At 52.7% G+C, this 54216-nt stretch overlaps 3 protein-coding genes across 3 annotated transcripts; 2 read left to right on the top strand and 1 right to left on the bottom strand.

The window, feature by feature from the left end:
- Window positions 1-2663: 2663 nt before the first annotated feature.
- On the top strand, window positions 2664-14593 carry TRIM63 (tripartite motif containing 63; the record flags this gene model as incomplete). The annotated part of the gene is made up of 9 exons (XM_081225356.1): window positions 2664-2822; window positions 3729-3901; window positions 6726-6894; window positions 7688-7783; window positions 9236-9469; window positions 10235-10257; window positions 10598-10722; window positions 12972-13043; window positions 14549-14593. The coding sequence occupies 9 exons, from the start codon at window positions 2664-2666 to the stop codon at window positions 14584-14586; spliced, it is 1089 nt and encodes a 362-aa protein (XP_081081482.1). The 3' UTR covers window positions 14587-14593.
- A 5229-nt stretch (window positions 14594-19822) lies between these two features.
- SLC30A2 (solute carrier family 30 member 2) lies at window positions 19823-28751 on the top strand. Its single transcript, XM_081220590.1, has 8 exons — window positions 19823-20854; window positions 21523-21740; window positions 22459-22605; window positions 23277-23430; window positions 24178-24352; window positions 25100-25205; window positions 27543-27677; window positions 28171-28751. Exons 1-8 carry the CDS (start codon window positions 20805-20807, stop codon window positions 28314-28316), a joined length of 1131 nt encoding a protein of 376 aa, XP_081076716.1. The 5' UTR covers window positions 19823-20804; the 3' UTR covers window positions 28317-28751.
- A 1712-nt stretch (window positions 28752-30463) lies between these two features.
- Window positions 30464-43965, bottom strand: EXTL1 (exostosin like glycosyltransferase 1). Its single transcript, XM_081220580.1, has 11 exons — window positions 42477-43965; window positions 37529-37619; window positions 37119-37226; window positions 36166-36285; window positions 35509-35641; window positions 35203-35309; window positions 34303-34392; window positions 33510-33596; window positions 33062-33222; window positions 32171-32345; window positions 30464-32019 (listed from the first exon to the last, which is right to left on the bottom strand). Exons 1-11 carry the CDS (start codon window positions 43247-43249, stop codon window positions 31837-31839), a joined length of 2028 nt encoding a protein of 675 aa, XP_081076706.1. The 5' UTR covers window positions 43250-43965; the 3' UTR covers window positions 30464-31836.
- Window positions 43966-54216: the final 10251 nt, after the last annotated feature.

Consider the following 54216-nt stretch of genomic DNA (forward strand, 5'->3'; position numbering starts at 1 on the left):
AGGTGCTATGAGGACATCCCAGTGGAGATCTCCAACACGTCTTCAGCTTAAGGGAGAGAGGGGTCTGAACTGGAATTAGAGATTTGAGAATCATTGGCATAAAAGAGTTGGAACCATGAATGGATATAGAGTGCTCTTCTGCAAGTAACAGATTAATTACACTGTCCTGACATTTGTTATCTCACATTTTAGAGGGCACTTCTGGGGGTGGGTAGACTGGCAGCACAATGATGGCATCAACGACCCCAGTGCTTTCTGTAGTTCGTCTTTGCCATTCTAGGGAGTTGATTTCCTTTTCAGACTTGTCCCTTCGTGATTGCAAGATAGCTGCCTCACCCTCTCATAACCTCATTCAAAGGCAAGAATGAAGCTTTCTTCTTGCACTTTCCTTTTTATCAGGGAGGAAATCCTTTATCTTTAGCCCACCTACACTAGCCCTTGGATCTCCTTGACCATAACTATGCCACTTAGGCAAAAGAGAATGGGATTCCACGATAGGCTGAAGTCTTTGTCTCCTGTGGCAGTGAAAAGGCCCTCCTTCCTGGAGAACGGTGCTACCTTATGCCTGAACAAAACTGAGCAAGGAAGAAAAGATGGCCTCTTTTCAACTCTCATCCTCCTCCAGCCCCTGGCTGGCCTGGCAGTGTTGACCTACAGTTCAGTAGAGACTTGAAGAGCTTGGACTCCTGAGTCAAGCATATCTGGCTTTTGTCCTAGGGCCCCTTCTTACAACCTGTGTGACTTCATACAAGTTATTTTACTTCTCTGTGCCTGAGTTTCCTCATCTGCGGAATGTTGATGATACAATAGTTCTTACGTTGCTGGCTATTGAGATGATGAAGTGAAATAATGTGTATGAATTGCTTAGCCCAGTGCCCAGCATATAGTAGGTGCTCAGCTAAGACCAGCCGTTGACATTTTGGGAGGACTACCCTCTCCTTGAAATCGCCCACTCCTTGTCCTCTAGGCCCCCTCCTCTTTCTGTGACTGGTTGCCCTTCGTCTTCTCCTTCCTGTTCCCCTTCCTAAGGTTGGCTCTTATGCCTTCACTACTTACTAGGTCTCGTCTCAGTGCTCCAACCATCAACTCCTCTCCAGGCTGAGGCCATCAAACCTACTCTCCTGCTGCCCCTCTTTCGTGAGATCATGGACACTCCTCCTGTAGGTTCTACAGCCTGTTAGGCTCATCCTGAGGCCTGATGTTACTGCTCCCACTCTTGCCCCAGCGTCTTATACCAATGTCTCTTTGCATGACATTCTACCTCAAAGACAGCCGTTGGAACTGCTCCAATGACTTCTACCTGCTGACATGGACGACGGTCAAGAAGGACGTGGGGAAAAAATTAAATTTGTGCAGAGAGCAGACAGGAATATCTGGATAATGTCTAAGTGGTTAGGTAGGGCTTCGTGGCACTACATGATATTTATTTCTGTCTGCCTCCCTCCCTAGGCTGTGAGTATCTCAGGGCAGGGAAAAGGATTACTCATTTATCTATCACCTTGGTGCCTGATGAATAGTTAGTACTCAGAAAATGTCTGTTGAATGAATAAGATTCCTGGCTTTGCCACTTACTTTCCAAATGACTTTGAATAAGGTCCTTTCTTTCTTAGACCTCAGTGTCAAAATCTATAAAATGGGGCTTCCCTGGTGGCGCAGTGGTTGAGAGTCCGCCTGCTGATGCAGGGGACACGGGTTCGTGCCCCGGTCCGGGAAGATCCCACATGACACGGAGCGGCTGGGCCCGTGAGCCATGGCCACTGAGCCTGCGCGTCTGGAGCCTGTGCTCCGCAACGGGAGAGGCCACAACAGTGAGAGGCCCATGTACCGCAAAAAAAAAAAAAAAAAAAAAAATCTACAAAATGAGGGAAATAGACTCTGTCTCAAGGGAGCCCTTTCAGTGTTAAAGTGGAATTAGGGACTTTCCTGGCGGTCCAGTGGTTAAGACTTCATGCTTCCACTGCAGGGGGTACGGGTTCAATCCCTGGTTGGGGAACTAAGATCCCACATGTGGTATGGCCAAAAAAAAAAAGTGGAATTAGTGGTCAAAGGATGGAGGGATGGGCTATCCTGAGCGCGTGTCGGGGGCGGGGACGGGGCGGGACCAAGGTCTTTAACAACATGCTGTGCTGGGGATGGGCCTCATCTGGGGAGCTGCCCAGGACTCCAGAGGAGGGGACAGACCTGATTTAGGTCAGTGAGAGGGCACCGGCTATTAACCCCACAAATCCCAGTGGCCCACTCCCTCCTTACCAGCCTACTGTGGGAGGAGACTAATTTTTGGAGGAAACTCTGGGTACCCAGTCCTGTCCCCAGCCTGTCCATGAACAAGCTGTTCTTGTTTACGACCCCCGTCCCAAGGGAGCAGCGATTGCTCATCCTTACGTGTGATTTGAGAGGGCTGGTCTTTCAGGCCTGGAGGAAACTCAAGCCTCACCAGCCGCTTGGCATTGGAATGCTCAGCTGGTCCCTTCCTGGGGCTCATGTGACCAGTTTCCAGCTATAAATATCAGAGGGGCCACAGACCAAGGCAGAATTCGGGCTCCAGGAAAAGAAGGCAAAGAGGCTCCAGGCGGGTATTTTGTGACAAAGGCAAGACCCCAGATCTGCTTAGAGCGAGGCAGGTAAAGGAGACAGCCAGGTGGGTCCCCACGTATCCTGATAATATGGATTATAAGTCAAGCCTGATCCAGGATGGGAACCCCATGGAGAACCTGGAGAAGCAGCTGATCTGCCCCATCTGCCTGGAGATGTTTACCAAGCCAGTGGTCATCTTGCCATGTCAACACAACCTCTGCCGGAAGTGTGCCTGTGACATCTTCCAGGTCAGTGCTGGGCATGGCCTAGAACTGAGGCCTCAGGCAGCTACTCAGTCTTCCTGCAGTGAAAACTAAAAGAAAACTTCTCTCTTAGCCCAGGACCCTTCCAAACTGGGGCTGTTTTATCCCCCTCTGAAGTGAACCCCTGCAGAAGCCTCTGGAAGGGGCCGAGGGGGGTAGGGAAGCAGCTCTGGCTGCCCCATTCCTTCTCCATGACGCACATTTCCCCTCCCCACCCTGCCTGTAGCTATTCCACCCCTGTCCTGAGCACCACAGTTGACTCTCCAATCAGGATTCCAAAAGCCTCAAGTGATAAGTGGGAGAGACAGGCGGAGAGGGGAGAGAAACCAGACCCTGGGGGCTGGAGCCAGCTCCAAAGTGGCAGGGTGCCCAGAGTTTTAGGAGGAGGGTGGCCGAGAGGCACTGAGCCATAGAGGCATCTTCCCCTTTGAAGCTGTTCCCTATAATATGGTGCAGGAGGGACTTCATCTCTCTAAGAAAAGAATGGGAGCCATGTGCATCCTGGTTGGGAGGCAGGCCTCAAAGTTCCCCAGAAGCACTTTACAGAATGATCTCTCACTACTTTTTCTTTAAAGTAGCAGTCCTAGGAGCTGGTTCTAATTATATGCCCATTTCATAAATGGGCAAACTGAGGCTTGGAGAGAAAAAGTTGCTCGCCTGAAGTCATTCAGAGAATTACTGTGACTTGAGCCTAGGTCTGCTGACCTCCAAACCTGTTGATTGCTTGGTTACTTCTCAGGTGCTCCCTGTGTAAGCGGGCTGGTTCTCTCATTTCAGGATAGGGAGCTTTAAGTCATCTTGGAGTGAGCAGGGGGAAGGATAGTCGGAGGTCAGAAAGGGAAGGAGTTGAGGAGGGAGCCCAGGCCTCACCTCTGCCCTTGTCACCAGCAGGCTGCAAATCCCTACTGGACCAGCCGGAGTGGCTCGGTGTCCATGTCTGGAAGCCGTTTCCGATGCCCCTCCTGCCGCCATGAAGTGATCATGGACCGTCATGGAGTGTACGGCCTGCAGAGGAATCTGCTGGTGGAGAACATCATTGATATCTACAAGCAGGAGTGCTCCAGGTCAGTTCACCCTGCAGCTGGGAGGCCATCCCCTCTCCCCAGCTCATCCTCTGAGCCCAGCTCTCCAAGGCCCCATCCTCCTTCATCTGCTCAGGATCCAGTCCCCTAGCTGGAAGATCTATGCCAGCCAATCCAGAGAGCCATCTCCCTCTTCCCCAGGCAGGAACGGAGGCTCATCTTATCCCACAGCCCTGGCTTTTGGTGTCACCCAGTGAATGGGAGGGGATCCAGACATTAGGCTGTCCTCCTGGAAGACACTGAGACAGAAACCAGGGGAAAGATGAGATGTAAGAAGGAGAGAGAGGCACTGGAGCCAGCTAAGTGGCCCTGATAAGCAGAGAAATCACCCAGTGAGAACATAGCCAGTTTCTCTATAGTGATAACACCAGCACGAGACACTGGGAATGCTTCCTGCTGCTGCTTCATGACAATCCTATGGATCAGCATGGCTTTCATCATCCCTATTTCATGGATGAGGAAGCTGAGGCTCAAAGAGGTGAAGTCAATTACCCAAGGTTTCCCAGCTGACAAGTAGAATTGCTGGGACTGGGCCCAGTCCATCTAGCTCCAAGTCTCCCTATTTGTGAAATAGCCACTCATGCTCAGGCAGAATTTGTGCATGGTCGAAGTTGTGCAGTGTTGGGCCTCAAACTGGGGAGAGACACAGCTACCAGGGAGATCTTTACAAATCAGGACATCCTGACAAGACTTCCAAGCTGCTGACCTCATGGCCCTTGTTGTCCCAAACCTTCACCAAGTGCCTGCCTACGGGCAGTGTCTGGCCCCCCAAAAAGGTGACAGACCAGTCCTCGCTTGAGAAAGCTCTGACCTGAGAACTGTGTTTGCTACTCTGACTCTGTTACTCATGCAGTGTAGAATATTGGGTAAGTCTTTGGGCCTCCTTTTCCCCTGTCTCCAGAGAGGGACAGTAAGATTTGTTATTGTGACTGTCAAGTAGGATTTTGATGGGAAATGTTAAAGATATCAAATATTTATTGAGCAGCTACTGTGTGCAGGCACTGCACTAAATATTTTCCGTGCATTATCCCTGTTTAATTCTCACAGTAATCCTGTAAACCATTCTTACCCTCAATTTCTAACGAGGAAATGGAGGCTCAGAGAGCATCAGAGGTTTGTCCTAGGCCACTCAGCTAGCAAGTGGTGAAGCGGAGAGGGAGCCTGTCTGACTGCCTGCCCAGTGAACATTCTTAACCGCTACTGCCTCTTATGTAGCTAGAGTTTCAACACTACAAAAATGCAATGATATCGTTGATGATGATAATAATAATAATAAAATTAATATTGCACCAAAATAGTAGCCCACCCAGTGTCGACCTAGGAAGAGCATGTTGTCAAGGCCTTTCCACAGAGTTGAATGATGATGATAGTTACTGAGGGTCTGCTCTGTGCCAGGCACTGCACATTCAGTACAGACAATTCCTGCCATGATCCCAGTAGCTCTGGGATGAAACCAAGGCTCAGAGAGGTGAAATCATTTGTCCAAGGTCACAATGAGTAAGTGGCAGAACAATCTGGATTTGAACCCCGATGTTGGTGCCTGGGGCTGGGAGGATAGGTAACTGGGATGACAGAGGACACAGGTACCAGACCCTCAGGATCTTGCCTCACCTCTGCACCTACTGCCACCCCAGAGCTCCCTGCCCAGGGGATAGAGGCAGGTGGCAAAGGGAGAGCCCTGCCAGCATGGGGGGACCCTGGGCTAAAAGATGCAAAAAGGTAAGTCTGGAAAGGGGCTTATTTAAGACCCTGAGGGGACAATAATACCCAGGGTGTGATCAGCCATGCAAGGTTCTTTGGAGGGGAGGCACTGACATGATGGGGGACAGTCATTCTGAGCTGCCTGCTGTGTTAGGGGCAGGGAAAGCAGAGGTATGTAGATGTGCTCTTGGCTCTAAATGAGCATATAGTTAGCTGGGGCAGTAAGACCTAGACCCCAAAAATGGAATCTCGGGGAGGAAGTGACCCTGAGAGAAACACAGAAAACATGCCAGAGGCTCTAAAAGAAGAGAGAGAGACAAAGGGAGAAAGTCATCCTAAGAGTGTGTGTTTGGGAGGAAACAGAAAGAAGTGATTCTGGACCCTGGAAAGAATCTCGGACTGGAAATCAAGGCTTGTGCTGGGCCATCGGATGGCCCTGTGTTGCCCATGTTCTAGTTGTGTCACTTGGGGCACACATAATGCCTCTCTCTCAGAGCCTCGGGGCACCTTCACGGCATGCTTACTGATTTTTTCTTTCTACCTGTATTTAATTACCACCTTCTCCATGCCAGGCACTGTACACTGCAGATTCAGGGGTGAAGAGAATAGGCGAGTTTCCCTGCTTTGATGGAGATTACAGTCTGGTGGATTAAATATAGAATTCAATGAGGCCATGGGTATAAATTGCTTTGCTCAGAGCCCAGCCTGCTGTAACCAAGAGCATGGGGACTATAATTAGAGCAAATGCACTCTAGCCTCCCATGCCCTGACTTGCTGGGTGACCTTGGGCAAGTCAATTCACCTTTCTGGGACCCAGTTTCCTCGTCTCGAAAATGTCTCAAAATGACTCTGGGATTCTGCAATCCTTCCCATGTCCTGTACTGGCAAGGCCTAGGGCCAACTCCATCACTGGAGTTTGAATCTTAGTCTTGGTGTCATTGGCTTCCTTGGTCCTGGGTTCTCAGAGGATGGAAAGAAAAGGGTTTGGGACACAGCCCACCACTGAGAGCTTGGGTCATGGACCTGGGGTGGCCTCCTGGGGCTGGGGGAGGAGACAGGGACTCGAGACTCCCACCTCGTGACTTATCACTCTTCTCCACTTCAGTCGGCCCCTGCAGAAAGGCAACCACCCCATGTGCAAGGAGCACGAAGATGAGAAAATCAACATCTACTGCCTCACATGTGAGATGCCCACGTGCTCCATGTGCAAGGTGTTTGGGGTCCACAAGGACTGCGAGGTGGCCCCACTGCAGAGTGTCTTCCAGGGACAAAAGGTGCTGACCTGAGCTACTTCCACCCCCAGCCCGAGCCTGCTGGACATATGATTCAGGATGCGGATTTGATCCCTGTAGATCTGCTGAGCCGACCTTTCAGGAATAGTCACCCTGGAGGGACTTCCCGCCCGCAGGGCCAGCAGCCCTTGCCTTCCGTGGGGAGGTGGCTGAGCTCATGAGTTATACTTAGAGCCGCTTGAGAGCATCTGGGTGTGGCCCCAAGGGAGAGAGCAGATCCCAGGGCCAGGCCACCAGGGCCCTCTCTGGCCACGACTTCTACCACCCAGTGTGGTTTGGGTCCCAGATACCCCTTCCTGTGCTGGTCACCTCTCCCTAGATCCCTCTGCAGCAGGAGGCGGGTGAGAGTCCTCTCCCTGGCCCTCTGGGCCTGTGGGAGCCCCACCATGCTGTACGTGCAGTAAGCTGTGGCTCCCCTTTCTATACTCTTTCCTCCCCACCTCCTACTCTTCTCTTGATCTCTCTCTCTTCTAGAATTCTCCAACCTCTTTCTTGTATGGATCCCTCCGTTGCTAGAAACAAACCCCTCCTCTGCCAGCACACTGCTGTGTATTTTGGGCAGCTCATTTCTCCTCTCTGGGCCTCATCTGTAAAATGAGGGATGCAGTATCTCTCTGATATTTTCTGCTCTGGAGCTGAGCTGTACCTCAGAAAGAGGCTCTTTCTAGCAGAGAGGGGAGTGAGGGTGCCGTTTTGCTGCCACTCCCCAGAGGGCAGGCCCTGAGACTATTTTTGTCTCTCTTCTCCTGATCCCCCACCCCTTCCTCCCGTCTAGACTGAGCTGAGTAACTGTATCTCCATGCTGGTAGCAGGGAACGACCGTGTTCAGACCATCATCACTCAGCTGGAGGACTCCTGCCAAGCGACCAAGGTGAGGGGAAGACTAGCTCTGCCTGGGGGCTCGAAGCCTCCCAGCACAGCTTGGTCTCTGGGGTGTTCAAGCAGGGAAGGTGGGGGAGGGACTGACTAATCAATTCATCCACCCACTCAACAAACGCTTCCTGAGGACAGCTGTGTGTCAGGCTCTGCCAGAGGTGCTGAGGATGGGGCGGTGAGCAAGACAGACCAGGTCCCTGACGTCAGGCAGTGTCCCACCAATAATTCCCAGCATTTATTCAGCACTAGTAGCTTTTAGAACATTGTTCTCCAGTGTGCTGTAGACTAAAGCTTCTCAAACTTTAACGTGCATGCAAACCACCCTGGGATCTTGTTAAAATTCAAGTTCTGATTCAGTAGGTCTAGAATGAGGCATGAGATTCTGCTTTTCTAACAAGCTCCCAGGATTTGCCCGAGTTGCTAGTCCATGGACTACACTTTGAGTAGCAAGACTGTAGAGGCAGAAGGCAACTTTTCTATCCCTGCAAAAGCTCCCATGATTTTCCATCTCCCCTTGTGGGGACCTGGAAATGAGATGGGGGAAAGGGATCATTACATTTCTGGTGGACAAAAGAGTTGTGTGGGAAAGGGATCATTACATTTCTGGTGGACAAAAGAGTTGTGTGAAGGATAGGTTTAAAGGAAGGAAGAGGGATGTTGTTATTACCCATAGCAACATAATAACATAGCAACATAATAACTGGGAGGGGATCCCAGGCTGACAGAGGATACTAGAGCCCCCAGTCTGATGAGATGCTATTATTATACCCATTTTATAGGTAAGGAAACTAAGATTAGCATCAGTGTTGGACAGAAGGAAGCCTCAATGTGGAGGCCACTAAGGGAGGAGCAGCTTCTCCACCTCTCTGATGACCAAATACTGCAGAGCTTCCCCAATCTGGTCTTGGTCCTAAAATGGGAAGAAGACTGTGACTTGGGGAGGCCCACATACATCATCCCATCTGACCTTAGAGTCTCTACTTTTTTTTTTTTTTTGCGGTATGCGGGCCTCCCACTGTTGTGGCCTCTCCCGTTGTGGAGCGCAGGCTCCGGACGTGCAGGCTCAGTGGCCATGGCTTACGGGCCCAGCCGCTCCGCGGCACGCGGGATCTTCCCGGACCGGGGTACGAACCTGCGTCCCCTGCATTGGCAGGCGGACTCTCAACCACTGTGCCACCAGGGAAGCCCAGAGCCTCTACTTTTGAGGAAAGGTGTAGCTTTCTCTATGACCCCAGCCTCCAAATGTTACTGGTGTACTAAGTGGCTAGGAAACCTTAGCAAATGCTTTCTTCTTACTAAGGCTTCATTTCGTGTTCTGTAAAATGGGGGCACAATAAATCTCCCCCAGCTTCACACTTTTTATTCCTAGCACACCCATCCCAAGAAGGAAGCGTTGGGGATAGGAAGGAGGGCCTGCAGGATGTGACTCCAAGATTTCTGTCCCCAGGAGAACAGTCACCAGGTGAAGGAAGAGCTGAGCCAGAAGTTTGACGTGCTGTACGCCATCCTGGACGAGAAGAAGAGTGAGCTGCTGCAGCGGGTCACGCGAGAGCAGGAGGAGAAGCTCAGCTTCCACGAGGCCCTCATCCAGCAATACCGGCAGCAACTGGAGAAGTCCAGCAAGCTGGTGGAGACAGCCATCCAGTCCCTGGACGAGCCTGGCGGGGCCATCTTCCTCTCGGTGAGCAGGACTGGGACGGTGTGGGCACTTCAGCTCCACAACTCTGTCTGAGGGTCAAGTTGTGCTCCATCACTGATCACCAAAGAATGTGCCCTTGAGCAAGTCATTTAATGCTCTCCAAACCTCAGTTTTCTCGTCTGTAAAGTGAGCATGTAACAGTTCCTACCTTCTTTCCTCTTAAAGGATTTTATGAGGATCATATAAAAGGATGTCTGTGAAATGGCTTTGCAAGCGGCAAAATACAGTGTCCACGTAGAGACTATTAATTGAGCACCTACCATAGGCCAGCCACTGAGGTGGAGACACAGATGAATGAGACACAGCCCTACCCTAGAAGAGCTTCTTGGGGGAGACATAAAAGGATCAGCTATAAGATTTTGTGAAGGAAGAGTAAAGTTCAATAAAAATTTCCTAAGCACGTACGGTGGGCCAGGCTTTGTGCTATACATTGGGTATAAAAAGGTGATTAGGTATCATTCTCATCTTGAAGATTTCAGAGTTCAAGAGGGTTTAGACTGACACTCCTAGAATCCAAGCTTCCTGCCAGGACAATGGGAGGGTCCTAGGATGATGAGCAAGGTGTGTGCAGACGATGGACAGAGGGAAAATCCGAATTCTGTTCTGCTGAAGCTGAGGAGCGGGTCACAGCTGGGCTAGGGAACGGCACCAAGTGCCCATCTGCAGAGCCCAGTCACTGGTTTTGCTGACTTCCTGGGGCTACCCTTTCTGCAGTCCTAACCCTTTGCTCTTTCTTTTCCCCCACAGAGTGCCAAGCAACTCATCAGAAGGTCAGTGTCTCTCCAGGGCTATGATCCAAGGCCCCAGCTCCCTTCAGGGCCTCTGACTTCTGTCCAGAGGGCCTCCTCCTTTGCATTAGGTCTGCTGGGAGGGTCTCACCCCAGGATAGCTTTCCTGACCTCTGCACCCCTGCTTTCTTGGACCATCCATTCTGCTTGTGACTGGAGAGGAAATACTCCATCCTCCAGGGGGAGTCACTGGGTGCAAGGCCTGGGTGTGGGCACAAGCACGCGCACTGGTGTAAGTTAGGGCTAAAACAACTCCTTCCTTCTCTGAGGCCAGAGATCTCACTGTGCTCCCACCCCACCCCTTTTTGTCTCTCCCCTACAGCATTGTGGAAGCGTCCAAGGGTTGCCAGCTGGGGAAGATAGAGCAGGGCTTTGAAAACATGGACTACTTTACTTTGGACTTAGACCACATAGCAGATGCCCTGAGGGCCATCGACTTTGGGACAGGTAAGGGGCTATTTCCCCCCAAAATCAGCTTCCCTCCCACTGAGCCCCACATAGAGGCAGATACACTAGCAAAGACGCCCAGATATCAGCTAAATTCATACAGCCAACTTCTCGATGAGCCCAGAGCCCACCACAGTGCCTGGTACATAATTGTTGCTCAATTAATTACGTATGGACCTGCTATAGGGAGGAACCTGGAGCAATAGAAAGAGCTTGGCAACGGAGTCAGGCAGACCTAAGGTCAAATCCGGTTCTATCACTTCTTATCTGTGTGGCCTTTTGGATGCTCCCTCCACCTCTGAAGTTAGGAGCTTCATTTCCTAGCTTTAAACTTAGGTAACAAATGGGCCTACTGATAATGACCACTGAACGATGCTGTTGCAACAAATAAGATATTTCTTCAGAAGCCTTTGTAAGATGCTAGACATATACTAGTTATTGCCTAAAGCTAGTCTTGGCTTCAGCTTCTTACTGCTATAATGGCGGACACTCAGGCACATTCATTTATCTATAGTCTGTCCTTGCTTCTGTTTGTGATTACTCTCCCCTAACGTACATATAATAATTGTAACACTATAACCATAACAATAATAAAGGAAAAATAATAAGAGAAAATGAGGCAACCAGATGGAGAACAAAGATTTTGATAGTTTGCTCAAGGTCACACAGTTGAAAGACAGCTAGTTAGCAACGAAGAAAGAGAGGGCGGATCCAATTCTGCTGAATGTTGCATTTGTCTGAGAGGTGATGCTCCAACGATCTGCTGAGAGAAAGAAAGCGGGGTAGAGGTTGTTCAGGAACAGGGAAGAACTGCGAGTGGGCTGGCAAGAGAAAGAGAAAAGCTTCTTGGCACCTCCTGTATCTGCTCTCCTGCAAGCTTTCAGACTCTGATGTGTTAAATCTATTCCCAGAAGCCCAAATATACCCTATTCTTGGGTAAGGACAAAATGCATCCCAAAGCTGAGATGTCAATGGACTCGGGTGTATCCACTGCTGCAGAGCTGCTCCACTGTCACCCTCCCTAAGCTAAGATATTCAAGAGTGGATCATACTATGTGAACAGTCCGACATTGTGACGATCTGCACTGCCTTTAGTAATCTCCCTGAGCCTCTGTGTCCTCATGGATAAATGGGGAGAGTACCCACAGCTACCATGTATTGAGCACTTTCTATATCCGGGGCACTGAGCCCTAGATGTGAATTTTGTTGTTTAATACAACAACTTTAAGAGGTGGTTCTCTTGTCATCTCCATTTTGTAACTGAGGCAATAAAACCAAGGAAAGGTGAGAGACTTGCAGAGGCCACATACCAGTAAGTAACCCCGCGCAGATTCCACCGAGGGCCTTCTGGGGATTTTATGAGGCAGTGCGTGTACAGTCCTTAGCACAAGGAAGCACTTGGCACATAGTAAGTTCTCAGCAAATGCTGCTATGAGTAGTTAATTGTGATAATGGTTAAACCACCACAAAACCGTTCCCTGGGTTATGCACAGATCCCAATTGTCAGTTTGGAGGAATTAACTCTTTCAAGCCTCTCCCCAGATACTCTTGACAAATGCTCTGAGTCTGTAGTGACCCCTCAGGGCCCCCAAAGGCTTAAGGAAGTGGCTTGAGAGAGGGGGTGGGGAAGGGACACGTTCCCTGTGAGTAGAGCTTGAAGGCGATACCCCAGGATGGGAGAGTGGGCACAAAGGTTGCAGCACAGTCACTGTCTGAGGCTCAGTTTCAGACAACTAAGGAGCAGATGGCCCCAGAAGGGCTCCACGCCCCACATCCACGCCTCTGTAGGCTAAGAAATGTGGAAAACTGAAGAAGGAGTGCTAGGCAAGCAGATTTCAAAGGCTGAGCAGATTCCTTCAGAATAAGGACTCTGATCCCTGAGAATCAAGGCGTTTTTGTCCCATTTTCCCCAGGTAAAGTTGATCTGTCTAAGAAATGTGCAGCGGTACACAGTGTGCTTCCCCAAAGGTCCCTCCAGTCGCAGGCAGATCAAGTGACAGATGCTGCTGCTGCTACTGGAAAAAAGGAGGTCTTGAGCCTCCCTCGCTTGGAAGGGTGTGGGAAGAAAGGAGGAGGCTGGGGAAGGAGGATGCAAGCCCATCACCTCCTGGGCCAGTGATGTCACTGCGTGGCCGTTTGACCCCGACTGGTTGTGGAACGAGTGCTGGATCTCCAGCCTGGATCTCCTTTGAGCCTCTCCTCTGAGACACCAGCCCCAACCGAATGCAATTGTTCTTTGTCACACACAGGTGAGGAAGAGGAGGAGTTTATTGAAGAAGAAAATCAGGAAGAGGAAGAGTCCACAGAGGGGAAGGAAGAAGGTGAGAAATCCGTCTCCCTCATTTCATTCGTTCATTCATTCAGGGACAACATGAGATCCCTACTGAGTGCAAAGTGCTGTGCTTGATGGTGGGGTGATGTTTCTTGTTCCCTGAAGGGGTTTTAAACCTATTAAGGTAAAGTCATGTTCCCTTTACTCTTAGAGAACTCCCCCAAACTATTCATAATAAAAAGCTCCCATTTTACATCTAAATGACCTTCCTAAACAGAAAGTGACACAGCGTAACAGGCAAAAGAGAGCACCCACAAGGCAGGCTTGGCCCAATGTTCAAAATTTTAAAAATTAGTTGTCAACATTTTTTAAATTCGTAGATTTTTTTTTAAAAGGATGTTTTTTTTTTTTTTTTTTTTTTTTAAAGAAGAGTTCAACTAAGACTTTGGATTTTCACCTTGTCAAAATTTGGAAAGAGCTAACAACGCTGGGCTTGCCCTTCTCCCTAGTCTCAGAGAGCTGGCTCTGGGAAGCAGTTGCCTCCTTTGGATGGGACATCCATTTGCTAGTTTGCCCAGCCCCACCACTGTCAGCCTGCCTGCTTGACCCATTCATGTCACCTGGCCCCATAGGTATCTGAGTTTCCCAACCTGGCAGAGTATAGTTAAGGGCCTGGGTTCTGAATCACAGCTTTACCAAGGACCAGAGGTGTGTTCTTGGGCAGTTCACGACTTTTCTGAGTCTTGACCTACTCATCTATGCAAGGGGATGTACCAGTACTGACCTCAAAAGATTAGACTGTAATTAGGAGTAAATTAGGTAATCATTTAACACAGTGTCTGGCACATAGAAACGTCATGTTTGCTAATGTTATTATTTTTCAATTCAAGTTATTATTGGAACTAAATTCCAATCCAACTAAAAAATACAAAGTAGGGCTTCCCTGGTGGCGCAGTGGTTGAGAGTCCGCCTGCCGATGCAGGGGACATGGGTTCGTGCCCCGGTCCGGGAAGATCCCACATGATGCGGAGCGGCTGGGCCCGTGAGCCATGGCCGCTGAGCCTGCGCGTCCGGAGCCCGTGCTCCGCAACGGGAGAGGCCACAACAGTGAGAGGCCCGCAAACCGCAAAAAAAAATACAAAGTAGCCTTCTAGAGTTTTTTGCATTGGATCTGAAATCCATAGCATTTAGGCAGCTAAGTTCTATTGCAATTTTTTTTTTTTTTTTTTTGCGGTACCCGGGCCTCTCACTGTTGTGGGCTCTCCCGTTGTGAAGCACGGGCTCCGGACGCGCAGACTCAGCGGCCATGGCTCACGGACCCAGCCGCTCCGCGGCATGTGGAATCCTTCCGAACCGGGGCACGAACCCGTGTCCCCTGCATCGGCAGGTGGACTCTCAACCACTGAGCCACCAGGGAAGCCCTCTATTGCAATTTTAAAAGGAAGAGGCCAGGCAGGAATTGGAGTCTGATAATTTTGTCACTGCATCCTGGTAAGCCCTGGATCCTCCTGAGTCCCTATCTCACCTTGTGTTTCTTCGTCTTTTTCTTTCTAGACACCAGTAAGGAGATGGATGAGGGAGAGACCATCTAGATGCAGAGAGACTGGGGAGGGTGGGGATGGGCCCAGCTGCCTTGGTGATAGGCCCAGGGTGGGAGGGGTCAGGGCCCCTGGAGGGGCAATGGGGAGGTGTGTCTTGTCTCTGCTCAGAGAGCAGGAACTAGGAGCCGGACCTCACCGCTGTGTCCAGCGTCACGAACCAGAGTTGGAAACGTGCTTGAAACAACCACACTGGATACTTTTCTACGTTGGTGCAAAATGGAATATTTTGTACATTTTTAAAATGTGATTTTTGTATATACTTGTATATGTATGCCAATTTGGTGCTTTTTGTAAAGGAACTTTTGTATGATAATGCCTGGTCATCGTGTGACGGGCGATTGTTATAAAGAAGGGAAGGAAGCCAGGTTGATACAGCCACCCACTTCCTTTCCTTGGCGGGAGGGGCTCCGTAGCACTCACAGACCTAGGAAAGGATAAGGTACTGTATTTCAGTGTCTATTCCTGACATAAGGGACAGCGACTGAGTTCGTGTTACATGTTGTTTTAATAAATGCACAACGTTTTCTTCCATTTATTACCAAAAGAGCTGGGGTTTCATTCAGCCTTTTTTTCAGAGGACAGTTCAGGGTAGACAGACAGAAGACCTGATAGGAAGAGTGCAGCAGGAAGTAGACAGTGATGGGAAGCCCAGGTTTCTATCCCACCAAAGAAGTTGTCCTTTAAACCCGTATTTCCCAATGAGAACTACGTGGAAAACTGGCCCTGAGAGGACCCTCCAGAAAAGGGTTCAATGCCTTATTTTCTAGTTCTCCAGAAAACAGAGCCCGAGGCAAAGAGTAATCATCTTTTTTAAGATGCCCTTAAATATGAACCATCAGGAAATTCTGAAAAAATAAAGGTTTATTACTTACAAGATCTGCAAATTACATAGCATCCCTGGGGCCATGCAGTGAGTTCGCGGGTGGAGAGAGGGAGGGAGAAAGCAAGAGCCTGGGTTCCGCTTTTATTGGGGTCTAGGGTGGGGGCCTAGGGTTTCAAAGGCTCACTCTTTACTGGTGAATTTAGAACATAAGAGAGGGAATTTAAAGCGTGGGAAGAGGAAAAAAAGCGAACGGCTCAAATGGTCAGTTAGCAAAATCAACTAAGATCTCCAAAACAAAGGAGCCTCAGTTGGGAGACACGGCCTGGCTCTTTATCTAGTGCTGTGGCTGGCAAGGTGTTTATTAGAGATAGCCCTGAAGTGGTTGCCTCTTGAAATGGATGGCAGTCAAAGCTCAAGTCAGACACTCACATTACAAAAAAACAAAACAAAACAAAAACCTGTCAGGGCTAACGGCAGGGGTGCTAGAGCTACTCCGCAATGGTCCCCATGGAGGCTCTGCTGGAGCCCAGATTTACTCCAGGGAAGGCCAAGACAGCCACCCGTGCTAGCGGATGAGGCGATAACCGCGGCTGAAGTAGCATCCAGGCTCTCCATGTACAAGGGGCCAAGGGTCTAGGAGAGAGGTGCAGCTGAGTGAATCTGAGGTGGTGCGTTAGTTGGGTCTGAGACACCTCGGATTTAGAAATCTGAGGAACACTGCAGAGTCTGTCCCAACTTTTCGACATTCAGAACTCAGTAGCAACTTAAGGGCTCTGAGCAGTCCTGCCATAATGAAAGCTGTTTAACTTTAGACAAATTACTGGTCCATCGGGTTCACGGTGTTTGGAATACCACCTGATCTTTAAAGCTCTTAATATTTCTTGGTGGATTGACTATATAACCCATCATTTCCCAACTTATTCATTCACATGATGTCCTCCAGAGCTAGCATTCTATGGAATTCACTTTACAAAAATGTTTTAAACCCTCACACCTCTGCCCATTTTCACTTCTGGGAGTTTTTCCAAGGCTAACTCAGTCCTTAACTTTGAATTTCAGGTAATCAGATTTTGCTTGCATTTCTAGTCCTTAAATTCTGAAGCTTAAATTTTTTTGAAAAAATCGTGTAACATATTACATACACACAAGTGCACAGAACTAATTTTAGAGTTAAGTAAACTACTGTATAGTGAAATCCTATGCTGTTACTTAGCAGGTCAAGAAAAGGAACATTATATGTTTAACTGAATCACTTTGCTGTACATCCGAAACACTGTAAATCAATTATACTTCAACTAAAAAAAAAAAAAAAAAGAATAGGGACTTCCCTGGCAGTCCAGTGGTTAAGACTCCACACTTCCACTGCAGGGAGCATGGGTTTGATCCCTGGTTGGGGAACTAATAGCCCCCATGCTGTGCAGTGCAGCCAAAAAAAAAAAGAAAAAGGAAAAGAACGTTATCAAACCCAAGAAACACATCATGTTTCTCCCTCCTCCTGCTTGGAGGTAGCCACTATCCTTTTTTTTTTTTTTTTTTCCACTGGACCACCAGGGAAGTCCCACCACTGTCTTTTTTTAACAAGCACACACTTGCTTTTCTTCATAGTCCTAAATTATCCTCCTATAAAAGACTGAAGGAATTTGAGGCCAGAAAGTTAGAAGCTTTCATCACCTTGAAATCACAAGAATCGGGATTACAACCTGTCCACATTCTGTCTCCAGATTTCTTCTCCAGGTTACTGATCACATGTGAGATAGGCATGTCCATCCACTATCTTGTCACTTATCAGAGGGAGGAGGGAGGGCAGTCAAGGCTCTGTAGTCAGAAATTTGAATTCCAGGGAGATACCGGTTCTTTGCAGATAAGGGAATCTCTTCTTTGCCACTCAGAGGGCCCTCACAAACCAGAACATTTAAGGGTGGTATGAAGGGTTCTTGATCAACAAGTTTCTTTTAAGATCATGCCGTAAGGAAACTGGTTTCAGAAGGTTATTCCATGAATCTTGAATACGGTTCCATAGGCTGCTGCATTAGAATCACCAGAGGTTTATTTTTCCCTAAACCTTTATTTCTGGGAAATTTCAAACTTATGGAAAAGTAGAGGGAATATTATAACATACCCTCCATACTCATCGCTCAGTTTCAACAGTTACAGACACTTGTTTCTTCTCCATCTTTACTCCCTCCCCCCACTGGGATTATTTTAAGGCAAATCCCAGATATGCCCTTTTATCCTTCAATACTTTAGATAAAGGTTCTTTTCAAAATTATAACCATTTGTACCATAAAAAGTGAACAATAATTTCACAATAGCATTAAACTCAGAAGTTTAAAAAATATAGGTTCCCAGACCCCCTCCCCAGGCCTACAGAATCAGATTCATTGTGGAATGTAGGTGTTGACCAAAATAAAAATGCACAACACAAAAGTTGTGAGTTAAGTTTTATTTGGGGTCCTTACTAAGGAGCTGCTCTGAAGAGGTAAGGGAGGAGCCAGGATATATATGAATTTTTTTGCTGGGAAAAATATGTAGTCTGCTAATCACAAGAAACAGACTCAAGTTAATGAGTCAACTTGAGATCAACTCAAGTTAATCTCAAGTTAATGATTTTAGTGCTTTCCTATGTAAGGGAAGATGCAAGAATCTGGCATCATTAAAAATTTTCATTACATGTGCATCTTAACTACCTAGGGGCCAGTATATCCAAAGCCCAGAATACTTCTTACTTTTCTCCATCCTGAATTCTCCTCAGTGGCCGACTGTAGTAGCTAATGGCTTGATCCTTGTAGAACTGGAATGGCAGGAAACATTTTTTTCTTTATAGGGGAATCTACATTTTTAGAATAAAATTGTTGAGGTCTGCAAATTGCTAGGTCATTAGCATAGGACCTTCTGGGGATCTGTGAATAGTATACAAGTGGAGCAGTTTTTCAGTATATCAAAGTCTTAACTAATTAGTCAAACTCTTGCAAATCAATTAAAATGCATCCTAGAAAAGTATTAATTTAAGGGAAATTTGGCATAAGAGGTTTTTTTTTTACTTGTTGACAGTTTGCTTTATTTATTTATTTATTTATTTATGGCTGTGTTGGGTCTTCGTTTCTGTGCGAGGGCCTTCTCTAGTTGTGGCAAGCGGGGGCCTCTCTTCATCGCGGTGCGTGAGCCCCCCACCATCGCGGCCTCTCTTGTCGCATAGCGCAGGCTCCAGACGCACAGGCTCAGCAATTGTGGCTCACGGGCCCAGTTGCTCCGCGGCATGTGGGATCCTCCCAGACCAGGGCTCGAACCCATGTGCCCTGCATCAGCAGGCAGATTCTCAACCACTGCGCCACCAGGGAAGCCCAGCATAAGAGTTTTAATAAAATGAATATATGTGTCTGGATCCAATTTGTAAATCTCCACATATTGAGAATTTACAATGTGCTTTGCATTAAAGGGAACGAGAGGGACATAGATGACACTTTTTTAAAGCATAAATGTTTTGCCCTCAAATAAATTATAAGGTTAATCTGAGCATAGGGCAGCTTGAAACTATAACACGACTGAGATGGCCCACCAAGAAACCTCTGTGAACTGCACCTACCTCACTTACTCTCATCTGATTAAGTGACTAGCCCTATATTTATATACTTCTTTATTTCAATCCAATTCACAGGCATTTAACTAAGTGCTCAGTAGGTGCTCAGAGCTAAACTAAATTGTAATAGAAGTACAAAGTACATCCCAGCTCTCAAAGAGCTTAGAATCTAGTGGGGGGATCAGGTGAATATATGTCTGAGATGATAAAAGCTTATGTAGAGGTCCTCAGACTTTACTGTGCAGAAAATCCCCTGAGAATTTGTAAGTATGCCGATTCCTAGGGTCTACATCCAGGGATTCTGATTCAGTTGGTCTGTTGCAGGGACCTGGAACCTGCATTCTAACACCTTCTCCAGGTAATGCTGAGCTTGCTGGTTCTAAGAGTACACAGGAAAGCCAGGAAGCCTGCGGTAAAAGTGGTCCACACTCAGAGTCCAGAGAAGGTGGAAAGGCACTCAGTGGCGACCCAGTCTAGGCAGGCATGTCGCTGCCATCCTCACTCCGAGCACTTAGTTTCCTAACAAGATGACTCCTGTCGGTGAGACACTGAAGGAGCCCCTCCTTGTCCCCAGTGGTGTGGGATAGGGGCTCACATCCTAGTCTCTTGTCTCTGTGAAGGGCCATAGCCGAGACAAGGTCTCCAGGAGCCTTGATGATGGGGTGACTGGTCAGGGAGGTCCCCAGCCCAAAGCTCTTTTTATGTAGAGGGCCTATCAGAGGCCCCTGCCCCTCCTCCCACCCAACCGCCGGGGGAGGGCGAAGCTTCAACTGGGTGGGGCACCAAGCCGGCAGGAAGGGCCGGCCGGCTTCTTCCGGCGGAACACCACGCATGGCACCTTCCTGGGGCTCCTGGGAATTGCTGCGGGGCAGTGGAGAAAGGATGGTGTGGTGGTAGTGGTGTCAGCTCTGTCTAGGTGGCGACTGCTGCTGAAGCGCGACCCTGCTGGGTGTAGCGGTGGAGATAAAGCCGGCCACCCCAGATCTAATCCGAGCGCGCAAGACGGGAGGAACCGGCGCTGCTTCAGTGGCGAGGATGGGCTAGTCAGTGCCAACCAGTCCTAAGGAGGGCTACTGCCCCAGCCTGAGGGCAGGCATACCCCGCCCGCAGGAGACCCCTGGCCTGAGCGGAAGAACATGGGGGGCTCGGGCGTCTGCAGCCTGAGAGTGGAAACCGATCAGTGGTTTCCTGAGGGCAAGACACAACCCCAGCCTCAGGAGCCCTTATTCTGAGTTTAGGAGCCACAGTCCTGCTCTCAGGGGACCCAAAGCGGCTTCCTACAAGCCGGGACCCGAGAACTACTCGGTGGGACACAGCCAGCCCCGAGCCGAGGAAGGCGGGCGCAGACTAGTCCCAACTCGGAAACACCAAGCAGCAGAGCGGGGCGGGAGCGCTTAGGCTTTGTGTCGCAGGCCAGGTGGGCTCCTTGGGCCCCGGGGGCGCAGGGGACGTGGTGCTAGGGGTCAATGCCGGGGCCCTTTGCCGCCAGCTGCCCCCTCCCCCTTCCCTGCGGGCTTTTGCACACGACGCGCCGCTTCACACGGGGTAGCGGGGACCGGGTAAAGACAGCGGGAGCGGGGCGCCACGGCTGGCGTAGTGGGGGCAGCAGCGGTAGCGACAGCGGGACGACCCCTCGGCGGCCTCGGCACGGCCAGGCGGGAGCGAACTTGCGGCAGAGCGGGCGGGCGAGGGGCGCACGCGCCGGGGCGGCGGGAAAGGCGCGCAGGGCCCTCCGGGCAGGTGAGTGAGCGCCGCGGAGCGTCCCGTGCGCAACTTCCAGGGAGCACACGGCAGGGCGCGCGGGGCCGCATGGAGGCCACCGAGAGGAAGCATCTGTTGGACGCCAGGCTTGGAGCCGGGTAAGGCGAGAGGCTGGGGAGGGGCGGGAATTTGAGTGGCATCAGACCCAGCTCCTCATTTGCTATCCTGCCAGTGGTTGGTTTTGACGGCGGCTTGAACTGGGACCACACAGGAGGGGTGGGGTGAGGTGAAGGAAGGAAAGGGGAAATGGAGCCTGGGCACGGGGATCATCCCTCCCCTCTCGTGGCTGAGCACAGATCCTGACCCCTGCGCGTTAGTGGGGAGTGCGTGCCTGGAGCCTTACCCCGGGGCCAGCACTTTGCCCGGGGGCAGCCCCGCCCTGGGAGGCCCGGTGTCCCCAGACCGTGAGAGGGGGAGATCTGCTCTTCTCCCTGAATGTAAGCTCTGCTTCTTCTCCGCGCTCGGCTGGATCGGCCCAGCCCCTTGGCCAGTTCCCAAGGTCTTTGCCTCCTCCAGGCCCTGGGAGGGATGGGGGAGGAGGGAACACACCGAGCCAAGACTCCTGGACTGGTCGTTCCCCAGCACCCCCTGCAAAGAGGGACTTCTGGTCACTCCGCAGAGTCTGTCGAGCTTGGAGTATACTTAAGCTCTTCTTCCAAATGGGCACATGGGGACAACCAGACCCCGCAGAGAGGTAAGACTGGAGTCAGCCCTCTTTGCTCCCATCTCAGAGCTGAGTCTCCCCTCACCCTTCCTCCTTGGACAGGTCTTACAGATCTCTGTGGCAAGATGGGGCTGGCTGGATCCCTCTGTCTTCACCTGGCCTGGACTTGCAGCCCGTTGAGCTGGCTACCAAGAGCAACCATTACTGTCATGCCCAGACGGGTCCTGGCAGTCACTGTGACTCCGAGAAGAAGAGGGCCTGGCGCCAGCTCTGGGTGGCCTGTGCCTTCTGCCTGTTGTTCATGATTGGGGAAGTCATTGGTAAGGACTTTTTTGCTAATAAAATGAAATTGGCACATAGATAGTCTGGATGATCCAAAAGGCTTTTCTCCTGGATGTTCCTGTAGTATTAATACTAATAGCTCCATATTTTATATGCACACTATCTCATGTAATCCTCACAACAACCTTGCACTGTCATTTGGGTGCTCTTAGTCTCCTTATTTTACAGATGATGAAACTGAGGCACCATAAAATTTAGTAACTTGCCCAAGATCACACACAACTAGTAGGTCAGGGAAGACCTGAACGCCTAGAAGGAAGGAGCATTTACTGAGTGCCTGCTGTGCTTTCCAGGCCCATTCTGGTTTTTTGTTTTTGCTTTTTCTTTTGGCCATGCCATGCGGCTTGTGGGATCTTAGTTCCCCGACCAGGGATTGAATCCGTGCCGAGGGCGCAGTGAAAGCGGGGAGTCCTAACCACTGCACCGCCAGGGAATTCCCCTACAGGCCCAATTTGAACTCAATTTTCACATTCACCCTCTAAGTAGATTTTGCTAATCCCATTTCACAGATGGTAGAAGTTGAGGCTCAGAGAAAGTAAGTCACTTGCCCATGGTTACACAGCTAATGGTGCAGAGGTCTGGAATCCATTGTCTTTCTCCAGAGCTCATGGCTTTCCTGCTGCACACACACTCTGGGAAGTTGACTCCTTGGGGAACTGATAAGGACCCTCCATCCTATTGGCCCTGCCCCTGCAGGTGGGTACCTGGCACATAGTTTGGCAATCATGACAGACGCAGCCCACCTGCTCACTGACTTTGCCAGCATGCTCATCAGCCTCTTCTCCCTGTGGATGTCTTCCCGGCCAGCCACCAAGACCATGAACTTCGGCTGGCAGCGAGCTGGTAAGGGCCCTGGTTGGAATGGGGATGGAGTTGGGAGAGGGGGTAGGTCAAGATTAGGTTCTTAGGTGGGTGCACTGGGTCCCTGAGTAAGGCCAGGAGGGTGATTTGGGTGGGGGAAAAGGATGTCAACTTTGGCTTCTGTCCTTTGGGAGCTCTCTGTCTGATGGGGGAGCCCTGGTCCCCTGTTCTTCTGGGAATTCCCACCCTGCAGGGAAGGAGAGTCCACCTTCCTAAGAAATGAAGTGGCCAGACTTCAAGAATAAATGACTGTGCATTAACTCTGCACATAACTCCATGGATCAGCTCTAGGGGGAGGGGAAGTTCAGCAAAGCCTTCTGAAGTTCATCTCTGGGCTGCATTGTCATTTTCCTCTTGGTGGCAGATGGACCAGCCTCTGTTCCTCAGAAGTCTTAGTTTGCCAGCTGAGCAATGGGTATATATTTTAATGAGTCAGCTTCAACAGAAAAGGTTGACCCAGATGATTTCTTGAGTTTCTTCTAGCTCAGATGTTCCCAGATGTATGAGTGGTGGGGTAAGGTGCAACCACACCAGCCATAGCTCCAGCAGAGCCCAGTCGGACCCAGGCCCAGACTTCGTGGGGAGGAGGAGGGGGCTCCTTAGCCTTAGGGCCCCATGCTAAGATTGGTATTGGGGACCGGGTTCTTCCTCAGAGATCCTGGGCGCCCTGCTCTCTGTGCTGTCCATCTGGGTCGTGACTGGGGTACTGGTGTACCTGGCGGTGGAACGGCTGATCTCTGGAGACTATGAGATCGAGGAGGGGACCATGCTGATCACTTCGGGCTGTGCTGTGGCCGTGAACATCATGTGAGTGTGGCCTGGGTTCCCTGTGAGTCTTTCCCCCTCCCACTTCTCACACGCATACCTACATGCCTGCTCTCGTTAGAAGGAGGAGGTGCCGCACTCCAGGATAGGTCGCAGGATCAGAATTTCCCTAGTGGTCTGAGCTCTGGCACCTGGAACACCTGGGTCCTGCCTGAGGCCAAGGCCAAGGCCATCGGGAACTGTAAACCTGGGGCAGCATCAAGTTCCCACCCCATACATGTCAGTGAATAACCAGAGAGGCTTCATACCTGTCATGGGGAGGGGTGAGTTTAGTTCTTGCAGGAGCAGGTTTCCCTAGGGGCAGAATCCAAGTCCTTTTTCAAGGTGATGTGCCTGAAATTGGTCTCAGTGAGAGGCAGGGTGTGTAGAGAGCTGGGGTCTCTTTTGGGTTCTCTCACCTTTGCTCAGTGGCCTTGGGCAAGCCACTTCCTTCTTTGGGCCTCAGCTTCACCATCTGTGACATGGTGAAGGCCCCTCTGTGGGGCTTTCCTGCCCTGAGACTTGGCACTGGGGCATCTTTGTGCCCAGATTCAGCCTGGCATTGGATGGAGCTGAGCCTCTTCTCCTGTTGGTACTCAGAACCAAGGCCACGTGGGTTGGGCTCCTCACGTGGCCAAAGGGATCATGCAGTCTGGGGAGGCCAGTCCTGATGGGGGCCTCTACCTGGCTGATTTGAAGCCTCTATCTGCTACCTCAATGAGCCCCTTGGCCTTGTCTCCACTTCTGTAGAATGGGGCTGATTCTTCACCAGTCTGGCCACGGACACAGCCATGGCCGTGAGCACAGCCACGACACCAGCCAGCAGCAGGAGAACCCCAGTGTCCGAGCTGCCTTTATCCATGTGGTTGGAGACTTTCTGCAGAGCTTGGGCGTTTTAGTGGCAGCCTTTATTTTATACTTCAAGGTTAGAGCTGGGGACACAGGGAAGTGGGCCGGGCCGGGTCGGGAAGGGAGGGTAGATCATCTGGAGGCTTCTCTCTGCACAGGACCCTTTCCAGATTCTAGCTCCCTCCCAGCCCTGGGCAAAAGGGTAGGAGAGGGAAGGAACATTTATCCAACACCCAGTAAGTGTTAGCACTTCTGATCTTGATAACAACCCTGAAGGGGAGGTGGTGGTGTTTTCTGTAGCTCAGAAAGGCTCAGGAACTTGCACAGCATCACCCAGCTGGTAAGTTGTGAAGCCAGATTCAAACCCAGGACTGTGTGCTGCCTGGGTGTTGCCCATCATATAGAGGTAGTGTGGTGTAGTGGAAAGAGCCAAGGGTTGGGTTTGAAGCCTGGTCCACCCCTTGCCAGCCGCATGATGTGGAGTGAGTCCCTTGCTCTAATTGAGCCTCTGTTTCCCCATCTATAAAATGGGGATGTTGGACCATATGGTGCCTAAGATTCCATTTAGCTCCGTCCGTGTCTCAGCCCCTTGGGCAAGGAGGGGTGGGAAGGTGCAGTGCCTTATCCCAAACCGTGGTCTGTCCTGCCTGTCCTTTTGGACACAGAATAAAAGGTAGAGAACTGGGAGGCAGGGTCAGGGTGAGGCTCATGCCCACCCTGCAGAGAGAGCCCCTCTCCCTGACTTAATGCTGGGTGGGAGCAGAGAAGGGAGGCTGAGGTGTTGGGTGGTGAGCCCCAGCTCTGCCTCGCCCTTTTCCTGTAGCCAGAGTACAAGTTTATAGACCCCATCTGCACCTTCCTCTTCTCCATCCTCGTCCTGGTGACAACCTTGACCATCCTGAGAGATGTGATCCTGGTGCTGATGGAAGGTAACCTGGGCTTGGGGCTCCCTTTTTGCTCTTGGCTCTCCAGCTCTAATATAAGTTCAGGTGTGTGTGTGTGTGCGTGTGTTGGGTGTAGGGTGCATCCCAGCACATTGGCGGGGGGCCATGGTCTGGAGCCTGGCATAGGTTGGAGAACCTCCTGGGGCCCCGGGCTGATCGTGGCATTGAGCAGGGACCTCAGGTGTGGTTGTTTCTGGAAATGTCCTCTGGATCGTCCTTTCCTTCCTCTTACCCCCAAGGGTGCCTCCTCCCTGCTGGGATGTGTCCTCCCTGCCTAGTCAGGGGGCTTCCGGATGGTGTCTGTAGCACCTGGCCCTCCAGTCCTTCCTCATGTTTCCTGAGTCTCCACTTGCCTTCCCTTGGGGGGTGAGGTTTATGTTTCTCATTGCACAGTGGGGTCAGGGTGGGGGCACACTGATGATCAGAAAAAGCCTGTTGGTGTTGGACAAGACTGCGGAATCCACTCCAGCTCAGGCCTTCCTTTCTGAGGACCCCACCTGCAGAGGACGTGGCAGGACTTCGAGGGGTGCTCAGTGGTGGCAGATGGTCTGCCCTGAGTTACCACACTTATTCACCCGGCTTGCTTGTGCTCAGGATCTTGGGTCATAGGTCTCTGTGTGGTCAGGGTTAGTCTAGATCCTGATTTGGGGTCAACAGGAGTGCTTGGCTGCAGGTCAGAGCTTTTTCTCCAAGAATTGACTGACCCAGATAAAAGTGATGATAAGGATTCCCCATGCGGGTGCAGGGATCCCCAGGTTCCCTTCTTTAAAAAAATTTTCTTTTTATTTGAAGTATAGTTGATTTACAATGTTGTGCCAGTCTCTGCTGTACAGCAAAGTGACTCAGTTATACACATGTATACATTCTTTTTTTTTTTTGAGGTACGGGGGCCTCTCACTGTTGTGGCCTCTCCCATTGCGGAGCACAGGCTCTGGACGCGCAGGCTCAGCGGCCATGGCTCACAGGCCCAGCCGCTTCGCAGCATGTGGGATCTTCCCGGACCGGGGCATGAACCTTTGTCCCCTGCATCAGCAGGTGGACTCTCAACCACTGTGCCACCAGGGAAGCCCTGTATACATTCTTTTTTAATATTCTTTTCCATTATGGCTTATCCCGGGAGATTAGATATAGTTCCCTGTGCTATACAGTAGGCCCTTGTTTATCCATTCTACATGTGATAGTTTGCACCTACCAACCCCAAACTCCCAGTCCATCCCTCTCCCTCCCCGCCACCTTGGCAACCACACGTCTGATCTCTATGTTTGTGAGTTTGTTTCTGTTTTGTAGATAGGTTCATTTGTGCCATATTTTATTTATTTATTTATTTTAAAGTAGGTTTTTTTTGTTTTGTCCTGTGTTTTAATTAATTTTTTTTTGGCTGCGTTGGGTCTTTGTTGCTGCCCGCGGGCTTTCTCTAGTTGGGGCGAGCAGGGACTACTCTTCCTTGCGGTGTGTGAGCTTCTCATTGCGGTGGCTTCTCTTGTTGTGGAGCACGGGCTGTAGGCGCGCGGGCTTCAGTAGTTGTGGCATGTGGGCTCAGTCATTGTGGCTCGTGGGCTCTAGAGTGCAGGCTCAGTAGTTGTGGTGCACGGGCTTAGTTGCTCCGCGGCAACTAAGATCTGCTCCGCGGCAACTAAAATCCGCTCCGTGGCAACGGAAGATCCATTGCTCCTGATCTTCCCAGACCAGGGCTCGAACCCGTGTCCTCTGCATTGGCAGGCAGATTCTCAACCACTGTGCCACCAGGGAAGCCCTCATTTATTTATTTTTGTTTTTATTTCTGTTGCCTTGGGAGACTGACCTGAGAAAACATTGGTATGATTTATGTCAGAATATGTCTTGCCTATGCTGTTTTCTATTAGTTTTATGGTATCAATGTCTTATGTTCAAGTCTTTAAGCCATTTTGAGTTTACTTTTGTGCATGGTGTAAGGGTGTGTTCTAACTTCATTGATTTACATGCAGCTGTCCAACTTTCCCAGCACCACTTGCTGAAGACAAAAAAAATTTTTTTAATAGAGCATATACTGTGGGACTAGGCACTGTTGTAGGCACTGAGGAAAGGGTGGTAAACCAAACAATTGTCCTGCTCGCATAGTTTCCACTTCAGAGGGAGAGACAGCAAGAAACTAACAAATAAGATAACTTCCGACAGTGTTAAATGTGAAGAGGAAAATACAACAGGGTGATATGATGGGGGTCATTTGGGAGGTGTGGGCAGCATCAGGCCAAGGAGGTCTCAGTGAGGGGACATTTGAGGAGCAGGAACAAGCGTGGGTGGGAGGGCGCCCTTTCCTTCAGCCCCTGTCCCTGCCATCCTCAGGGACCCCCAGGGGCATGGACTTCATGGCTGTGCGGGATCTGCTGCTGTCGGTGGAGGGGGTGGAAGCCCTGCACAGCCTGCATATCTGGGCGCTGACTGTGGCCCAGCCTATCCTGTCTGTCCACATCGCCATCGGTGAGTAGTGGGAACACTCGCGGTGGGTGAGAGAGAGGCAGTGGGAGGCCCGGGGCCATCCCTGATGGGTCCAGATGACCCCAGATGCTTGCAGTGCCCATGCATTGGACCTGACCCCATGCTGAGTACTTGACATACATTATTTCATTTGGTCATCACAGTCCCATTTATAGATGAAGAAACTGAGGTTGGGGGGTGGGGGGGTGGTAAGGTCACTTGCCCAGGCTCTTACAGCTAGCTCATCAGTGGCAGAGGAAAGATTCCTAGCCTTAAAGCCAGTGCTTTTCCTGCTCTTACAGGGTTGTGCCAGGTGTGGGAACCAGAGGGTTGCCTGATACAGGAGTGAGTCTGGGGGTTTCTTGATGTTCATCGTCCCCTATCTTGTTCTGCTGGGGGTAGGATATGAGACTGAGGCTCCTAATCATTCCTAAGGGCCCAAGAGTGAGTAATCGGTTCTCTGGTGCCCCCCCTCATGTGTCCTCTCTGCCCCCAGCTGGGAACGCAGACGCCCAGGCTGTGCTGAAGGCAGCCAGCACCTGCCTGCAGGGGAAGTTCCACTTCCACACCATGACCATCCAGATAGAGGACTACTCTGAGGACATGAAGGACTGTCAGTCATGCCAGGGTCCCTCGGGCTGATTGCCTGGCCAGGCACCAACTGGGGCATGGACAGGCCTGCAGACGGCTGGACTGAGTGTCCCCCCGGCCCAGCCAGGACTCTGCCTACCCCAGGTGGGTTACAAACCAGGTCCCTCTCCTGACTGCTGCTCCATGTTCAGTGTGGAGGAGGCTCGTCCCACTCCAGGAACGGGCTCTTCCCTGTCTCCCCCATCCGACTCCCGCCAGCCCCAGGATGGGAACTCTGCAGGTGTAAAGCTGGTGTGACCCCGCTTTTCCAGCTCCCGGTGGGGCAGGGTTTGGGCCTCATCCTCAGCTAATGCCGCCCTACCACTAGCCTCTGGAAAGGCAGTGGGGCATAGTGAGGGGTGATAGAGGGGAGACTCATTGTCCCCTCACCTACCTGCCTCATTTCCCATTTTCAGTCTGTCTGGTCTTTGCCTTATAAATCTGTAAAGAAGCCCTGGGACAGAGCCCCGTTCCTCTGCCTCTAACAATACGCTACAAGGAGGCCATGGGGGTTGGGGAGTTGTGAGGACTCTGCACACTCATACGGGTCCCCCCTGAGATGGGGAGCCAGGGGGCACCTGAGGCTGATCTGTGCCTGAGTCATTTCACTGAGAGCCAAATGTTTCCTTTTCCTGGAGGTAGGGGGCTTCTGACTAGGTAAGGACCTGCTGGTTTCCTCTTTCTTTATCCCCACCCCACCCCGCCTCGCCAACGCCCAGGAAGCTGTGCCAACACAAAGGTGTCCTGGCGGGAGGGGTGGAGGTGGGCAGAGATTTCAGCTTGGGTCCCCCCCAAACAGCCCCACAGGCCCCGGGCCACTCCTCTTGCCCTGATTGTGTCCCGGGGTTGAGGAGCCTGACACTGGGTATGGTTGGGTGAGCTCTGTTGACGGTATGGCCTGGCCTGCTCAAAACTTGGGGATGGAGGACAAAGAGGGTACAACCAGAACAGGAGCCCCTGGCTTCCTGAGGTGTGTGTGAAGATTCCTGAATTAGGAGGTGGCTTGTATTTCCAAGATGAAGCCGGGGGACCTGTCCCCAGTCTCACAGAGGAGGCAGCATGCCCAGTCATCAGGTGGCTCTGATCTAGTGGTCTGTCTCTGCCCTTAGGCAGGTCAGCGCCTCTCTCATCTGCGTACTAAGAATGTTGACACCTGCCTCACAGGGTTGTTGTGAGGACTGGAACCAAAGTCAGCTGAGCATATAGTGGTTGTGGAAGAGTGGGTACTTTTATCATCATTCTGGAAGGATGGCCTGAGGGGCCAGGTGGGCTTCCCAGCCTCCGGGGGCAGCACTGGGTTTGTCTTGACTCTGTCCTGACCCACAGCGGGAGGAGGAGGGGTTGGTCACTCGCCTTCCGCTCTGAGCCTCTCTCTTCCCATCTGTGCAACGACCTGTTTGTGCCTTTCCAGCACTGTCATCCGGGGTTGGCTGTGATCTAGGTTTGAGGGTTCTTCGGCCCCTTCAAATCTGAGGGAAGTTGTGCTGGCTTGGAAGTGTGTGTGTGTGTGTGTGTGTGTCCGCTGGTGGAGCTCCACTCCACCCCAATCTTAGGAATCAAATTCCTCCCTTCCCCCAGCCATGGCAGGCTGCAGGAACCTGGATCCTGGGCTTTGCTATATTCCAAGTCCTTACACACCTCTCAAGAGACAGTCATTGCTGTCCTCCATTTTTACAGATGAGAAAACTGAGGCTCAGAGGGGTTGAGTCACTTGCCCAAAGTCACACAGCCCTAGGCCTCCCCCTACAGCAGGGGCTAGGGACCTGCTCTGGGCTGCATATTGGTACTGTATGAGCCCTTGGGCCTGGCAGCCCACAGGCAAGGCCATGCCAAGGTAGTTCAGTGTTCTGGGTGCTGCAACTGTGAGTGGGGAGGGAAAAGGTGTCTCTTTCTCCCAGCTGGGCCTGGCACTTGGAGTCCTCCCCACCGTGGGAAGTCTGCCTGGGTTGCAGCTGTGTGCTTCCTCAACAACTGTCCTTGACTCAGGGCCAGACTGTCTCCCCTCCCCTTAAACTCCCAGTTCCCCCTCCATCTCAAGAATATAGCAGCCCCACGCCTCCCCAAAGAGCCTTCTCTGCATCCCACGCAGTGACTGGCTCTGGGGATGACCTGAGTCATCCAGGGGCCAGAGGTCAAACTGGAGGATGGACGTGGGAGGCCTTGGGGACACCATGTTCTGGCCAGAGAGCTAGTCACTAGTCACGGGAGTTTCCAAAGCTGCGAGGCCATCAAAGCAGAAAAACACCGGATACCCTGGACCTGGTTTGGACCCACCATCCCCATTCCTCTAGAGTGGCCCCAGCTCCCAGGCAAGACCTGAGTCCCCCTCCCCCCGCACAGCTGCTGTAGAGGTATTTATAGCCTGAGCAAAGGGGCAAAGACACGCGCTTTATTTCGGAAGTGATCATTCCAGTTTCAGGTGGGTGAACCCAGGAGAACCCAGCGTCCCCTCCCCCTCTCCACTCTCACCACCTGGGCGCTCGGGACCGCCCTTGCTCCCACACAGCCCACCTAGAAATGGCCCCATCTTAGTCCTAAGTGTGTGGGTCAACCAGTTTTCCGACTTCAAGCTGCGCACCACCAATCTCGACGTCCCCGCTCCCCCTAATCCCACCCGATGGGCGTTTCGAGCTTCCTTCCCTTTCCGGGGGGAGGGAGCGCGGCGCGCTGCTGACCACTAGTGGTCCAGGCTGGTAATGCAAGACGACGGCAGTGCCTGAGCCGAGGGGCCCGGGCCCAGGCCCGGCAGGGCCACCGGCGTTCCCATACCACCCCCAACTGTGCTCCGCCAGGTAGGGAAGGGAGCCCCGAAACTGGCTCCCCGGCACTTCTCTGCTCTATTCTTGGGGCGCGAGGATTGCGCCCAGGATTCTGCGAGAAGCTGCTTTCCGGCCGGACTAAAAACCCGGGGGGGAGTGGGGGTGGGAGGTGCAGTTTTGTGTCTTACTCCGCACACCCTGTCCACACCCCCGCCACTGTCGCCACAGAGCCAGGCATATAGTTGATGTCATTTCCGTCTACCTGTTCGTCAAATATTTGTGGCGCACCTGCCAGGCCAGAGAGACGAGGACACGGCACTGCCCTCCCGGGACTCCCGGGTCAGTCCTGGGGCCTGACGGTGTACCTTAAGAGGCAGCATGAATAGCGTCGGGACTAAGGGACACACCCGGCTGTGAAAGCGCAGAGGATCCGGGGCGGGGGTGGGGGTCAGGCAGGTTCGTGGAGGAGGCGAGGATCTGAAAGAGAAGTAGATGTCAGCTCGGCAGAGAAGCCGAGAAAGGCATTCCAGGCAAGGGGTCTGCGAAGGCAGAGGAAGGGTCCCAGAGCCAGCGACGTGGGAACTGCCACTAGCGGCTAGGCTGGGGGGTAGGGGGCGAGGCGGTGGTTGGCCAATCGGGTACTGCCGTGCTGGCTAAATGGCAGCCTTGATTGGGTCTCCAGATACCGCAAGGGAGGAGGCGGAGCCTCCCCCCTCCCCCGAGGCAGTTGCAGCGACCGGTGGGAGCCGGGCCGGGGTCTCAGCTAGTCCCTCCTAGGGCTTCTCCAGGCTGCGATACTTCTTACGCAGCACGGACACCGGGTCCTTGAAGAGCACTGGGTCCAGACGGAGGCGAGAAGATACCAGGGGCATGTGGCCGAACCCTGCCGCCATCTGGTTGATGCAGTTCTGGGCTGCGGGCTGCGGCTCCTGCCTGAGCCCCGCACCCCCAGGCTCCTAAGGGGGGCGGGGAGAAATGAGTTGGAGGGCTTCTCTGTCCTCGGAACCCCATCCTACCCCCGCCTCGTGCAGCGAAAAGGGTTAGGGTTGGAACGGGAATCCCTTCCCCAGCCGGGGCCCAGTGCCGACCACGCCCCTAGATCCTCACCAGTGGAGGAGGCCTGGCCTCCTGATGCCACATCCCATAGGGCACCTTGATAGGGGGCAACTTGGTGACAGATGCTACTAGGAAGTTCATCAGGACATCCACACAGGTGGGTGCCTCATCTGCCAGGGTCCTCAGAGCCTTGGGCAGGGAGTGGGTGAAGAGGGTGTGGTAATACCTGGGTAAGGAGGGAGGAGTGGGAGAGGCTGCAGCCGAATCCACCCCCACCCCAGGCCCCATTCTTCTCCCTCCTGACCTTACTCTCCCTTTGACCCCAATTCCTAAGCTTGTGAAAGTCCTGCTCCCTTTTCTGCTGAGCCCTGGCTGCCTCAGAGAGCTCCCACCCCAAGTATGCACCACTCTCCACTACTCTGTGCTCTGTGGCTTGTCTGCAGCCAACGGTGAACCCCCTGCCCCCTCCCTCACTGCTCCTTGGGGCCCCCTTCCCTGGGCTCTGAAGTCTGAACTCAGAGCCAGAATGAGGGGAGGATCAGCTAGTTCCAAGGCCATCAGACATGGCAGGCCAAAGACCAGCTTCAGGAAGGCTGTGGATTCACCCACCCCCAAATCCAAACACTGTCCATATCCTCTGCATGGCTCTACTTAAAATACAACTAGCTGCCATTTGTTGACTATCTGTGCGCCAAGGACTTCATGTATTTTTGTTATTTGATGATCATACCAGCCCTGTGAGGTGAATACACTTTACAGACAAGTAAACTGAACCTCAAGAGAGGTGAGGAGACTTGCCCATCACAGCACTGGGAAATGGCCTTGAACCTGGATCTCTGGGCTCTCGGCTGACTGCTGTGTCCACTCCCACGCCACCCTGCTCCTGGTTCAAAGGAGGGTTCTCTGGCCCTCTGAGCCCAGCGCCGGGGCTGGCATGTGTACCTATGGTAGAAGGCAGCCGAGGTGAGAACCATGGAGAATTCGTTGGTCCTTTTGGCAGTGTAGCCCCAGCCACCCCGGGCTTCATCCCAGAAGTGGCTCCACGTCAGAAAGCCGACCATCCGCTCCGGGAAGCTCTGCCACACCACAAAAGCGAAGTCCACCTGGGGAGATATTTAAGTAAGGTGTGAGGAAGGACTTCCTGCCCAGCCAGGAGCCTCCCGAGACATGGAGGCAAGGCCAGCCTGGCTGAGGGGACTCAGGGGAGAGGAGAAGGGAGCTAGAAAATTTCCAGGGGATGCTTAGGGGAACTTTCCCAACTGGGAGGTAGAAACTGCTTTTGCAGCTAGGAGCTGAAAACTCCTAAAGCAGGAGGCTGGACTTCTTGATCTCTGGTCATCCCAGCTCCCGGGGTCTGAGGGCTGCCAGGGCTCCTCTTGGGAGTCCTCACCTCACTTGTGGAAAGACTGCTATGGGCATCCAGGCTGAGGATGGCATCGGTGTTGATGGCACTGTACGGGAAGAAGCGGTCACTGACCTGCAGGGGGAGGGAGCGGAGGGCAACTCAGCCGTAGGACCCCTCCCCAGGCTCCCATGATGAGTATCTGCACATCTGCTAAGCAGGAGCCCCTGCAGACATGGTGTAGAAGGAAGAGCAGTGAAAACAGCAAGTCTGCCCGGAACTCGGACCTGAGGACCTCATTTTCCCTCTCTGGAGTTCAATTTGCCCTTTGGTAAAATGGGGCCATTGGTGTCTAGGGCCCTTCCAGTTTTGACATTTGTCACACTAGATGTTCACCTCGACCCTGGAAGGGTTGTCAAACATCCTTTGTTTGAAAGAAACAGGTCCGGAGAGATGAAGGGACTTTCCCAGAACGGCACAGGCAAGCAGGTGTGCCACACCAACCCAGGTTCTTGGAAGCCACCCCTTCACCCCAACCCAAAATGCTGCCACCTACCCAGGTTTCCCCTCTATCCCTTACCCGGGACAGCGATGTACTCTCTCTGCCTTCCTTCATCACACAAAACCCCAGTTCTCCGGAAGCACAGTTCACGAGGGCCAGGGATGGAAGAGAATCATTTCTATTAGGCCTGCAGCTGAAACCCATGGTCTGATTTCTCCAGGCCCAACTTGAAGTCCAGCTTTGGCTCAGGCCCAAGTAAGTCACACTGTGTATGTCCTCCCCAGATCTCAGGTTTCCGGGGGTGAGCCCACCCTTCGACATCCCTCCCCCATCTCTCACCTTCCTGTGCCCATCAATGACTGTCAAGGGCACTGCTGTCTTGGGCCACCTGGTTGGGGGTGGCTTCTCACTGCTCCAGAGAACCAAGATCTGGAAGGAAAGGGGGATGTTCCTGAAGTCTGGGTCAGGAGGCCAGGGTGTGTGTGGGGTGTCCCAGGAGTAATCTTTCTCAGGGTGGAAGAAGTTTGGAAGAGCAGCTGTATATGTGAGTTTGGGAGGAGTTTAGTTAGAGCCCAGGTCCTTTCATGACTGCCCTGTTTTTGCCTCTGAGCTTCCGGAAGGCATGAATTCCAGTGACACGAAGCTAGCTACCTGTAGCATTAGAACTCAAGTCGCACCTAGCCTGGGCCCTGACCCCATGCCCCATCCCCATCTTCTCTCAAAGGTTTTCATTCTCTTCCTCCTGCTCCTTTATCATTCCCAGCCCAGTTCAAATGTCCCATCTTTGAAGCTGATCCATCTGCACCCTGGCTGAGCTAACTGCTTGTCTCCTTTCCAAGTACTCTCAAGAGCCTATCTGGCTTCTCTGGAAATGATATTTGACAGCCTGTGTGCTGGGAAGTGCTAACTGAATATGAATCTGGGGCAGAATCCTTTCCTACTTTTTCTCTGCATCCTCAGCATCAAGCCCAGGGTGCTCAGAAAAGGCTGGATGAATAAACGAATAGCATGTATGTTTTTCAGGTGGCTTTGTCAGTTTCCATGAGGGAAGGGGGGACAGAGGTGGGGGAAAGGAACTAGAAACTTGGGACTGAAAGAGGAAGGCAGCAATGGTACTTGAAAATCCTTCCCGTGCCTCCCCCCAGAATGTGTAATCCTTGTGTCCAGATGTCTTCAAGGGCTCTGCCCTGTTTTGCCCCCATCCTGGATCCCGGCACCCCAGCTGGCAAGGGGGCAGACCTGGGCACAGTGCTGGGAGCCTGCCACAGCCTGGATGAGCTTCAGGGGGGGCTGGCCTGGAGCGCCCCCCCAAATCAGGGCGCTGAACCTGCCCAGAGGACGAGAGCCTGGAGGAATGAGACACAGGCTGTTAGGGCGGGAGGGGACAGAACCCCCCGAGAATGATCTGAGTTGGGGACTTGGGGAGCCAGAAAAGATGTGGGAGATTTGGGGAGGGGCTTGGTGGGGCTCTATGGTTGAGGCTGAGGCAGAGACTTGGGGAGAGTTGATGAGGGGACTTCAAGTTGCCCCATCCCTAGGGCATACCCTGTTGTAGGTGGTAGAAGGGGAAGTCCGAGGGGCTTGGGGAGAAAGTGGGCAGGGCCAGGATTGCCCCTGGGGGGCTGTTCCACAGTAGCGAGGGGTGAGCAGAGGCTCCAAAGATCCGGTCCTGAATAATCTGTGAAATGAGAGAAAGCTGTGCAGAGGGAGAGGCCAGTGTGGCCATGGGCGGGGTCTGAGGAAGTGAGGACCTGGTGCAGCCCCACACCTCCCCCTTCAGGAATCTGGGGAAGGCAGCATCTGCAACACCAGATCGCTGGGGACAGAAAGGTTCAGAAGTCCAGGGTAGGGGGTCACTCAGTGGTGCTGTCTTCACTCATGGCAGCTACCACTAACAGGTCATGACATTTTTTCCGGACCCAGAATCCCTCCCAGCATACGCCCCAGGCAACCAATGCCCATCAGCTGGAGTTGGCACATGCTTTGAAATCTGTCTGCTACAGATGGGGAAACTGAGGCCAAGACTGGAGAAGGAACTCATTCAAGAGCTCCGAGCCAAGTCTCTGATTCATCCCAGAAGCATCTTCAAGGGGGAAGCCCAAACACCAGGGCAGAGGAGGTGTCCGAAGAGAGGGGCATGGAGAGGGGCAGGGATGACACAGAGCCAAACACCAGAGACCCCGTCAGGTGAATCCCCCTCACCTCCAGAGCGGTATGGATGACCTTCTCCACTGAGGAGAAGTAGGCATCCCAGAGAAACTGGGTCTGCTGTCGCAGGGCAAGGACCCGTGTGAGGGGCATCTCCTGGAGGGCAGTCAGGACCTGGGGCACAGAGGGAGCAAAGGAGAAGGCATGGGGCCCTGGCAGGCCCTGACTCACCCTAGGGTGGGGACAACCTAGGTTGGAGGTCTGGGAAGCAGAAGCCCGCTCCCCACATTTCTCCAGGTGGGTTGGCAGCTGCCAGCCTTGGCAAAATCCTAGGTAACTTAGCAATCAAGAGTTCAAGGGTCACACAGAGCTGAGTTTAAATGCCGCTTAGGAACCGTGTGACTGTGGATGAGCTACTTAATCTGTCTGAGTCTGTTTCCTCATCCGTAAAGTGGGAACAATAATGGTACTTGCCTCGTAGGGTGATTGTGAGGATTAAATTAGATGATACATATTAAGGGCTTAGCACATTGTAGAGGCTCAGTGAATGGAGGCTATTCCTGTTAACTTCTTACACCATTCTCACCTCTCAGGGGGTTCAAGGCTCATGCATATGTTTTTCAGAGCTGGGCAAAATGAGTTTCATCAGATGGAAGAGTCACTCTGCATTTTGCTTCCCCACCCCAAGCTCCATGTAGGCACTCAGATTTTGGATTTTTTGTAGCTTTCCTTTAAACTAGGTATTTAATCAGTCATGGACCAGTGGGGTTGAACCCATGGAGATCATCTGGTCTAACTTATCCCATTGTACAGATGGGGAAACTGAGGCTGAAAGAGGCTGAGTTCTTGCTCTCAGCGCCCCAGAGTCTTGGGGCTGGGTGCAAAATCATCAATATACACAGATGGGGGATAAGAATGAGGACCTAGACCAGCCTGGGGGCCGGGATCCCGGGGTCCTCCCATTTCCCGGGTCTAGTCCCCACCCCATTGGTAGGGCCCTGAGCTACCTGAAGTGGGAGCCTCTCGTCAGCTACAATGGCCGCCTTGGTCCAGTCGATGACCTCAGAGAAGGGCAGCTCCCAGCGAGGGCTGAGAAGCACAGGGATGCAGCCAGCCTGGGGGGTAGGGAGGTCACTGGGGAGCCCAGTCCCACCCTGCACACACTCACCCCTCCTCCCTTTTCCAAGTCAGCAACTGCTGCATTGGGGACAAGGGGTACAGAGGAGAGAAAAGTGGGGTTTTTTGGGGCGGGCTGTTCTGCAGAGGGTGCAGTGAATATGGCTGTAGGCACATCTGAGTCCCAGAGTAAAGGAGTGGGCAGCTCACCGGCCCTTCCCATTGGCCTGGGCCCAGACTGCCCTTCCAGCTCAGGAGTGTAGGGGGACAGGGATGGGGGATGCCCAAGTTGGGGTTGTACCTGCAGGGCTTGAAGGAAGTGCAAGACATCAGGACTGCGGCCAGGGATGAGGCAGAAGGTGGCATTGGGTAGCGTTGCCCCAGGGTGGGTCCTAAGGAGCACAGGAGGGGGCCCTGCACCCAGGAGACCTGAGCCAGCTGCCCGTCACCCCCGACTCCCCTGACAGCCCCCCAGCCCTCCACACTAACAATCCCAAATTCACAATGTACCAACCCACCACCATGTTCTCATACGTTAACAGACACTCTTGCACGCGCCCAGCCATACACTACCCCTCGCCCACAGCTGGGGTAGCAGCTCTAGCTGTGCCGCTGCCCTTGGTGGTATTAGACACCTCCCTTCTCTTCTTAGGACCTTGGTTCCCTCGTTTGCAAAATGGGAGGTGGTGGGAGCTGACGTTTCCAAGGCTGGTCTGACTTGGGCAAGCACGCGTTTGCCCTCCCACCTCTTGGCCTCATGCAGACTTCTGGGCGGCCCTCACCTGAGTGGCCTCCATGCCCTGCCCTCTCCCCATCCTCAGAGCCCAGGCCCGTGAAAGGCTCTTCTGTCAGGAGGTGGGCTGGGCCTGCAGCCTGGAGCCACACAGGAAGCCGCTGCCCAGAGGCCCCCTTGCCCAGAGGACAGGCCTCCTCTGTTCCTCCCACCTCCCCCCACCAGCCCCAGGGCCACACTCAGGCTGTGTGTGCCTGTTGGGGGGAGGGGTAGGAGTCACAGCCTCCTCAGAGCCACCACCCTGGAGCTGCCCAGCCAGGGAAGGAGTGCCCATGACCTGGCTATGGGGTGTGTGTGTGTGTGTGTACAGGACTCCAGGGCTCACAGGCCTGCTCAGAGTGGGACTGTTGAATAGGGCCTAGAGGGTCCCAGGACCCTCCTCAGCTACAGCCTATCTGGTCCTGAGTCTGAACCTTCAAGAAGCAATCCTAGGAGTACTTAGCCTCTGGACCAACCCTCATTGAACAGATGGGGAGACTGAGTCTCAGAGAGACCCGAGGACGGGCTCAGGGTCTCAGAAAGGGCTGAGGGAGAGCTGGAACTAGAACCAAGGTGTGCTAACTCCTGGCCCCAGGTTATCTGAACCGCCCCAGACCTGCTGCCCAGGGGTCTCCCAGAGGACCCTGCCTTCTTTGCCCGATGCTCAGGTGTCCCACCTGGCTTCTTCTGGAAGAAGCTACAAGTTAAAAACAGGACACCCTCCACCTCATTGAGAGCCACAGCACCAGCCAGCCACAGCCCTCCTCCTCCCCCAGTAAAGCCCTAAGGGCCTGAAAACCCTTAAGTTTAAGGCTTCAGAGAACCCAGAGCCAGAAAGCCTGCTGAATAAACTGTATCAGTCGGTCCTCGTTAACGACTACTGTTCCCTCTGTGTCTTTGTACCTCCTTCTCTCTCAGCCTGGAGCACCCCTTCCTGCCTTGCAGCCTGAAGAATTCCTCCTACTTGGTCTTAATGTATAAAGTTCAAATATCACCTCCTCTGGGAAGCTTTCCTTGGTCTCTCCAGATATGGCTTCCTCCTCTCTGCTCCCACAGCCCTACGTGCACTGCAGTAGTAACAAGCCAAGCTAACGTTTACTGAGCATGTCCTTTGTTCTAGGTGCTTTACGTGCATTGACTCACTTCATTCTCACAGCAACCCTAAGAGATGGGAGGTATGTGCTGTTAATATTCCATTTTACAGATGAGGAAACTGAGGCCTAAAGAGGTCACACAGCTCTGAAGTAGAGGAGCCGGGCAGGCAGCTTGCCCACCCTCACTCTGCTTAACAATGTGTGTCACACCAGTGACTTGTCTGTCTCTCTAATAAGACTAAGCTACTTGAGGGCTGAGGCTGTGCCTCGCTCATCCAGTGTCCCCAGGGTCTAGCAGGGCACCTGGCAGAGTATGGGCACTCACTGGGGGCTAAATGAATGAATGCTCAGTGTGCAACAGAGGAGAGACCCAGGACCAATGGACTAAATGTCTGAAAGGTCAGTTTCGGCACAAATTCTAGTAATGGAGCTGTCTGAGAATAGCCAGTGGGTGGCCTTGGGAGGTGGTGAGTTCCCCATCAGAGGCTAGACGAGCACCTCCGTGTGTGTGTGTGTGTGTGTGTGTGTGTGTGTGTGTGTGTGTGTGTGTGTGTGTGTGTGTGTGTGTGTGTGTGTGTGTGCGTGTGTGTGTGTGTGTGTGTGCGCGTGCTGTGACCCTGTAAAGTGCTTGGCATGGACTTGGGGCCTCAGTGTCCAAGGCTGCTGTCAAGGTGACTCCACCCATGGCCGCAGGCAGGGCTGCATTGCGACTTCCAGTGCCCTGCGTACTTTGGCCTTTGCAGTCCCTCAGCCATAAAAATATTATAAAAATTATATTCGATAACTGTGTTGGTATAAAAATGAACATACTAATATTATATATGAAAGCACTTTCTTCTATTTAGAAGTTCACTTTTTTCTTCTGATTTTCAAAGAAATGAGAACATTTTCATGGGCCCCTAAAGTATCATGGGCCCTAGGCACTGCACCTCGTGTGCCCAGTGGCGACAGGCCAGGGGACCTTAAAACATGCATTAAATTTATGTAAAAAACCCAAAAAAGCAGGGGAGAGCATATACACATGTTTATATACACCCAGAGTACTTCAGAAGAGACGCAAGAGAAACTAGAAAGGGTAGTTGGCTCCAGGAGGGAAAACTGGGTGGCTGGAGACCGGGGTGGGAGGGAGTTTTTACTGTATACCCTTTTGTGCCCTTGGAATTTTGTACCATGTGAATGAATTCCCTATTCATAAAAATAAATAAATAACAATTTAAACGGGTGGAGGCTTATTCTAAAGCAATATGAGACTGTTCAGCGAAGGTGGAAAAATATGGGCTTTGGAGCCAGAAGCGTGGTTTAATCCCAGCTCTGCTGCTTCTGAGCGCCTGATCGGAGCAGTGAGGGAGGCTGTGGTGAACCGTGGGAGCTTGTCACCAAGGCCCTTGGCTGGCTGCCTCCACGTCTCTGAGCCTCAGTTTCCTGTTCCCTGAAATGGGGATCATAACACCTCCCTTGAAGGGTGCTCGAGAGGATTAGCCATGAATTATGTAAAGCGGCGGAGCAGGCTCTCCCCAGATGTCCACTTTCTCCCCTCCCCCCTTCCCCCAGCGGAGTGAATGTGGGACGGTGGCAGGGACCTGAATCGCCTCTTTCTCTGGCCAGCACTTGTTTATTCAGGCCACCTTCTGGGCGCTGGCCTGTGGCTGTGGGCCTCCCTCTCTCTCTGTCCCTATACTTGACTGGTTGCTCAGGCAGCTGCCTGGCACGTCAGGGAAACTGAGGCTCCAGCTACTCCAGAGATTACAAGTCCTGTCGCCTGCAGGTGGGTTGAGGCCAAAGACAGAAAAGCTTGAAATTCAGAGGACAGTTAGAGGCTGTCTGGCATCACACCTTGGAAATACACTTATCAAAAACGCTACTCAGAGGGTGGCCCATGCCTATTAGAAAACGTTGGCCAGTTCTGGCCAGTTTGGATTCAATCAGTAAACATTTAGTGAGCACCTACCTATTGTGTGCACTCCCCAAGTTTCAGTTTCTCAAAGAAGTTCAGGCTAAAATAACTTTCATATTCACCAGTAACCGACTGCATTTAGCTGTAACTAAAGTCAGCTGAAAGAAGAGCTTCCTGTAACCAAGAATAGCTAAGTGCCTAATCAGAAGTAAGGCCAGGCAAGGTGAGCAGAGAACCTTGTCACCAAAGGTGAGCTCTGTCTGAGTTTGGAGTTTGAGGTACCTGACGGGATCCGCAGCTTTTCGGGTGATTGCCGAGGATGCCTGCTAGGGATGGGTCCTATCGGAAGGGTCATGGGGACTGAGGGGCCGTTCTGCTCTTACCCCTGGCTGCGGGGCTCCCTGGAGGCCATGTGCCTTCAGGAGGTAGAGAGATTCCATTCCCACAAGAGCCCTGTGGCTGAGAAAAGCCCCAGGAGCCCCAAGCAGAGGCAAAAATGGAGCTTGGCCACCTGAAGAATTCCTGGGAGGGAAGTGGAGCTCAGAATAAGCCATGTTGTTCTAGCAAAGAATAGGGAGATACTTGAGACAGGGGACAAGGGAAGGATTCTAGAGTGACAGGTTCCACCTCCAGTCTGCCCAGCCACACTTTGGATACTGCTGGCCTCCTGGGGGTTGCAGAGGGGTTAGGGTGCTTAGGCGTTAACTGCTTTACCACCTGAGGTGTGTCACCACAACTAGCCCAGGTAGAGACAAGTTTCTAAGTGAGCTCTCCCTGTCCCCAAGGGTCCCCATGCCTCTTGTATATATTCAGGCACTTTCACTGGTAGGAATTCTTCTGTAGGTCTGACTTAATTCGTATTTGCTATAACCAAAGCCTGTTACCTTGAGAGGTTAATCCCGGAAACTAGACATAGGAGCAGCTTCCACCTGTGACCATGGCTCTGAGGCATTTGACAGGATTGATCATAAACTCTTGCTTAAAACACAGAATTCTAAGGCTGAAGGCTTTGGAGCCAGGCAATCCTGGATTAAAACACTGGCTGTGTTCTTTCTGGCTGGGTGGCCTCAGACAAGTTACTCAACCTGAGCTTTTGTGTCTGGTACACCAACACTTCAAAGATAAAGATTAGTATTATTTTATTATAATCATTTATAAAAAGTGCTTAGCACATAGTAAGCACTATAGAGTTGTATGTTAAATAAAATATTAGGGAAGGAAGGATTGGAATAAAAGAAGAAGAATAGGAGTGAGTCATGTTTTATGCTTTTAAAGATCCCCAAGGAAGAATTCCAAAACCTTCCTTGGACACCTCTTGCAGCAAATCACCATCTCGGTGGTAGTGTTCTCTGCGGTCTAGCCTGATTCCCTCCTGCTGCAGCTGAGGCCTACGTTTGCCCATCTCAATCCTGCCCTCTACCCTGGCCCCTGGGCTCGCTCCCATCACATACCCTTCCCATCCAGCCCCCAAGGGGAAAGCTCCACTTACTGCTTGGGTCCACGGTCCTGCTCACAGTGCCCATCCCAGGGGCAGGCAGAGAAGTCGGTGCCTGCCACGTGCCACCTGCCCCTGTCCTCTGCCAGGGCTAGCAGGGCCACCCCGGGTCGAGGACTGTGTTGCTGCAGCTGGCCAGGTGCCCCACCTCGCAATGGGTGGGCTTCAGGGAGAAGCGGGAGGGCCACGTCAAAGCCGGGCCGGAAGGTGTCCACTGTGGGACTGGCCTCGGCCACCATCGCCTGTCCCAGCTGGAAGGTCCGGGAGCAAGGGGCTGGATGGAGACTGAGGACCAGATGGTTCCTGCCCCCATCCCACTGCGGGGGCACCGGGTCACACTCTCCAGTGGGGGTGTCCGGGCTGAGGAGAAGGAGGAGGCAGGCCTCGGCAGCGCTGAGCGTGTGGTAGCGGGAGCCCTCGATGGAAGCCAGGATCCTGCGGTGAGTCTCAGAGACGGGTCCAGCCGCGGGGTACACGAATACCTTGAGACCACCACCTCTGCATTTCGAGGTGTCAAAGCAAGCTCCCCAGTTGCAGCTGTCACCACGGAGGGCTTGAGGAGGTTGAGGGCCATCTTCCAGGAGCTCCCCAGGCTTGGCGAAACTCTGCAGGAGCTCTGCGTCCAGCCAGCGGGGCCAGCCTTGGGGGGTTCCTGCCCGGGGTCTGGTGGGCACTGCCAGGCGGAGAAGGGGGAAGAGTCCCAGCAGGACGAGGAGCCAGGAGGCCAACAGTGCCAGCCAGAGGGACTTCCGTCTCCATGACTGCATGTGGCCACCCACAGCCAGGGCTGCAGGAAGCAAGAGAAGCAGGGGCCTGAGTGTAGGCCTCTGGGACTGGGATCCACCTTCTAGGTCAGCACCCTCATCATACAGATGGGAAGACTGAGGCCCATCGAGGGAAGGCTGCCTGCGTAAGATCAAACAGCAAGTCACAGGCCAGGCACCGGGAGGCCAGGTAGGACCCAGCTCTCTGGCCCTGCCTTCCTGCGGTCAGGACTCTGCTTCCTCGGCCTTTGGACAACCAAGCCAGCCTTTGCCCTCCCAGCAGGGCCCCCTTCCCCTGGCGCTGCTCAGGCTGATGCAACCCCTGTCCAGACTGCAAGGCAGTGTCCTTCTGCCCTCCTGGCTGCACCCCCTGACCTTGGCCTCAACGGAGAGGAGGGCCATCTGCCAGGCCATGGGGGGCCCATGAGGGTTCCCACAGGAGGCGGCTTGGCCGGGGTGCAGGGCTGGGTGGAAGCAGGGCTGGTCTCCCCAATCCTCCCCCTGCCTGAGCAGCCCCTGAGCAGCCTGGCCACACCTGTGCCCACTGGCAGGCACTCCTGGGCTGTGGGCCCTGCAGCTGGTGCTTAAATTAGACCCTGCATCCCATGTGGGCTCTCAGAGTCAGCTGAGGTCAAGGCCTGAGTGCAGCCAGTGGCCCCTACCTGGGGGGCTGGGAGGGCTCTGGGTCCTGGTCCTCTCCCACCCTCCCACTGTCCTGGCTCAGGCGGCTCGGCCCCTCCTCCCTCCAACGCTAGTAGCTGGTCCTGCACCCTCAGGCTTGGAGCTACCAGGGTGCAGAGGCCAGGGACCCCATGCCAAGCCCCTGCCCCATGGTCCCCAAGCCCCGCTGGTATCTTGCGTCCCCTCTCAGGGCAGCATCTGGCCAGTCTAGATCTCTTTCCTAGCGGCAGCCTGGCTCCTCCCCTGCCAGCCCTGATTCGCTCCTGGCTGGGAGGCAAGGTCTCCACTTAACCCTTTCCAAACCCGTTTTCTGGATTGCTATTCATAATAACCCCCAGGGCCCACACCTCACAGTTGGCCTTGAGCTCTGACAACCGCTGTCTCTGAATTCTCACATCAACCTTCCAAGGCCAAAGTTTATCACTGTTGTTTCCTATGGATGAGGAAAGTGAAGCTCAGAGAGGGGATGGTATCTTATAAGGTGACCCAACGAAGGAGTGGCAGGGTGGGAATTTGAACCCGGAGCTCCTGACCTGAGTCCTTAGAGCCTCCCACTGGTCACCACAGATGGGGGATTCGCTCCTGGCTGGTAGGCAGGCTCTCCACTTAACCCCTTCCATCATGATGAGATGAGTGAGGTGTCAAGGGGCTGGGGGGCTGGTATTGGGCAAGGTGCTCCCAGCTATTCCCAGGATTGCTCCCTCTTCCTTCAGCTGCCCCGCCCTCACCCTCCACCAGTCCTATCCAGCTCCAGCTCCAGCTTTTTTTTTTTTTTTTTTGCGGTACGCGGGCCTCTCACTGTTGTCGCCTCTCCCGCCGCGGAGCACAGGCTCCGGACGCGCAGGCCCAGTGGCCATGGCTCACGGGCCCAGCCGCTCCGCGGCATGTGGGGTCCTCCTGGACCGGGGCACGAACCCGCATCCCCTGCATCGGCAGGCGGACTCCCAACCACTGCGCCACCAGGGAGGCTCTAGCTCCAGCTTTTTCAGGCCCGTTCGTGGCACCTTGCACTCAGGTGCACAGGTCAGCCCTTGCCTGGAGCTCTGGGGGAAGGGTCTGTAGGACCGGATGCTTACTCCAGTTCATATGGGGAGTTCTTTCTGAGGGTGAACTGACTCTCCATTAGTCCACACCCCACTGAGGGTTCCCCCCCCCCCCTCAGTTCTTGGGTCTGTGCTCTACGAGGGAAGTCAGGAATGGGTGATGTCACCCACTGAGGAATCGCTGAAATGATGAGAGAGAGAGACTCTGGCTGCCAGAAGCCCCAGTCTGACGAGGGCAGCCACAGGGAGCCAGGCAGACCTGAAGTGGACTCTGCTTCTATCTCTTTTTTTTTTTTTTTTTTTTTGTGGTACACGGGCCTCTCACTGCTGTGGCCTCTCTCGTTGCGGAGCACAGGCTCCGGACACGCAGGCCCAGCGGCCATGGCTCACGGGCCCAGCCGCTCCGCGGCATGTGGGATTCTCCCGGACCGGGGCACGAACCCATGTCCCCTGCATCGGCAGGCAGACTCTCAACGACTGTGCCCCCAGGGAAGCCCCCTCTGCTTCTGTCTCTTACTGGCTGGATGATGTTGGGCCCCTGCCCCCTCTTCTCTAGGAAGGCAATAATAATATCTGCCATGAGACAGTAGCCTGGTCAAAGCTAGGCCTACCCTGTGGGTGTCCCTCAACAAGTGGCAGGCTCCTGCCTTCTCGACTTCCTCTGATCTCAGAGGCCCGCTGATCTGATGAGAGAACCACTATGGGAATGTTATCCCCTCAGTGGGCAGCCAGTCTGGGGTGGGGCACAGTTCATACACCCAAGAAAGTCCTCAAAATGGCCAACAGAGGGGGAGTCTGACCTCTTTGCACTACAGGGTCAGTCACTAGGTGAGGGGCTGACTTTCCTGCATGCATCGGGTTCTGTCCCGCGAAGAGGGGCCGTTGCACATGCTGCTCCTGCCTTTCACCTCCTCTGCTAACTTCTCCTCACCCTACAGGGATCAGCCCAGGGCTCCCTTCCTGTAGGAAGTTTCCCTAACTATCCTCCGGCTGGGTTACGGAGCTCCTCTAGGTTCTCATGCCATTTCTTCATCCTCTGTGCCTGGACTCACTCATTCATTCATCCAGCAAATACTTAATGAGCACTAAATATGGGCCAGGTTTTGGGCCAGGCACTGCGGATGCAATATTGAAGAACAATAATAGCTAACATTAGCTAACATTCATATTATACTTAGTATGTGCCATGCATGGCTCTGAGTGCCAGTGCATTAGCTTATTTAATCCTCTCTTGTGAGGGCTTCGAGGGAGATACTATTATTATCCCCATTTTCCAGATGAGGAAATGGAGGCCCAGGGAGCTTAGGTAACTTGATTCAATTCCCCCCACACCTCAGCCTGGATTTGGACCCAGGCCATCCGTTCCTTTAACTTCTGCACCATTCCACCTCCTGAGCTAGAGGCAGGCCCCACCCTCCCAGGCTCACTGTCCCAGGGAAAGAGAGACCAGTAACCAGGCAATTACAGGACGAGGGAAGGGGGACTGTGGGAGTGCCCAGAGGGGCTGCCTAACCCAGGGGGCCATAAAAGGCATCTGAGACAATGACATCACTGCAGCTGCCTGTGTGGGGACAGACGGGAAATGGCAGAAGTGGAGGCAGGGTCAGCTTTTCCTACGGGTCAACCCACAAGTCACTCTTTCACTTATTCCACAGCTACTTAATGAGCCACAACTATGGGCCAGCCGGGTCCTCAGGGAGTGATCCAAGCAGACAAAATCTTGCTCTGGTGGCACTTACTTTTCTGAGAGAGAAAATCAGCAATAAACAAAACAGATAAGTAAAATATCTCACGTGATATTTGGCAATGATGCTCTGGAGAAGGGGAGGGCCTGCAGTGTTAACTGTTAGAGGCCGGCCTCCCTGAAAAGCTGACCTTTGAGGTGAGGGAGTGGGCGGAGGATGTTTCTAGGGGAAGCTCATTCCGCCAGGGCACAGGTTCTGGGTGGGGAGTCTGCCTGCCGTGTGCAAGGCCTGATCTAACCTTGTTTCCACAGCACCGCTCGGACTCCAGCTGAGAGGCTGACACAGCAGCAGAGACGGAAGCAGGGAGCCCCATTGGACCAGGTGAGTCATGCAGGTGAGCCCTGATGGTGGTTTGGACCATGGGTGAAAGGGGTGAGAAGTAGTCATTTTCTGGATATATTTTGAGCCAGGGAAAAGCAACAGATTTGCTGACGGATTGGATGTGAGGTTTGGCGTGAGCCACAGGCAAGATGGAGCTGCCGTCAACTGAGATGAACTGAGTGGGGAGCCGATTTGGGGAGGAAGGTCAGGACTTCGGTTCTGAGGCTAGGAGTTGTGTTCCATTCATCTTTTTCTTTTTTAAAAATAAATAAATAAATAATTATTTTTGGCTGCATTGGGTCTTCATTGCAGCACGCGGGCTTTCTCTAGTTGCGGCGAGCAGGGGCTCCTCTTTGCTGCGGTGCACGGCTTCTCACTGCGGTGGCTTCTTGTTGCGGAGCACAGGCTCTAGGCGCGCGGGCTTCAGTAGCTGTGACACGCGGGCTTCAGTAGATGTGGCTCGCAGGCTCTAGAGCACAGGCTCAGTAGTTGTGGCGCACGGGCTTAGTTGCTCTGTGTCATGTGGGATCTTTGAGGACCAGGGCTTGAACCCGTGTCCCCTGCATTGGCAGGCGGATTCTTAACCACTGCACCACCAGGGAAGCCCCCATTCATACTTTTAATTCCAGCATTCATATAATAAATGGCCAACAAATGCTTGTTGAATGAGTGAATAAATGGATGATGGACAAAGTTGGGAGGATAGGAGGCCAAGGCCAGCTGGTGAGGGGCTTGCGGGGACCCTGATACTGTTCCAGCTCTCCCACCGCCAGCCCTGAACACCCTGGCTGGCTCGTGCGCACACCCACACTTACATCTCTACACAAGGCCTCTCCTACTTTCATGTCTGCAGGGGCCCAGCCGGGGCCTAGGCTTGTCCAAAAGTGAGTCACAGAGTTTCCCTGGGCCTTGGATGGAGGAAGAGAAGGCAGGGCATCCTGGAAGGCAGGACTGCACTGGGCTTATCCTAAAAGTACATCTCTGGGCTCTGCCAAGGGCTCCAGGGCCTCCATCAAGCTCTTTAGGGCTCATCAAAGCCTCCAGGAGTTCCCGTCCCATACTTGGGCTCTGATCAATGGGACAGGAGCCAACACTTTGGGGAGAGGGGAGCGGGAAGGGCAGGAAGGAGAGGACAGCAGTGAGTAGGAGGAGGAGGAAGAGAAGGCTTGGCACCTGGTTCAGAGGCTTCTGGGATGAGGCAGAGTCTTGCCTCCTGCAGGGCAAGGTTGAAGAAGGCCTTTGTGTGGATTTGAGGATAAGGAGGTGCTCTGGATGGCATCCCGGAGCTCTGAGCACTACAGTGTTTGTTTCATTGCCATGGTGGCATCACGCTGCCTGGGGGCTGCCTGAGCGTGGGGTTTCTTCCTGCCTGAAGTGCCAGGTGTCATGCAGGCCAAGGTGCCCAGGTAGAAAATGGGCCCTAGCATCATTGTTTGATCTGAAGTGTTGCCTCTTTGCACCCTGAGTCTGCCTCCCTCCTGGCCTTCCTCCTCTGGGTTGGGCCTGAAATCTCCAGAAGGACTGTATCTAGTCTCCCAGGAGGAAGGGGCCTGGAGGCCTGTATAGTGCTGTGGTTAAGAGCACTTAGCACGCTTGTGTTCCCGTGCAGGCGACTTTACCTCTCTGTGCTTCTGCTGCTTCATCTGTAAATGGTGGTAACAGCTCCTTCCTCAAAGGCTCGCTGGGAAGAGGATTACGTGAGATCGCGAATGTTTGGCATTCAAAACACCACGCCTGGGGGGCTTCCCTGGTGTCGCAGTGGTTGAGAATCCGCCTGCCAATACAGGGGACCTGGGTTCGAGCCCTGGTCCCGGAAGATCCCACATGCCGGGGAGCAACTAAGCCCCTGTGTCACAGCTACTGAGCTGGCGCGCCTAGAGCCCGCGAGCCACAGCTACTGAAGCCCGCGTGCCTAGAGCCCGTGCTCCGCAACAAGAGAAGCCACCGCAATGAGAAGCCTGTGCACCTCAACGAAGAGTAGCCCCTGCTCGCTGCAACTAGATAAAGCCTGTGCACAGCAACGAAGACCCAATGCAGACAAAAATAAATAAGATAAATTAAAAAACAAACAAACAAAAAACACCATGCCTGACCCTCAGGCACCTAACAAATGATGTCCTCTCTCCCACCTCAGGCCCCAGGGCAGTGAGATGACGTGCACAAGGGGCATCAAGCTGTCCATCTGGGTAGATTGGGACCAGGACTTGGGTTTTCCTTCCTGTGCCTGTGTTCTTCCTGCTGCATCCCCATCTCTGTTCTGGAAGAAAGAAGACACTCGGAGCTCCAGGACGCAATCACCGTGGAAACCCATCTGCTTCGTCTTATCTGCTGCTGTTTTTTCCTCCCTCTCTGAGCCATCTGGGTGCCTCACTACAGAATTAGCAAGAGCGGGGGCTGGAGGCTGCGGGAGACTCTGGGGTTTCAGCTCTCACTTGCTGGAGCACAGATAACCCCAAACTGTGGTGAATCCCCACAGGGCCCTGCAATGTCGGTCCAGCTCCAGCTAAAGTGAATCTGCCCCTCTAGGCACCACCAGGATGCAGAGCGGACAGATGCAGGATGCAGTTGTCTGCCCACAGCGACAACTCACACCTGGACCCCACCTGGGGGAGGGCCAGAGGAGCAGCCCAGGGGACCCGGGGAGGGGAGTTGGGGAAAGCAGGTCTGGCCTCTGCCTCTCCCCCAGGCACAGCTTGTGACCTTGGACAAGTCACATCCTTTTTTCCGGGGCTTCAATTTCTCACTCTCAGCCTAACGTGGTAGCAGGACTAGGCTTTCCAGAGCAAAAAGGTCTGGAATTCTTACTCAGAAGTAATCCTGATGTAGGTTGCAGGTCAATCCTTCCCTTTCCCATCCTGTCAAGACTTGACTTTAAGGAAAAGTATACGAACTTGGAAGTGAGGTAATGGGGCGACTGCTTGACCTTCATCTGTCCATTGGGGCATCTTCTAGCAAGCCCCCGAGGGTCCTGTGACTCCCTATGTATTAGGATCCAGGTATTTTATAAGCCTGTGAACTAAGATGCTAACTTGTAGAAAACAGATAAGATACAAAGGATTTTTGTCCAATAGTGATACAAATGATTTCTGACGAGTAGAGATCACCCCGAAGATTATAGTCATGCACTATAGGGCATTTGCCAGTTGGGAATCTGACTAGCAATCTTATTTCAGCCTTCTCTGTGCTTTGCTGACTATTATCAATGAGTCCTCTGAACCAGCTTTTTCATCCTGAGAGTTTCCTCATGAATGAGTGAAATACAACTTTGACAGGTGCTCACTACGCATTTGTAGAATAATTTTTTTTTTTAATATTTAGAAGACTAAGAGTTGGCAGCTCACTGAGCCTCATTTTCCTCTTCTGTGAAATGAGGAATTCAAGGGAGCGGCTTACAGATTTGCTGACCACGTGCCAGGCACTGTTGAGCTCTTTATTTATTTATTTATTTATTTTTGGCTGCGTTGGGTCTTTGTTGCTGCACGGGGGCTTTTCTCTAGTTGCGGCGAGTGGGGGCTACTCTTCATTGTGGTGCGCAGGCTTCTCATTGCGGTAGCTTCTCTTGTTGCGGAGCGCGGGCTCTAGGTGCGCAGGCTTCAGTAGTTGTGGTGCGCGGGCTCAGTAGTTGTGGCGCATGGGCTTAGTTGCTCTGTGGCATGTGGGATCTTCCCGGACCAGGGATCAAACCCGTGTCCCCCGCGTTGGCAGGTGGATTCTTAACCACTGTGCCACCAGGGAAGTCCCTGTTGAGCTCTTTATATCCATGATTTCATTTAAGCCTCACAGCAAAACTGCCAGGGCAGCTATTCACCCCCTTTCACAGGTGAGCTTAATGAGGTTCCGAGAGGTGAAGTGATTGCTCCAAAGCCTTCACAGCCAGTGAGAAACAGAACCTGGATTTGAACCAATGCATCACAGGTTGGAGGGGCGCGCTAATTCCTGCTTCACAGGTTTATTGTGGAGCTCCTTGAATGAGACAACACGTGGGAAAGTGCTTGGCGAACTCTACAGGTATGCACACATGTGAATAATTATAGTCAGCCCTAGGCTATCTTCTAACCAGCCACACCTAGACGTGGCCCAGGGTCTGGGCTCCCCTCCCCTGGGAGGCAGGACTCTGCTTCCCACAAGGTGGGTTTCTGTTATCCGGAGAAAGCCAGAGGAGACTGAGGTAAGCAGGCATCTCTGGTCCAGCCCCTCACAAACAGGACACCTGCTGGAAACCACAGGCTGAGCTCTGAGCTCTGGCTGTTCCTTTGGGGCCTGTATTCCTGGGGCAAGGGTCCAGGGTAGGGGCTAGGGGACCGCAGATTTGGACAGGCCAAGTAAAGTCGATTTTTAACCCTAGTTCTGAAGTCATTCTTTGCCATCCTCCTGAATATTTCTCCTGAATTAGACCCTCTCTGAAGGCTCCAGAAGCCGTGCCCGGTCTCCCCTAGTTTCTGGAGCCTCCCAGAGCTGCCCATACATGGACACGTCCACCTCAGCCCTGGGTGCCAAGTGGTTAATCATTGGGGCCAGCTTGGCAAATGTTTACCTAGCAGGCAGGCTGCTTGGAACCCCAGGTAATTGACAGCCTGCTTTCCAAAGCCAAGGCAGGAAGATTTATTCTCCCTCCCCTTCCTCCCCAGGGATGCTGCTTGGCAGAGTAAACAGCTTTCAGTTGGCTCTTTGAGGAGACGCTCAGCAGAGGGGTGGGAGCTGGGGGTTGGGATCAGGCCCAGAGGTGGGCCCCGAGGAGGCGTTGAAGGGGACTCAGACCCATTTTTCTGGAGTCTGGGCCCCACCTCGGGAGCCTGGCTTAGACTGACATTCCATAATACACGATAATTATTTCTGTAATTGATGGAACCCCTGACATACATCGCCTCATTTAATTCTTACAAGCACCAGAAGAGCGAGGGACTCTTATCTCTGCTTCCAGACTAGGGAAGGGGGATGCAGAGGTGAAATCACTTGTCTAGGGCCATCCAGCTAGTGAGTGATAGAGCTGGGACCAAACTGCAGTCTGCTTGACATCAGATCTGCTGGGCTTCCTACTTTCCCTCAAGGAAGAAAAGGCTATCGATTTGTTGAGGACTTACTATGTGCCAGGCACTATGTTGGACTTTATTTCAATCTCTAAACCAGAAGTATTTCCTAGAATCCCTTTACTATGCCATTAACATCAAAAGAGTGAGATAGTACAGTTCATAACTGGGGAAGGAAACACAGGCGTGAACCCCAGAAATAAAAGCAGGATGGGCTTCGATTGCCTCTTGTAACCCAAAGGCATCCTCATTGGATGTCTATCAGGTCCTGCAGCCCCGCCTCCATACAGACCCTGATGTTAGCAGGCTCCCACCTCCCCTGCACCCTCCAAAGTCCAGGCCACCATCATTTTGCACCTGGGTCATTGCATTGGCCTCTGGTCTCTGCTTTCCTTTTGTCTCACTAAAACACTGTCTCCTCACAGCAGCCAGAGGATTTGTTAAAATATAAACCCCATCTCCCCTTGGCTGTAACTCTGTATTAGCCATATCTTTTTAGTTTCTGTGTTTTTTTTTTTTTTTTTCTTTTTTTGCTGTACGTGGGCCTCTCACTGTTGTGGCCTCTCCTGTTGCGGAGCACAGGCTCCGGACGCACAGGCTCAGCAGCCATGGCTCACAGGCCCAGCCGCTCCGCGGCATGTGGGATCTTCCCGGACCGGGGCACGAACCCGCGTCCCCTGCATCGGCAGGCGTACTCTCAACCACTGTGCCACCAGGGAAGCCCTAGTTTCTGTGTTTTGATGTTTGGCACCAGGGCCTTGCTGACCCTGGAGGGACTGCCCCTCCCAGGGTAGCCAATTCCTATAGATAGTAAACAACTCACCCTTGAGCTTGCCTTTCAAATGCAAACTACCCAATCCAGAGCCTATACCCCATCACCTCCTCTACTGGGCTCTCACACTCAGGGCCACTACTCCCCTGACCTACGCATCACAGGGTCAGGTACCAGGCAACTGGAGACAGCCTCGTGCCCAGAGCTCACTGAAATTATTCATCCAGCCAATTCTAAGACTGCTTGCGGCCTCACGCACTCCTCCCATGGAAACCACAGTCAAGACCCTTGCCTGTGTTTTCCCCTCCCTCCCTCTGCCTCCTGACCAACCCTGGTGCTTCCCCATGTGCCCCCCACCAACCGCCCCGCCCCAGTGGCATGGTGTGCCTCCTCCTCTTGGGTTCTGTGAGTATAATGAACTGTCTTTCCAATGGCAGTTGTCTCCTGGTCTGTTGGCCTCACTGTACCTAAATAATAATAAAACCTATATTTTGAAACAAACTCCCCCAGTGGCTTGCATCACACAAGAACAAAATCCAGGCTTCTTTCCACAGCTTAGAAGGCCCTCCATGATCTGGGCCCTGCCTGCCCTCAAGACATTGTCTCCTGCCCCCCTCCCCAGCCACCGTGCTCCAGACCCAGCAAAGCCATTTCCACCTTAGGACCTTGCACCTGGCTGTCCCCTCTGCTTGGAACGTTCTTCTCTCAGAGCTCATCATGGGTGGCTCCTTATCGACATGCAGGGCTCAGTTTACATGTCACCTCCTCAGGGAGGCCTTCTCTGAGCACTCACCATCAAGGAATAGTGATAGCTAGCACTTCTTGGGTGTTTTCCATGTGCCAGGCACCATTTTATGTCCTTTTCATGTATTCACTCTTTGAATCCTCACAACAACCTTATAAGGTAGGTATTATTATTATTTCCATTTTGCAAGTGAGGAAACTGAGGCTCAGAGAGTTCAGGGACATGACCAAAGTCTCACAGCTAACAGGCAGGAGAGCTGGGATTCAAATCCAGCAGCCCATTTCCAGAGCCTATACTCTGAACCATGCACCTTATCTCCTGGCGCAGAGTAAGTTTACAATAACTATTATTATTACTATCGTTTTGAATAGGTAGAGGCCAGGTTTTACCCACCTGTGTTCTTTAATCAAAGGTAGGCGAGCCAATCACTGTCCAGTTTGCCACAGTCCCTCCTGCTCCCTACTGTCTTACACCAATTTACCTGACTTGCTTGGATCCTGAAGGCATTCATGTTTGCAGCCTCCGCTCTGGGTGCCTCTTATTCGCTCATTCTCTTAACCAACACCCAGTGTGGCAGGTGCTGTGCTAGGCCCACAGAGATGAATAAGATGGCATCCATGCCCTCAAGGAGACATG

The sequence above is a fragment of the Mesoplodon bidens genome (assembly GCF_964165515.1).
Source record: "Mesoplodon bidens genome assembly, chromosome: 2".
Classification (NCBI taxonomy): domain Eukaryota; kingdom Metazoa; phylum Chordata; class Mammalia; order Artiodactyla; family Ziphiidae; genus Mesoplodon; species Mesoplodon bidens.

Coding starts and splice junctions, on each gene's coding strand:
- SLC30A2 (XM_081220590.1), top strand. CDS start 20,805: ATGGAGGCCACCGAGAGGAAGCATCTGTTGGACGCCAGGCTTGGAGCC. Junction 21,741..22,458: donor CATGATTGGGGAAGTCATTG/GTAAGGACTTTT, acceptor CTGCCCCTGCAG/GTGGGTACCTGGCACATAGT. Junction 25,206..27,542: donor GATCCTGGTGCTGATGGAAG/GTAACCTGGGCT, acceptor TGCCATCCTCAG/GGACCCCCAGGGGCATGGAC.
- EXTL1 (XM_081220580.1), bottom strand. CDS start 43,249: ATGCAGTCATGGAGACGGAAGTCCCTCTGGCTGGCACTGTTGGCCTCC. Junction 35,310..35,508: donor CTTCTACCACCTACAACAGG/GTATGCCCTAGG, acceptor TCATTCCTCCAG/GCTCTCGTCCTCTGGGCAGG. Junction 32,020..32,170: donor AGGCCAGGCCTCCTCCACTG/GTGAGGATCTAG, acceptor CGCCCCCCTTAG/GAGCCTGGGGGTGCGGGGCT.